Here is a 69,730-nt window from a genome sequence, read left to right as displayed (position 1 = left end):
AAATAAATTAACATGTCACTCTTTTGGGTTTATAAATCAGTGGTATATGCTAAGAGTAGCTGCATCTGTGTGAAACAGATTTGAATTCCCTGCTGTTTCAAAATAAGTGTTGGGTGTGCAGTTTTTAAGTTAGCTTTTAGAATTGATTAAATTTAATTTTAAATTGTACATATTATTTTATAATGTAAATCAAAGGTCAAAATTCATCTCTGGTTCTTATCTGATTCACATGCTTATCAGAATAATCATATGAATTAGTTTTGGGTTAGGGAAATGCTCGGTTGCACAACCTTTTTTAGCACTACATGCACTAATAAAATTGTTGGGCTTCCAAACTGTCAGATGGTCATGCAACTAGCTTCTTATCATTACTAGAAGCTGATGAGGTTACAATATTACAAACCAAAAGAAAAAAAAAAAAACTTTATTAATATAGGACTATCAATATAGGGCCATTTTGTTTTACCTGACATTAAATATGTCTCTGCAGGGTCTTCCTACAATTATGTAGGCAGTCAGTCTACAGTGACCTCAAATGCATCTTAGTTTCCTTACTTCATAGGTGGGGGCGGTCATTATGTTACAGACCTATTCTCAATTTTACTATTTGATTCTCATGTTGTATTTAAAATAAATGATCATATTTCAAGTTATGGTTACTAATGAATTGGTAATTGTCCTTGTAGGTCATGACCAATTTTTGATTGCATTTGAAACAGACAACGTCCTCTTTAGGCACATGTGCTCCTCCTTTTCCTGCGAAAGATACCTTGTCAGTAGGACGTTGATAAGGCTTTCACGGTAGTGCCTTGCCCTTATCAAACCTCCCAGCTTGTTTCTGCCCAGAACGGATTGGTCCTCCACTTTCAGATTGACCCCTCTGTCGGTTCTCCATAGCCTCTACCTCCCGAGCTTTCTCAACCTGCCGTTGGAAAACTATAATTCCCAGAGGCCTCATAGATTTCTCAATCTCATTCCTCAATCCCCTCATGAACCTATTGCACAGATAAGGTTCATCCACTTGCGCTTGGAAGAAGCGAAAGTTCTTGGACAAAGTCTCCAACTTAGCAGCATACTCACCCACTGTCATAGCTCCCTGCCTCAGCCCAAGGAACTTGTTCTCCATCTCTTCCCTAGCAGTCTCAGGGAAGTACTTATTCATGAATGCAGTCTTGAAGGAATCCCAAGTGATAACCACCTGGTTAGCAGTCATCAATTGTCTGGCACTCCTCCACCAGTACTCAGCATCACCCTTCAGCATGAAGGTAGCCAAGTTCACTTTCTCCCCCTCTGGAGTATGCGGAGCTTCAAAAATCTTTTCCATCTCTTGGATCCACAAATCAGCTTTCTCATGTTCCACCTCACCAGCAAACTTAGGCGGACCATGTCGGTTAAAGTCAGTTCTCATTCTGATCAGATCCTGTGCCTGATCCCTTTCAGCCGTCTGAGCTCTCCTAGCATGCTCCTCAACATCTCGCTGAGCCTGTGCAGCAGTCATGTTAGCCTGCTGGGTCACTACCTGAGCCAGCTGGGCCATGACTTGAGCAAGCTGAGCATTGGTTGGGCCCTGTCTCGGAGGCATGATGAAATCCTGCTTAGAAATAGAACCACAACCCAATGTCAGTGCTCCAAATATCAGTAAGTAACATAGTATATAAACAAACAATCTATCTCAAGTATCACGACAATGATACTAGCTACAGACAATCTCAAGCCAAGCAAACATCTGAGCAAACAAGTCTACCTAAATCTCACCGCGAAACCTAGAATACCCAAACAAAACAGAACGAGTTCATAAACTCGCATGCCCAACTCTTCCCTCTCACATTTTCTTTCTTTTTCTCACGGTTCCCTTTTCTTTTTCTCTCTTTTTCTGGTTCTGTTTCAACGTGAGTGTGTATTTGTGCAGAATAAGGTTTTCCAATTCAGCCTTTTATCTCTTGTGATTTGAAAAAAATAATAATAAATAAATATTCAGTTTTTAATAAAAAAAACTGAACATTAAAAGATAATTAAATAATGATAAGCTCTCTTCCTTCTCAAGACTCAATCTTTCCCCAAAATCTTGCAAATCTTATCAAGAACCAATATTTCCTCATTGTTTCCCTCCAATTTTCGGCCACAACCCTTCCTTGGCCTCCAAGAAACACAAAACCTTATAATTTTGGGATCCTTGACCTCACAAATAATAGTTCCCTATCATACAATTATTATTATTTCAATTAAATAATAATTCCATACGCGTTCACAATCAAACAAACTCGTTTCTTCACAAAATCCAATACTTATTATTCATCTCAATAAATAATAATGCTTAATTAAATTAGGGTCTTACACGCTGGCTCGCCAGATGCCGGTTTGCTTGTCCCGGAATCATTGGCGCCCAGCATCGGATGGCTGGGTCCAACCTTTGGGGATTTTTTGTTTTTCTTTTTCGGTGGCGGTGAGGGAGCAACGCGCTGTCATCAGCATCGGAAGCGGCAGTGCGCTTCCTCTTACTTCCATCAATGTTGAAAATGGGGGGAAATCACCTCGGCGGCAAGCGCGTTCTACAGCTCTGCTTGGGTAAACTTCATTCCTTCTGCAGGCAAAAGAGGATTAGCATGACAAATTTTTAAAAGAAAGCGGGTAAATGGGCAGAATACAAACCTAGGAGCAGAGTCAAGGTTTTCTCGCGAGAGGCCACCAGCAGCTACGAGCATTCCAGTACGGGGAGTCTGGCGAGGAAGCTGAGAATGATTTTGTCTGTATCGCTCAGTGTAGTGTCTGAGGGCGGTGGAACGAGGCGGGGAGCCTTAGTCCAATAAAAGGGAAATTGGGTCATCCCATCCCGCGAAGTGAAAGTCTCGGGTATGTAGGATGCACAACCACGCGGAAGTACCGACGGCCGGGTGTCATCTTAACATTGCTCTTGAAGGGGTAGAGGCGCTGCCGTCCTGGGTGAGATCTCAAGGAAATCCATCCGTGGGCTTTCAAGGATTTCGGCTCCACAGCAAAGAAATAGAAGAAGTGGGAAATCTTGGGCTCAAGGCCAATTGCTTCGTAGAGTATTTCAAAGCATCTGGCGAAGGCCCAGGCGTTTTGATGTAGTTGGCTGGGAGCAACGTTGATCTCCCTCATCACTTGACGGAGAAATGGGGAGAAGGGAAGCTTAATGCCTAGTTCGAGAAAGAAGTACCCATAGACGAAGAAGTAGTGGGGTTTCTCAACGCCGTGTTTAATCAAGCGATGTTTCCAAGGGCGGTATCAGTCTATGCATTTTTTGGTGACGAGGAGGTTTTCAAGAGACTCCTCGTAGCAAAGCCCACCGGCCTTGTGGGCAGTTTCAGCGATAGACTCATCGGAAGTTTGCTCCGAGGGCTGGCAGGTGGCCTCATGAGAGGGATGATCGACCGCAGGCGCAGGGAGGGAGGTAAATACTTGGCGCCAAAAGGCAACAATGGCTTCCCCGGCAAGGGGAACTCCTCCGGGTGGGGAGGAGTCAGTTGAAGGCGGAGGCGCGGGGGTAGCATCTTGAGAGAGAGAGCGGAAAGACTTCTTCGGGCGGCATTCGAAAGACATTTTTCGGAAGGGGAATGACGTTGGGATGTTGGATCTAGGAAATTTGAGAAAGCAAGGGAGTGCAAGGGTTTCGAAAGCTGACAAGTAATAGGAGGGAGCTTTGCAAGAGGAAGGGAAATAATGGTTGAGATCGTGTCCACGTGTGGAGCAAGTGGGAAGACGTGTCCTGTGTTGGAAAGGCAAAATGATTGCTTTGGGAAAGGACGCGAATTTCAGGGAGTGGGAGCAGCGCATTATGTAGGAAGTTGCAACGGTTGATTGGTTTAAATTCAAAATTGGCAGGCTTTATGGGGATTTGAGGGCACATTTCGTGGAGAGTGGTTGAGATTCTGTAAGATTTGCTGACCTTTGCGTTGCTTCAGTAATTTACACGCGGCCTACACATGTCAGGCCACCGGGGGTCACGGCGAGCACAGCCGTAACTGGCAGGCGAAGCGAGGCGTCTTCGCCACAAGTTACAAGTTACATGTGGACTTGGAAGGATTTGCTGGGCAAAAAAGAAATTTGATTCTATTTATTACGCCATGTTGGCGACTTACTTTATGCATTAGTCTTGGTACCATCTAGTTCTTTTAAAACCTGGCGCCTTTACTTTAAAGACACGCTTAGCTCTCATGCTTCAAGCTCGGTGTCTTGTGGGCTGGGCGAGACCAAGAAGTCCTCGCCCAGGGCTATCAGTCGCCAAGGGAGGCTCAAGCAGCGAGTTGGGCCTCATCTGCAAGGCCCATTAAGGGCAGTTAGAGATACCAGGCCCAACCCCCAGTCTATAAATAGGGGACGGTTACCAATTGTAAGGGACTCTTGGCCCATTTGAGAAACAACACATTGAAATTCAGTTATCTTTCACTCTCTAAGCGGTTACACACATTTTCTCTCTCTAGATTCCGTTATCACAATCCTCTTACTCTAGGCACTATGCCTTCACTCTATGTTCTTGGCTAGAACACGTATGATACTCATACAATTCAATTTTTTTCTTCTAATTGATGGAACATATCAGTAAGACTAAATTTTACAGAGTGATGCTATATAGCAAAAAATTCAACTACAGATAGTATGAATAAATATAATGGATAGTTTTAACTACAAGGGAGGTTTTTCATCTATATCTGACATACCATTCTTTAGGTATAACTTTGTGAGTTTAGAGAAGTTCATTAAGAAGAATTTCATTCTCAAAGACAAATTACATTACATACCTTAATGGCTACTCCTTGCAGTGGCGTATATCCCTACAAGTGCATGGTAGGGCTTGTACGCTACCTCACATTCACCTGACATGTAAATTACAGAAGTACCCCTTTGTATTACGAAATTTACATTCTGATGTTGTGAGTAGATTACAAAATTACCCATTTGCTTAAATATAATTTAGATCCTAATCAATAATTAACAAGCTAAGTAATAATCTGACTAAAAAAGAAAAATGGAAAATAGAATCCTTAATTCCCTGGAACCTTCATCCCCAAATTAAACTAGCGTTGTTCATCTCCTTCATCTCATCCCCCAAAGTCTTAATTTTTTTTCCAGAAATTCATCTTAATATCTCAACTTCTTCCCCAGCCTCTGCACCATCACCGATCTCTTCTCCTCTCCTGCGTTCATCCTCTTCTCTACGCCGCGCTCACTCATGCGGCTTCTTTTCATCGCCGATACCAACAAGAACCCAACGGTGCAGCTTGAGGCGCTTCTCATCGAGTTGCAGTGCAGTGTTAGTTTACACGTTGCGGTTTCTGGACTTCTTGGCTTCCAATTCTGACTCACTGACACGGAGGAGCTCGAACTCGCCATCGTTCGATAATGAGTTTAGGGCTTTCTCGCCCACACCCATATGTAAGTCTTCTCCTTCCAATTTCAAACCCAATTGTCTCGATTTCATTCCTGCTCTACTGTATCTTCAAGTTCATAACCCTAATTTTAGTAATTTCAGTTACTTTTACCTTTTTGACTTCCAATGACTTTTTCAGTAAGATATCTCTAATTTTTTTAGCTAATCAAGTGTCTGTTTTTGTGCAATTTGATTTTGAATGCCAAGCAGGTTTTGAGTTAAGCCTCTAGTTAGGAATCATGTCGAGGCCCATGCTGCTTGTCTTCTTGCTGATTATACTTATAATTTAAGCATTAAGAGACAGGAATTAATAAGGTATGATCTTTGTTGACCTAATTGATTATACATCACAACTTTTTAGTGCCATACATATGGTCTACAGTTCTGTATATATGATTGCATATCACTAGAATATAAATAGTAACTTCATTTTTTATCCTGATTATAGGTGGTTCTTGAAACTGAGTGAATGGGCTCATTTCTCATCCTATGAAGTTGATATTCGATCTAGATCAAGTGCTTCCCATATTCTGGTATGCAATGTTTTCTATGTCAATTTCCTCTTGTTTCTTTTCTTTAACTAATTACATTTATGTAGGTTTTAAGTTATATCAGGATGTACAGGACCTCTTTGAATTTCCTTCTCTTTGCTAATAAATGAGTTTGCCCAATCACATCCACCATAATCAGAAGAAAGGTTTACAAGCTTATTTGCTACAATATATCAATGGCCGCACTCATAGGTACTCACAGTTAATTATTAGATAGTTGGGGGTGAGAGTTAGTTAGAAAGAGTCTATAAATAAGACTGTTATTGAGAGTATGAGGGATCTTTGTGTTGATTTTGGTATTGGTGTTTAGATAGAGCATTGCGTCTCTTTCTAGGGTTAGGGAGGGTGTTTGGTATCTCTCTCATGTATCTAGGTTACATACATGTGTAAATTAACCAGTCACCACTTTTTTTGGTCGACCTTATGACATAGGATTGCCAAGGTGATGTTTGAAATAGATGCTTTAAAAATATTGCTGGTAAAAACTGCAATGCAGATATATTAGATCTTGCTGACATTTCTTTAAGTTGGCCTGCTGCTTTATTAGTTGATTAGTGATAGTGAAAAATATAATTAGTTTCTTGAAGATGACTTATCATAATGCATACTTCTGTCATTTGGGTCACACTTGCATAAGACTTGGGTTTTAACGTCAATATGAAATTTAAATCGGATTTGAATAAGCTTTGTACTCCTTATGCATTGAGTTACTTGATTCATTATATTTTTATATTCTCAGAATCAAAATGCAGGTACCTTACTCCATGTGAAGCCGCATGGAGAACATTCAAATATGATATTCATTACAGATGGCCTCCAGTGTTGCGATTAGGATTTCATCTTCCAAACCAACAAAGTGTTTTATTCAAGGAAAATGACGATTTAGAAGATGTGATGGAAAAATCAACAAAAAAGGGCACTCAATTCTTGGCTTAGATGAACGCCAACAAGAAGTACCAGGAGGGGAGAAATCTCACATATGCAGAATTTCCTTCTGAGTTTCTTTACAACAAAAAAACAACAAAATGGGTTCCTAAGAAAAAAAGATTTTCTCTTGGTCGGTTGCAATTTATTGCTCCAGGAATGGGAGAAAATTACTATATGCGTGTTTTATTAACCATGCAAAAAGGTTGTGACAGTTTTAAAAGCATAAAAACGGTTAAGGGTGTGGTTTATCCCACTTTCCATGATGCATGCGAAGCAATGGGACTGTTGGAGGATGATCGCGAGTATGTTGATGGAATTTCAATTTCAAGTGAATTTGGATCTGGAACTCAACTAAGGAAACTTTTTTACTAGAATGCTGATGACAAACTTGATTTCCCGGCCACAAGAAGTTTGGAGAAAGTCCTGGTCTCTTTTATGTGATGGCATTTTATATGACAGAAGGAAAACACTCAACATTTCAGATATTCAATCATTTATAAAAATGTTTTGAATGTAATTAATGCAGTTAGACTATTTTGTTATTTTGAATTTAATGTACTTTATCGCGTTATTAATGCAGTAAATTTGATATTTTTTTTAATAAATATGGTTTTTTACGCTACAAAGGTTGAAAAATACCTTTATTTAAATTTAAATTTTTTAAATTCTAAAAATCATAAATTCGTTTGATTATTTATTGAGTAAAATTTAATTCAGAAAAAAAATCATTAAATGCATGATTAATACTATTTTTTGTAAGCGTGACTTAAATTACATAATTAAATCATTGTAATTAAGGAAAATAAAGGTAGTAAGGAAAGATATTTTTTAAAAAAGGTAGTAATCAAGTTTAAGCATTTGTTTAAACATAATAAAACCACTTATTAAACTTTACCTATTTGTCTTGATAATCAAATTGAAATTAACTATTATGTTTTTGCTTTCATTTAGATCTGCATATATAGATGATGAAGAATTAAAGAACCTATATTTAATAGAGATTGAAAAAATTCTTCAAGGAAAGGGAAGGTCATTGAAGGAATTTCCATGTTTGTCATATCCTAAATTTACTGAAGCATATAATTTTGAAAATAGATTCGTTGCAGATGAGTTGAATTACAATAAAGATGAAATGCTTAAGATTCATGAAGAATTGGTTTGTTGACTTACTTCAGAGTAAGAGGGAGTTTATAAAAATGTTTTGAATGTTGTATTATCTGATAATGGGGGATTCTTTTTTCTATATGGTTTTGGAGGAACTGGAAAAACATTTGTTTGGAACACCTTATCTGCTGCTTTGCGTTCAAGGGGCCTTATTGTGTTAAATGTCACATCCAGCGGAATAGCATCGCTATTGTTACCGGAGGTAGAACTGCTCATTCCAGGTTCTCTATTCCTATTTCAATAAATGAGATGTCAACCTGTAATCTTCGTCAAGGTTCCCCACAAGCTGAATTGTTGAAAAAAGCAAGCCTAATTATTTGGGATGAGGCACCTATGTTGAACAAACATTGCTTTGAAGCTTTGGACAGATCTCTAAATGACATTATGAAGACTAGATCTAAATATGGTTATGACATTCCATTCAGAGGGAAAGTTGTTGTACTAGGAGACGACTTTAGACAAATACTCTCAGTTATTTCCAAAGGAAGCCGTTCTGAGATTGTGGGATCTGCTATCAATTCTTCATATATATGGAAGCATTGCAAGGTAATGAAGTTGACTGTTAATATGAGATTGCAAAATGCTAACTCATCTTCTTCATCAGCAGAAATAAAAGAGTTTGCTGATTGGTTGCTTCAAGTGGGAGACAGAACAATTACAACTATTGATGAAGCTGAATCACTCATTGAGATTCCTCCAGATCTCCTTATTGAACCGTGTAAGGATGCCTTACTTGAAATAGTAAATTTTGCATATCCGAAACTTTTGTTTAATTTGGAAAAAAATTCATTCTTCCAAGAAAGAGCAATCCTTGCACCAACACTTGAAAGTGTAGAGGAAATCAACAATTTTATGTTAGGTATGATTCCTGGTGATGAAATGGAGTATTTGAGTTGTGATACTCCATGCAAGTCAGATGAAGATTCAGGTGTCAATGTGGAATGTGTAAGATGATTGGAAAAGCTGATTTTCATTAATCAAAAGTACTGTATAAATAGATACAAAAGAGTTGACCTAGGCTAATAATTACAGAGAAATCTAAGCCTAATTACAGGTAAGTCATAATGACATAAATAAATTACATAATATCTATTTATTCTATCACACCCCCGCAGTCGAAGCGGGAGGCTCACGGATGCTAAGACTGGTCCGGAAATCATCAAAAAAGAACTTTAGGAAGGCCTTTGGTGAAGATGTCTGCAATCTGATGACGAGAAGGAACATGAAGAACGCATGCCTGACCACGAGCGACCTTCTCTCGAACAAAGTGAATGTCCATCTCAATATGTTTCGTACGCTGATGTTGGACGGGATTGCCGGATAGGTAGATAACACTAACATTATCACAATACACCAAAGTCGCCTGAGAAATAGGAAAGAAAAGCTCCAAAAGCAGGTTACGTAGCCAACATGATTCAGAAACCACATTGGCAACGCCTCGGTACTCAGCCTCAGCACTAGATCGGGAAAGTGTGGGTTGTCGCTTGGATGACCAGACAATGAGGTTATCACCGAGAAACACACAATAACCAGAAGTAGACCGACGAGTGTCGGGACAGCCACCCCAATCTGCATCAGTGTAGGAAATGAGCTTCTCGATATGAGAAGGGTAGAGATGCAGGCCAAACTGTAAAGTGCCCTGAACATAACGCAAGATGCGCTTCAGAGCAAACATATGCTCTGTGCGAGGGGCATGCATGTGAAGACACACCTGCTGAACAGCATAAGAGATGTCAGGACGAGTGAATGTGAGATACTGCAAAGCCCCAACAAGACTCCGATATAAAGTAGGATCATCACACGGAGTGCCAGCAGAAGTACTGAGTTTCTGCTTGGTGTCTACTGGAGTGGCAGAAGGATTACACGATGTCATACCAGCGCGAGCAATAATGTCACGTGCATATGTACTCTGACTGAGAAAAAGGCCACCTGCATGTCTGGTGACGGTAATGCCCAGAAAATAGCTCAACGGTCCCAGATCCTTCATGGCAAACTCGGAAGCGAGGAGAGCCATAATAGATTTGCGAAGGTCATGGGAGGAGCTGATGAGGATGATATCATCAACATAAAGCAGGAGGTAAGCCAGGTCAGAGCCTCGTTTGTAAATGAAAAGTGAGTGATCGGAGGTGCTGTGCTGAAACCCAATGGTGGATACATAGTCGGCAAAACGTTGGTACCAGGCCCGAGGCGCTTGCTTCAGCCCATAAAGAGACTTCCGCAAGCGGCACACATAGTCAGGATGATTAGGGTCTCGGAAACCCAAGGGCTGATGCATGTAGACTGTCTCATGCAGATCACCATGGAGGAAGGCATTCTGAACATCTAGCTGGTGAATAGGCCAAGACTTGGAGAGGGCAATGGAGAGAACTGTGCGAATGGTCGCTGGTTTCACCACAGGACTGAAGGTCTCATCACAATCAACACCTGCAATTTGTGACCTACCATCACCTACAAGACGAGCTTTATAGCGCTCAAAACAACCATTAGCTTTCGTCTTATGACGAAAAATCCACATGCAGCGAATGATATTAACATCACTAGGACGAGGTACCAAATCCCAAGTTTTATTTCTAATTAAAGCATCAAATTCAGACTGCATTGCGGATTTCCAATTTGGGTCGGAAAGAGCTAGCTTCGGGTTTTTTGGGAAGAGGTGAGATGGTGGGATCGTCAATGGTTGCAGAAAGGTTGAAGAGCTTTCTAGATTTGTAGATACCACGCATGCTGCGAGTGGCCATGGTACGGATAGGAGGTACAGGCTGTGGCGGAATTGGAGAAGGTGATGAGGAGGCAGACGAGGAGGAAGAGGTCGTGGGGAGCTGTGGGGTGATCACGGCCGGAGAGACGGCATGAGTGGGGATAGCGTCATGTAAGGTGGATGGAGAAGCCCATTGGTGAATAATAGAGGGATGGACAGGATCAGAGAAGCAGTCATAAGAGGAGGGAGGAGGGGTAGTCATGGTGGCAAAGGGAAACTGAGTCTCATCAAAGATGACATGGCGAGAGATAATGATTTTTCTGTGCGACAAATCAAAACACTTATAACCTCTGTGATGAAGTGGGTACCCGAGAAAGACACACGGGGGAAGAGCGCGGTTGTAGTTTGTTAATGGTAGTGGAAGGGACCAAAGGGTAACAAAGACAACCAAAAACGCGAAGATGTGTGTAAGACGGGTCACGACGATACAAAAGTTGAGTGGGAGAGAGATTAGACACAGCTTGCCGAGGAATGATATTAAGTAGATAGGTGGCCATTTGAAGGGCATGATGCCAAAATGACGGAGGTACAGACGCATGAGCGAGAAGAGTACGAATCATGTTGTTAATGGTGCGTATTTTGCGCTCTGCCTTGCCATTTTGAGATGATGTGTGCGAGCAGGAGAAGCGAAAAATAAGACCATTAGCAGCACAATAATCATGAAAAGATTTATTGTCAAATTCTCGCCCATTATCACATTGAAGACATTTTACATATTGAGAAAAATGCTTGCGGATTTGATTTGACAGAGAAGTGAACATTTCAAAAACTTGAGATTTAGTACTTAAAGGAAACGTCCACAGAAAATCTGTAAAATCATCCAAGAATAAAACATAATAACGATGACCAGCGGAAGATAAAACAGGGGAAGTCCATAAATCACTGTGTAAAATGTCAAAAGGCATCACAGTAACAGTATTTGAAGAAACAAATGACAACCTAACATGTTTGCCAAACACACAAGACTCACAAATGGTTCGAGAATTTAAATGCTCATAACTAATGAACTTATTATTGCGAAGAGACTGCAGGGCAGAAGAACTAGGATGACCAAGACGGCAGTGCTAGAGACTCTGAGCTAGACCAACAAATGGAAAGGAAGGAGTGACTGGGTATAGGTCGCCGAGACTATTACATCTCATGGGTGGAATCCCCGTCTGAAAATCATGAATCGAGAAACCATATGGGTCAAAACAAACAGAAACATTATTATCAGTAGTGAGTTGTCGCACAGAAATCAGGTTTTTAACAATTTGTGGTGTGTGCTAGACATGGGAAAGGGTTAAAGGCTTGTGTTTATGGGATGTGGGGAGGGTGGTGTTTCCAGAACCCTGGATTGGAATACCCTGTCTGCTACCAACATACAGTTTCTGATTAAGATGACTTAAATTAGAATAAGACGTGAGATTACCTTGTGATGCTGCAACATGAGAGGATGCTCCAGTGTCCATGTACCAGGTGCTGTCTGGAGGAGCAAGTGTCATGGTGTGCATGGCAGTGGAAATGTCAGTGGGCACCGGTGAGGACGAAGCAACATGTGCCTGAGGACGCTGGCCCAGAATGTCGGGTTGCCGAGGAGGAGCAGAAGGACGAGTCCACTGAGATGTAGGGTATGGACACGGAGGCATGGCCCATGGAGATGGGGCCCATCCCCAAGGCTGGTACGGGTAGTACTGCTGCGGAGGTGGCATCGGAGGAGAGGAGCCCTGAGACGTGCCACTGCGGGATCCGCCACCGTAGCCACGATTCCCACCACGACCCTTAGAGTTGTGAGAGCGAGAACGGTTAGAGGACCGACGGTTAGAGCTTTGAGAGGAGGCATCCGAAGGGCGCGTATGAGCAGCAACATAAGCAGCAGGAGGCTCAGCAGGTTTCAGCTTAGCCATACCAGCTTCCTCCAAGGTAAGCATGGAGCGAGCCTGATGAAAGGAAGGGAGCGGATTGCTCTGGCGAATCAAGGTTGCAACACCCTTGTAAGCCTCAGTGAGGCCGGAGATGAGCTGCAAAACCAGACGGTGATTGTTCACAGGGGCACCGACATCACGGAGCTGGTCAGAAAGCGTCTTCAGACGCTGACAGTAGGCTGCCACGGTTGGAAAAGCTTCCATGCGAACAGTAGAGAACTCCTGCTCTAGGGTGACAGCACGAGCGTTCTGATTATCCCAAAAGATATCAGCCAAACGCGTCCAAGCAGTGAGAGCGGTGGAGTCAGGCTCCATGATGGTAGTCATCAGGTCAATAGAGATGGTGGCATAAATCCACTGAAGGACCGTGGCATCCAAAGTGGTCCACAGCTCGTAAGTGGGGTCAGTGACAGGCGGAGGAGGCTTGTCCGCAGCAGGGACAATGTGATGCAGAACCCGGTGAGAACGGGCATGAATGCGGAAAAGCTCTGCCCAGGTGCCATAGCGATCAGTGTCCACGTCAAGCATAATAGGAATGTGATTCCTAATGTTCGTGACAGCAAGCGCCGGGTGGAAATCAGGTTTAGCCGACGGGGCAGGAGGGGCCACGGGGGTGACTACCGGAGAAGTGGTGGCGGTCACGGAGGTGCTATCTGAGGAGGCTTGAGAAGACATGATAGCGAGGAGTTTGACCCAGAGGAAAGGAAAATATGTTTTTTTTTTACTGGCGGTTGAATCGGGTGGGGTCGAACCGGTTGGTGGTCTGTGTGAACCGGGCTCTGGATCAGTCACGCGGGTCGGGTTGAAAGTGCAGCAACCCCCGCGTGTGAAACTGCAAGGAGGAAGGAGCAGATCTGGAGCGGCGCTGGCGGTGCAAGGGGCGACGCGGCCGGTGGCAGGCTCGTCCAGGAGAGTGGCGGAGAGGGAGGCGGGTTCCGGCGGCGCTAGTGGCGGCTCGGGTCGCGGGTTCTAACGCAAGCACACGAGGAAAGTGCGGCGTGGAAGAGACCCAGCGCGGTTGGGCTCGCAGTGGTTGTGCGAGCGGCCGACGACGTGGAAGGGAGGAGCAGCGGCGGGCGGCGCGACGAAGACAGCGGCTGATGGTGGGGAATGAGAGACAGGGAGGCAGCGGCTGCATTACGGAAAGAAAGGAGATTAAGAAAGCATATCAGAAAATAAAATTAGGTTAGGATCTTTTGTGCTCTGATTACCATGTAAGATGATTGGAAAAACTGATTTTCATTAATCAAAAGTACTGTATAAATAGATACAAAAGAGTTGACCTAGGCTAATAATTACAGAGAAATCTAAGCCTAATTACAGGTAAGTCATAATGACATAAATAAATTACATAATATTTATTTATTCTATCAGAATGGTTTACATCTGAATTCTTAAATGATTACAAATGCTCCGGAATTCCAAACCATCAAATTAAACTAAAAGGTGGCGTCCCTATCATGCTCATTCGAAACATTGACCAAGCTGCAGGGTTGTGTAATGGCACTCGAATGATAGTCAACACTTTGACTAAATATATAATTGTTGCTACTGTTCTAAACGGAAACACGATGGGGGAAACAACCTTTATTCCAATGATGAGCTTAACTCCATCTAATTCTGACATTCCATTCAAATTCCAGCACAGACAATTCCCTGTTACCCTATGTTTTGCAATGACTATAAATAAAAGTCAGGGACAATCTTTATCTCATGTTGGACTGTATTTGTCAAGGCCTGTCTTTACTCATGGGCAATTATATGTTGCACTATCAAGAGTTAAATCTAGAAAAGGTTTGAAGATACTAATCCTAGATGACCAAGGAGTAGTTTCTAACACTACCCGCAACGTTGTCTATCAAGAAGTCTTTGAAAATATTTGATATGTAAGTGCTGTTTTTTACTACAATTTTGTTGGGTTTATATTTTTTTAAATACCAAATCTGATATGTCTTTGTTTTAATTGTTGACAGTATAAATAAATGTCAAGCAACTTATTGGCCATCTAGCTTGAAGGATAATTCCGTTGCTATAAGGTTTGTTTTTAATTTTCAAATGATATATCAACTTTATCTTTGTTTTGATTACTAATTATTACTCTGATATCTACTTTTTCCATTGTAGGTTATGATACTCAAATATTGAATTAGTAGCAAAATTTAACTTCAAGTCTGAAGTGATTATCACTGAACATGGACAACAAGTTCTATTAAGCGATCATGCTGTTGACATTTTTTAGATTTTTTAATTTTTTTGTTTTTTCAATGCATTCCGTAAAAACTTGGATTTATAATATTGTTCATGTATTGACATCGGTATGCCATAAAACGAATTCTATTTAACAATTTTACGTTAGTCTATTCACATACATGTTTGAACCTATTCTCCGTTATTTGATATTCTACAGATATATCTACACAATAAACTTAATCGCCGTGCAACGCACGAGTGAAAATGACTAGTAACTTTCACAAAATTTGAAAACTCCTTACTTAAGTGCTTATACTAAAGAGCAGTATTGTATTTCCAATTCTCTATGGACGATAGAAATTATTTACTATACTACAATTGAATCTTGAGGGATTTGAAAATAGTGTGGTAAATATACTCTTTTCAAGTAGTATCTTAGTGATTCAGGTGTATTTATGCTTCCAATATGAGTAGGATTATAGAACTTGTTATCTTATTATCTTGTGTTGTGAGCTTATTTGGTTTGAGTGGTTCTTTTAATTTTTTTTTCAGGTTGAGATATATAATTGGATAGGGAATTGTTACTTTGGACCATTTGAGAGAGTTATGTTCTCAAGATACTTTAATAATGAATAATTTTTGTTGTTTGGAAAAGAACATCTATCTATCTATATCTATATATATATGTAAAGCTCACTTGAGCTTTATGTATTAAAAGCATTAAATAAAGAAGTTAAATAAATTAAATTTCTATTCAACTTTCAATACAATGTAACTTTTGAAATATGTCAAGCTTTTTGTTTTTTTTTTACTTTACACATGCCAATATAATGTAACCTTTGAATTATAAATTATATGAAATAATTTTTTTATTAAATACATTAAATATAAAGATTGAAAACTGAAAGAAATTAACTAGAGACTATTTAGCTAACCATGCTAAATACAAATAAAATTATAAACTAAATTTTGAATTTTTTTTACATTACTCATTTACTATATATTTATTTCAGGAAAAAAATAATGAATTGTAAAAAAACTACACTAAATCATATGGGAGTACTATATATTAAATAGTAAAAATAAAAAATAGAATAAATAATAAAAAACTCACGTTCGTATCAATTGTATTAAGTATTAATTATAAATTTAAGTTACTTATAAAAAAACAGTTTATTCAGTATTAGTTAAAAAAGTTAGAATATTAATTATCAATCATAAATTGAAGGGGAGAAAGTTAAAATAAAACTAAGTAATATTTGCATATACAAAAAATATTGAGTTAAAATTAATTATAGTAAATTAATATTTATTAAAAAATAATTAAAAAAATGTAGTATTTAAATAAAAAGTGGCGCTCTATAAGTATTTACCATTAACTATAATATGTGTGCATTCGTTGAAAAAATTCTTTAAATATAATTTTTGATCTATTATATATAAGTAGAAATGACTTGAGAATGAATAACAGATTAAAATAATTATGACCAAATTTGAATTAATTTAAATTTAACAAATAATTTTTTACTCTAATAAAAACATTTTTTATTATGATGTTAAAAGTAAAAATTAATTTATTGTGGATATAAAGTGTAAAAAATATGTCATTATAATTTATTTATGATATTAAAAACTTATTACTTGATTTAATATATTTCTAACTCACATAATAATTTTCTATATTTTTAAACGAAAAAGAATTAAGACTACTTAAGCGCTAATGATTTAATATCTATTACTAGAGAGAAATGCATGCAGTGTTTAATAACAAAGCTGTTTCTGTTGAACATATATGAAACTATTACTTGGTTTGTACGTTTTGGTGAGTCAAAGGGAAGTAGAATGATTGTCCATATGATTTGGAACAATTTGCTAGAGGCTTTGAGCGTATTGAATGGCCACAAAAATAAAAGATGTCACAAACAATGTATTAGGAGCGACCGCCAGCCACTGTTTTGAAGTTTAATGTGGATAAGGAGTCGAAAGGAAACTCAGTGGTGAGTGGTATTGGTGGGTTTTTAGGGATCAAGGAGGGGGGTGTTAGGTTAGTTTGCAAAAGGACCTGGAATGTTGTGGGCTTTTGACGAATGTTCAAGTAGTGTTACACGCTTTGTTGTTTATTTAGCAATTTAATTTTTCAAATGTGGTGATTGAAAGTGATTCATCCTTAGTGGTTGGGTGAGTGTCTAGGGGAGATAGAAGGTCATGGAAATTGGAACATGTATTTAATCATATAGATCATCTGATGCCTATAATTCAATGTGTTAGTGTGGTGCATGTATTGCGTGAGAGAAACATTGTAAACAATTTTTTGTCAAATCAAGGGTGTGGTAAGGAACAACAGATATCGGTTTGTTGTGATCCAATGTCATTATCTAAGTGAGAAGGTTGTTCTCATTTTTATTGCGTTTCAATAAAGTTTTTTTTTAAATATCAATTATTAAATTTGAGTAATAGTAATTATTTAGATCTAAAGAACTCTAATTCTATTCAATCAAATGTCTCACATCCATTATTATTTAATTTATTATATTTTATAATTAAATATGTTTTAATATTTGTATATATTTTTTATAATTTGGAGTCCTAGAGGCCCATAATATTTATATTTATTAAAATTATGATAATCATATATAATTTTAAAAATATTATCAATAAACCCGTGCAACGCACGGGTACCATTTCTAGTATATATGTAAAGCACACTTGAACTTTTGCATTGATTACTTTACCTTTGTATTAAATACATTTTATAATTAAATACAAAACTAAAAAAAAACAACATCTACTTTATTATTTATTATATTAATAATTGTTAAACTTTTCAATTTCCCATATTTTAAAAGAATTTTTAATATTAATTAAATTTTAATTATTAATTATAACTTGAGGACGAAATTTTAATAATATTAATAATTTAAATTGACTACCTTTAGATTAATAAAAATTTATAGTAAAAATAACTTTGTCATGTATAACTAATGGTAAAAAAATTCAAATTCTTATATGTTAAAATTATTTTAATTTTAATTATTAATCATAAGTTGATGAATTTTAAAAATTAACCAATAAAACTTATTACTAAAGTTTTTACGTATAAATGACAAATTAAATACTAAAGTTTTTTTTTAATGTAAATACTAAAGTTAGATATAATGTTAATAATAAGTTTTTTTTTAATGTATATATAACATAATATTTGACTTGTGGCAAGATTAATTAATTTCCATTTTCATTTCAATTAATTATCAACCTAAGGTTGAAAAAAAATAAAAGATATAAAAATATCACAAACTAATATCTTTTAAATAAGATAAATATGTTAGATATTGAAATTAGTTAATGGTTGAATGCTTTTTGTAAATATATATTTTGAAATTTACTTTTAAAATATGAAATGATTTTGTATGTTGTTTAAATTAACTATAATGTGGTTACGTGTTAAATTAAAAAAATATGTTTCGTTCAATTTTTTTTTTTAAATTTACTTGTGATTTTTATTAAAATGATAATAATGAATTATTGATGAATATTTTATGTTATGAACTTTATTAACTATTAATTGTCAACTTTTCAGTTTCTTATACAAAAGAATAATTTATTAAGTAGTTTTTAACAATATTTTGAATATTAGTTATCAATCATAAATTGAGGGAAGAATAAAGAAATATATTTATATGTAGAAAATACTAATAATTTAAATTAAATAATAGTCTAGACAAAATGAACACTCGATAAAAATAGTTTAAAAATTAAATAAATGTCTCTATAAGATATTTACTATTAAATATATCGCATGCGTGCATTATTTGAAAAATACTTTCAAATGTGTTTTTTGACCTATTATATTGTAGTAAAAATATTTTCTCAAGTTTTCTTATGTTATTAAAAATATTTTCCTTTTCAAAACAATTTAGGGTTAATTGTCAAATTAGTCCCTGAGTTTGTAAGCGTGTTTGATTTTAGTTCCTCTGGGATAAATAACGTTTAGTGGCAGTAAAAAACTGGCAGTGATTGTAAAAATGACTACCACTAAACGTAATTTTTCTTCAAAGGGATTAAAATCAAACTCGCTTACAAACTCAGTTACTAATTTGATCATTAACCCAAAAATTTATTAAATTTGAGTAATATCATTTATTTACATAAAGAGAACTCTAATACAAGAATTTTAATGCATTAAAAAACTCTAATACTCTCTATTTATATGTCTAAACACGATATTTTTTTCTATTATATTTATATTTAAGAAATATTTTAATATTTGTTATTTATAATTTTATATAATTACTCTATAGTAATTTTCATATAATATTAAAAAATATTGTACGGGTATAATATCTAGTTATAGAAGTATTCTAAACTTGTGGATCGGAAATGGGCTTTGAAGTAGATGTTCTAACTATATTAAACACTTTTTTATTCATTGATCAGAATATCAATCAGATCGATGGACGCGTTTAACATGGACCAGTTTTTTCTGGTCTATGATTGCACCACTCTCCTTTTGACTTGCTATTGCAGGTTTCCCAGTTTTTTTAAAAAAAATAAAAATACATATTTATTAATCAAAATATTAGAGTATGATTAGTGAATTAGTTAGTGGATAAATTATCCCAACCCATAAAGGTTTACAAGTTCTGCAGATTTTTCCGGAGAGGTTGGCCGGAGAAGATGGCGGCCCGTGGTGGCTCTGTCGCCGGAGAAGAAAAGCAGTAGAGGGTCTTGTTCCTCTCTTCGTGTAGAGCACGGTGGTTGTGGTTTCGTGGCCAGCTGAGACCGGAGGAGGGAGATATAGCCAATTGCAGGTCGGAGGCTCGCCGGCGGAACGGAAAATCTCTTGAGGGGTTTTGTTGCGGACGGTGGGGGGAGTGCAGTGGTGGTGTTGGTTTCTCCAAATGGTGAGTGGTTCGCCGGAGATCGGGGATTGAAGATGGCGGCGGCTAGGGTTTCATGGTGGCTCCGTTGTCGGCCTGAGGCCGTAGCGGAGGAGAAGGCGAAGCAGGTGGAGACGTTAAAGGGTCCTCCATTTTGCTTCTTCATCACCAACAACCTCTTCATCTTCCTCTACCTTTTACCTTCAACCTTCATGAATTGGAACCCAATCTTCAAATCACCCGATCTACTTACCTCATGAGCCCAACAACCAGATCTGAGGTTGCGGTGCTTGGGGTTCAGATATGAGAGGATACGCAGTGGTTAAGGTCGAACCCACGACAATCACCACGTCAAAAGTTACGGTTGTCGTTTTCGTGAGGAGAAGATGCAGATGATGGGTTTTTGTTGAAGAGGGAGGCGGTGGTTTGACTGAGGTTCTCGTTGCACAGATGATGGAGAAGTGTTATGTGAATCCCTGATTACTGTAGAAAATTTTGATTTTTAAAATGTTTGTTCTATTAAACTGAGAGTACAGGTTTAGGGTCAATTGATCAAATAAATGATAAAAAGGTGATAAGTATTTCATTCTCTGTGCTATGGTGGAATGGATGTTGGTGGGGGTGCTATGGTTCTCGGTGGTATATCTCCCCCAGCAGACATGGACTTTACACATTCATATCTTATTCGAAGGTGTGTATCAAACCACCACTTGAATGATTTCTGGGTTTGTTTAATTCAAAGAAAAAATTGATGGGGTGCGTTAGTTTTGGATCTTACTCTAGGTGCCAATGGGTCCAGATCTGATTCTGAATTTGGGAGGTAGAAGATGAAGAGGAGAGAGGAGAGATTATGGTTTGGGGTTGTTTCTGATTTTGTGAAATTACCTAATAATTAATTAAAGATTAAGAAAATATATTTTTGATTTTTTTTAAAAAAACTTGCTATTGTGGGTCAAAAGAAGGTGATGCAACTTTGCACCACCCAAAAGTGGTCCATAATAAATTTTTCCCAGATGGGGGACCCAACACACTAGTTGAAAACCAAGACGCTCTGCTCTTTCTTTCCCTTGTAGTCCCTCTCTAACCATGAAACTCTCATTCTCCCTCCCTTCCTCCAAATCCTCCAAGCACACCAACAAGCCCGATCACGGCGGCGACGACGACGGCGCCGGCGCCACCAAACATTTAATCACCGAATTCGACCCTTCCAAACCCCCACCTCTTTCCCAACCCAAAACCCTAATTCCCCCAATCCAAAACCAATGGCGTCCCCTCAAGAAACCCAAGATGAACAACCTCCTCCTCCCCCTCACCGAACCCCAGCACCAACACTCCCTCGCCTTCGAACCTGACACCGCCGCCGCCGCGGAACCCGATTCCGACATCTCCTACGGCCTCAACCTCCGCCGCGACGCCAAGCAGACCGAAGACAACGCCCATGATGATGATGCCGCTGCTCCGCGGCGCCGTTTTCAGCCTGAAGCGATGATGCTGCAGAAGCTTAAGGATGATCTGGAGAAGCTGCCGGATGACCAGGGGTTTGACGAGTTCAAGGATATCCCTGTCGAGGGCTTCGGCGCCGCGCTGCTCGCTGGTTACGGCTGGTCGGAAGGGATGGGGATTGGGAAGAACCCTAAGGAGGATGTTAAGGTGGTGGAGTACAAACGACGGGCTGGAAAGGAAGGATTGGGATTCGTCGGTGATGCACCGGTTTCCCGTCACCAGAAGAAGGAGGGTGGAGCAGCAGAGAATGGCAAGGAAAAGAAAGAGAAGGAGAAGGAGAAGGTTGTGAGAATTGTTGGGGGAAGAGATGCGGGGTTGAAGGGCAGTGTCGTGTCGAGAATTGGGGATGATTTTCTTGTGCTGAAACTCGTAGAGAGCGGGGAGCAAGTGAAGGTCAAGATGGGTGATGTTGCTGAATTGGGTTCTGTGGAAGAAGAGAGGTGCTTGAGAAAATTGAAGGACTTGAAGATTCGGCGTCGCAATGAGGACAAAGGGGCTAAGAGTAAACGTGGAAGGGATGGAGTTGAGGATATGAGAGGGGATCGCGGCAGGGAAGAGCAGGGGAAGAAGCAGGCTTCTTGGCTTACAAGTCATATTCGGGTTAGGGTTGTCAGCCGAGATTTAAAAGGGGGGAGGTTGTATTTAAAGAAAGGAGAGATTTTGGATGTAGTTGGGCCTGCTACTTGTGATCTATCTTTGGATGACAGCAGGGAGATCATTCAAGGAGTGTCTCAAGATCTTCTCGAGACAGTTATCCCGCGACGTGGGGGACCAGTTCTAGTGTTGTCTGGTAAACACAAGGGAGCCTTTGGGAGTCTGGTTGAGAAGGATTTGGACAGAGAAATTGCCATTGTTAGGGATGCTGACACCCATGAGCTGCTCAAAGTCAAACTTGAACAAGTTGCAGAATATATGGGGGACCCAAGCTTATTGGGACATTGATTCTGTTGAAGCAACAGATTTACAAGTATGCATCTTGTGAATCCTTAATGCTTTTTCCTATTCTTTTATCACCCCTAGATAATATAATAATGGCACTGTATGTGTTGCTTGAGAAGTTTGCAGTTTGTTGATGTTTAACATGATATTCTATCCAAATTCCAATTGAAGCTTTAAGTTTTAGGGTGGATTTCAGACATTGATTGAACTGTACTACGTGAATGAATAATAGATACCTTTGTAGCAATAGTCTATTTCATTGTTTAGTTACATAGCAACAACCTATGCAAAAAGGGGGTCATGTCTTCTTTTATATTCTTTATCATGTGATTAACCCTGTTTAATTTGGATTAATTTCATCTCAACCTATTTAGGCTGCAGCAGAGCTATGATTTGTGTTATTGCGCTTATTGTATATTTTAATTGAACAGTGAGAACCTAAGCTGGAAAGTTCTGTTCTGTATGATTCTTGTGGATGAAATACCCTTCAGAATTCAGAACCTTCAACTCAGATAAATAAGACATGATTGATAACTTGCATGCACGTGTTATAATTGTCTAGACTAGAGAGACTGAATCATTTAAAAATTTGTGTAGTTCAGTAGGCCTTATCTGTTAAGTAGGTATTTGTAAGCATTTTAATTCCCTCTTTTTTTTTTTTTGTAAATCTGGCATGCAATTATTTTTTATTCATCTTTAAGCTGTGTGTACTTGACTACTTGTTCAGTTCAGGCTTTACTTAGTATATGGCCAACTTGCACCTTCTGGCCTTTTAATGTTTTGGTTACAAATAATGAATGAAACCATCACGGAGTAGAGAAGGAAAATGGTTTGGGATGGACTTACGGTGATGCTTTTCAGTCGCTTCACACTTTAAACTCTAATTTACCTTTCTAAATCTTGTGGTATTTCTTTTTGTGCTGGTGAATCCCTGGGGGAGGTTGGTTTTTGGAAAATGGAAAGTGAGGTTTTGTCTTACCTCTTTTTTGGCTGGGGTAATATTTTTTAAATCATTTCCTGTTGATAATGTAGTGACAATGAAAATTCAGCCGCCCAGACCAGAATATCTCTTCCTTCAATAGATCCAATTCCCTTTGCTGAATTTTAGTTATTTGTGGCTGTGCCATCATATTTAGATAAAGCTTTCTTTCAAAACTAACATTTAGATGAATAGTATAGTATTTGTGTATGTCTATGTGCCTATGGTTGTACTTTGATTAATTGGTCTTGTTTTGCTTTTACTCTTTGTGCTTTGAGTTTGAATTTTCTTCAATATTCTTTTCCAGTGTTAGATTACATTTTACTGTTAATAGTGTCAATATGGTCCAATTCCATGACATTATGATTTGCTTTCTGCAATATCTGATATAGCAATCAGTGACTCAACCAGTCATATAATAGAAGTGTAAATAATTACTGAAGCATGTAGTAGTAATTATGAATCCTCAACTGGAATGGACCCTGCTGTAAGTTATCTTTGCCCGATTATAGGAAATATTCTGTGTAATCTCTTACAATCTTGCACTCAAGATCTGTACTTGAATTGCCATGATTCATGTTTATCTAGATTTTGGGCTTTTCACTAGGCTTTTCTTTGTCCAATTTGCCATTTTTTTATGTCAAAAGCATAATATGTTGGATCATTCTCTCCAATTCTGATGCATTTAACTTCCAATTTTCTTACTTCTTAGTCATTATTTCTAGTTACTTAATATGCTCGAGTACAATATCTTGTACTATACCATCTTGGGTGATTGTTTAAGGGCCTTTTCAAGTTGCCAAAAGGAAAGTAGCTTGTGAGATTACGGTTGGAAGTCCTACATTGGCTAGAGATACAACATAGATAGTCTTTATAAGGGTAGTGCAAACCTCAACTCTTGAGCTAGCTTTTGTGGTGGAGTATAGGTCTCCCAATTTCTAATAATTACAATGTCCTGTAGTGTACTCATTGCTTGAAATTATTTTGTACAATCCTTTTTTCTTGGGGATCATTTAGTTTTAACTCAAAATATCACATCACTCTCTTCTATTAAATAATAATAGCATATCTTCTGTAACACCATCCTTTACCTTTGAATCAAAAGGCTTGTGGTTTATGAGCTTTATTGTGCTGTTAGGTGCTAATATTAACTGTTTTTGTAATGGTGAAATTATAAGTTCAGTCCTTTCGTAGTAGGAAGTTGGAACAAGTTTTAGCATTATGGGAGAGCAGAGCACTCAGCAACTCCCTCTTTACAAAATAACTTCTATTAAAAAATACATAAATTGCGATTGAATCCCTTTTTGATGTTCATGGCTTTCAGGCCACCTTTCTCTGTGACCTAAAGTTCCAATTTAATACCTCATTTTCCCTGAGCTCACTACGATTCACACCTAATTATTGACCTTGTTTATCCCAAACAATAGGAACCCTAAATCACTAAATCAGGGCGTGGTTACTCAACAAGGGTTGGGCACTGGAAAGCAATTGGTGATTATGTTTCTCAAGGGTTTAAGACGTTCAGTAAGCTTATTAAGCAGCATCAAGGCTGACAAGCAGTCCAACAACCACGATATTCTGAAGTTGTTGCTCTGATGATTCCTTTATCCTATTATAATGTATTGTTGAGAAACTTTATTTTCTGCTTTCTTGATCTTGAATTTGATATATGTGGTTAAACTGGGAGAATGCATGGCAAATACATTACATCATCTGAAGCTGGAATTGAAGTTTTAAATTTTGATATTTAATAGGCTTAAATACTCTATAGGTCCCTGAAATTGTCTCCCGTACGAAAATAAGTCCCTGAAAAAAAAAATTCCGATTCCCAATCCCTACATTTTTTTTTTTAATCAGAATAGGTTCCTACTCGTGTTTCCAGCCTATGTGGCTTAATTTTTGTTGAGTCAATTATTCCACGTGGCTTTTATATTTTTTTTAAATACACATGGATTAAAAAAAATAAAATTAAACATTTAAAAAAAATAAAATTAAACATTTAAGTTTAATTAGATTTAGGGATTTAGGGTTAATTACATTAAAATTTTTTTTTTAAATGTTTAATGTTATTTTTTTTAATCCATGTGTATTTTTAAAAAAAATATAAAAGCCACGTGGAATAATTGACTTAGCAAAAATTAAGCCACATAGGCTGGAAACACGAGTAGGGACCTATTCTGATTAAAAAAATAATTTCAGGGATTCGGAATCGGAAAAAAAAATTTCAAGGACTTATTTTCATACGGGAGACAATTTCAAGGACTTCCAAAGTATTTAAGCCTATTTTTATTATAGATTTTGTTACATTTGTGGAGGGATTGTCATTTTCTGAATTGCTTGTAGTGAAGGTGATGGCTCTCCCGGCTGAAGATGGCAACATTGGGCGGTGAAGCAGATTATACAAGTCAAATTCTGAATTCCGGCAAGTCTGAGGTTGGTGCCCTCTATACAGAATTTTTTGATGGCAATGTAAAGAAAGGGGAAGATCAATATGTCAGTGACCTTGATGCTCTTTCTTATATTAGAATTTGGAAGTTCTGATTTATATGTAGAGCAGCCCTGATATGTCTCTCCAACATGTATAAAAAAGGAAAACAATGCCAGAATGCCGAAAATTGAGGCTTCACTAAGGCTATGAGGATATGCATTTTTCTGCTAAGAACAAAGATCAAATGGACTTCTATTTTTCAGATTATCATTTTGTGGACAGTGAGATTGCCCATTTCTCGGTCTCTCAATAGCTAAGATGACATTTCTGATCTGGAATCACATTTCATGGGAGTTGAAATGACTAGGCCTTGGTACACTTCAAGAAACTATGAGTTGGTTTCCATGGTTGCTCATTAATCACTGGAGCATGTTCAGCACTGTGATCTGTCACCCCACACTAGGCATTCTGGGAGAGAGCTGTCTTTCATAATTAGATCGTCCAGTTTCTGTTTTGAATCTCTTTTCGGAGGGGTTATGTCTTTGCATACTTTGTGATATGTACTATTAGCATGAAATGAGCAGCTGGAACAACTGGGATTGGATGACTAGTTTTGTCCAAACCAATACTGGAGATAAACAGAAGAAGTATTGGGGAAAAAGGAGAGAAGAGTCCTTGGGATTGTGACTTATATCACGGATAACATACTTCTCATGTTGATTGATTAGTTGGTCATCTATATGCCCTTTTATCATACAAAGGCTCAACCCTTTCCATGCCTAACGTGTAGAGGATGCCCCCATCACCCCTTTCAGCTTCAGTAATCAGTAATAAGAAAAACAGATTACATGCTGAAAAAAGCACCAGCCTCAGCAACATCAGTAGAGCCGTTAAGTTAAAGAATGTGATTTGGTCTGGAGGTTGGTGCCAACAAGATCAAATCTTCTAGGCTGCACAACAAAAGAAAATGCTTAAGCATGACAAATATAGTAGAACTTTGTGATGTTACTCATTATGAAATTTAAGGCATTAGCCTGTTGTAGTTGGCATAAAACCATTTTTTTTAAAAACTAAATTCCATTAATCAAGAAAAAACAAGCTCATAGGTCAATACATCAGAATCAAACGAAACGAAACGAGATTAGCCAGGGAATCTGCTGCAGCACTATCGCCCATCGCCCCTCTATGAACAAAAGTAAACTCAATAAAATGAAAATGAAAGAAATGGTTGTTGGGAATCTTTCACAATTGTTCCCAAAGTTGTAAATCACAGACCGCAAAAAATAGTTGAGAGCCAATAGTGGTGATCTTTTAGAGCACTACGCTAGCGCGCTATAGCTTTGTTATATTAGTTATTTGAAAATAATTATCCTACCAAGGTAAGAACTACAACCAAGATCCAACAAACACTGCTTACAAAGATCCACTTGTGAGCACTACGCTAGCGCGCTATAGCTTTGTAAGAATCTTGAACCAAAGTTTTAGAATTCAGAATCTTGAACATTATAGTTTAGTTTGTTTGCTATGTCACTAGTAGCCACAAAACTGGGTCCGTACATATCAATCATTGTCATTTCTTCATATTACTTCATCTGGTAGTGAAACACATCCTAATTTCTCATGTCTTGTTCGGCAATGTATTCCCCCTTAATCAGAAACACTTGTTTCATTTCTTCCATAACTTTTATGAAGAAAACAATTTTACTTTTGGTCATTAAAAATTTAAAATGTAGTGTGCAGCTGAAAATGACTATAGGATTTGGGATAGACAACCTGAGAAATGGACCTTTCTACCAAGCATCATGGATATCTGCTCCATGCATGATATTTGATGTGAAAGTAAGAAATTTGTAGTCCTGCTGCAATCAATACTTAAATTTACAACCACTTCATTCAAGGCAAATAACTGCAGAAAGTATTAACTTTGATAAAACATATATCATATATGCTAAAAGCATTGGTTAAAGGAGACAAGATATAATAATTGTTACAATCCATGTACAGTACATTATATTTCTGAATAATGGGATGAACGTTTAAACATACTGTTTATTCCCCTAACAAGTTATAATAATAAAACTCCATGAAAAGAAAGTAAAAGCTAAAGTTAATCTACAGTATACAACTCCAAAATATATAGCTTACATTTAAAATGAATGAGGAGCAGAAATCTGCCTCAATCTGAATATTGGCTATTCTGTATCTTTTAATTTCTTAGATGCCACCAAAAGATACTGCAGGAACTCATATGATCAACTTTGGTTCCCTTTTTCTCAAGTTATAAATTATTCTTGGTCTTTTGGTCCTCATCATTGATGCAGATGCATTGTTCCTGTAATGCTTCATTATTGTCACTTTATTCTTTAACATTGTTCTTGACGCTTTTGTCCGGTACCTTTCTTTTCAGTTTAGATGCTGCCCCTTGAGAATTAGCACTTCCTCTGGTAATCTTTTCTTCATCCAAAGGACTATTTTGCTTGTAATTTCAATTTCAAGGGTAAAACTATGTCAGGTAAAATAATCAACTTGAAGATAAACTAATGCGATAAGGGTTGTGATGCAAGCAAAGAAATACTATTATTCTAATGAAGTATTTGATGGATTGCTCTCATGGTCTCACCAAACCATCAAAATTACTATCACTAGGATTCTAAAGTGTCATTGCCCTCACCAAACTATCAAAATGACACCACCAATTTCACTTTTATGTTATCTCATACCTTGAGGTCTTTGATGGATTCATTTCTTTTACAGGAGAATATGCTTGATAGAGATAATGTGTCCGTGCATTCTTTCTCATGTTTAAAACTTCTGACAGCATCTTCCAATGCCAACATTTCATTCATCTTAAAAATTGTATATTTTCTCCCACATAAGCAAGTCTGTGATGCAGTATCTGAATAGTAACAAAATGAAACTTATATGACTCAGAAAATTATGAAACCTGAAATCTACTTTGTGACTTAAAAGCAAGTTTACCTATCAATAACTGAAGAAATTGAAAAAGTGATTCTCAAATTGAATTCTATAGGAGAATCTGGGTATAAGAGAAACTATATTTCTACTGATATTAAGAAATATATTTGATATTTAATTAGGATACTATATTGGATATATGCCCCATTTGGAAGAGCTTATTTGAGCTTCTCTTATAGCGCACACGCTTATGCAAGTGTTTGACATAGCTTATGTAAATATCTTATGACCTACCTATAAGCTGTTTTGAGCTTATTTTCATAAGCTATTCAGATTAGGTTATGTAAAAGGAGATTATGCTTACATATAAAAAGATTTCAGCTCCAAAATTAACTCTTGAATAAGGGCTTATGCAATAAATGCTTATTCTCCCAAGTGCTTAATTAAGTTGTTTACCCAAACACACCCATATTTCCTAATCTTAGTGGAGATATAGTTTCTGTTATACCCAAATTCTCCTATAAATTCAATAACCATGTCTCTTACCATGGTAAAGGCAAATTGGATGAGAATAGCAATACTTGCACTCCAAGTAAGCTACATAACAATCCTTATGACAAAGACTGCATATCAGAGTACCAGATGTATATGAAGAGCTTGACAACTTTCTTGAACTTCTCAGTCTTAAAAGGGATGACTTATAAAATTGCATAAGCTGCAAGAAGGAGTGTACAATAGCACCATAAGATGCTATGTCTTCAGGTTTGTTCTTTGAACCTCTAGCTCTTGAGTACTTGTAAACCACCATTGCCTCTTTACAGAGAAGTTCCTCATATGGAATTATAGGTAGCATTCTTAGATGTGCATAACGTTTGCTAGCTGCAGCCCCAAGTGGAAACCAATCAGCAATAGCAAAGTTAACAGCTTCTCCACAGTTGAAACCTATAATCAACAAAAAAGAAAGAAAATAAATAATCAATGTCCATCTCTAAAATTTATGCTTCTGTATATGAAGAAACAAATTCACATGTAAAATAATATCTTAACACCCCAATTCCACCCTACATCCAGTAGAGAGATATAAAGGAGTGATGTGATAGAAAAAGAAAATGAGAAATAGGAATAAAAATGAGTGGAAATGGGATGAAAGAGAAATGAGTCTGATTTTTTTTTTTTTTATAGGAAAATGTTAGTTGTTAGTAAATTATTACAAATTATCCTTCCTCAGGGTTCGAACTCTGGCCCTTCACCTGCAATTACCCTTAGCTCAACCATGTGAGCTACCCACCCCACCCCAAATTAGTCTGAATGTATCAAACTGAATTCACATTGACACATTTACAGAGAGAGATAATTAATTACCATGACTAAATCCAGCATGATATGCTCTAGGAAAGGTGATGACAAACTCTCCTGGCTTCTGCACAGCCTTGTAAACTGTCACATCATGTTGTAACAATACATTTGGAGGGAACATGGTTGTTTTATGTGCAAGAAAGTGGAAAACTCCATCCTCTCCATGTTTTGTTAAGATCTTTTTGCAATACACATGGTTTAAGACAATCTTTTCAAATTGAGAGGCTGCATAGCCAGGCACACCATACCAAGTTTTATTTGCTCCTGAGTGATTATAATTTATGCTACAAAAAAGACAGCAACATACATTACGATCTGAGTTTAATAGCGTGTTTAGAAATCCTTCTACAACTGATTCTGAAGTCAAAATAAATTCTAGGAAGAAGCTTCTGAGTGCTAGAATTTATTATGAGAAAAAATAAACTGATCTAGACATGCTAGGTGATTTTAAAGAATGGTCTAAGAAAGAGAGAGGCAGAGTTTTCAGAGAGATATACCTGTACAGATAGTGGTCTTCTACATGCCATGCAAACATACTGAACAACATCCCAATATAAAGCATAGGATCAGTGATTCCCTAAAATTTCATCAGTGAATTAGAAAAAAAGAAATTATAACTTTTTTATTCAGATTAGGTTTCAAAAATTGCTTTCTTACTGGAATTTCCCTGTCAACTAAACGCAAAGGGCACTCTTGTAGCCGTGAGAAATTCTGCAATCAATGAAATAAAATGAAACATATGAATTAAACAACAAACACACAAAGAAGAATGGTAATACAAGTAAATATTTATAGATTAAATTCAAGTAGAAAACACAAGAACTAAAGATTTTGGAGCATGCATTGAGTGTGAAAACAAGACCTTCAAATTCCATTTGCTTGTTCCAAGCCTGTCATTGGGATCACTTGAAAAGGCACTGCCCTCAACGTTGACTCCATATTCAACTGTTCCTCTGTCTCCATGAACCATGTCATGCCAGAACTCATTTTCCACATATGAAGAAGAACAACATTCCGAACTGCGAAATCTGCGTAAAAAGACCTTGTTTGCCAGAGCCTCAAATTCATGATATGTATATTTTCTGGTGCAATTAAAAACATGTAACAATTAATTTATCTTCCATCATGATTCATGTGGTATAAGACCTTGAAAACATAACATTACATTACCTTCCTCTCATAGGAAACGTTATTATATCCTTAGCATTCCATTTAGAAAGCCTAAGAGGCTGTACATTTGTTTCAAACTTGAAGTCCTTTTCTTCTTTGGTTAAGACAAAAGCAGCTGGGTTAGAGGCAGCAATTGGTGAAACAATTTTGCATATACCTGAAATATGAGGATGAAACAATAAGCATAAAAGAAAACACAGAAGCTTTGTGCTATTGTGCTTTAGTTTCTGCTATTAGAATACATTATTCTGGTTTAAATCATTTTAATTTGTGAGTTTAGCACTTCGAGAGAGGGATTCAAAGGAAAGGATAAAGTAGCATCCTCAGCATGCTAAGGAGCACAAACAAATTGGGTTTTTTGGGAGTGAGGTTTATTTCTTCAATTCTTCCCTTACCTTCCTTCTTGTTTGATGTATTTGTAACTCAATTTGATCTCGAGGGTGAACAGAAATTGAACCTTGTAATCAAATTGAACTCTGAGCCATGTTGTTAAATAAGAGTAGTAGTTGATGAAACCTATGATTCCTAAATAATTAAGTAGGTATAAAATGTGGATCATATGGCAGAAAATGCCAACATATTTGTCAAAACTACTAAATATTACATCAATCTGATACATGGGGGAAATTCTTGGTTGAAACTTTTGAATGACAGATGAAGCTCCTAAAGACACCTTATAAACAGTGATGTTTACATGAAAGACACCTTATAAACAGTGATATCACATACCATATTTTGAAGCCTCAGGAGCAATCTTCTGTAGATAAACTAAAGGATGCTCAAACTCCTGTTCTGATGGGTGATATACTGGACACTCTGGAATCTTACTGATCCATGTTGTATCAGCCAAATCAAATGTCGAACTCTTATCAACCATTGGTCTTGTTCTTCTTCCACATCTGCCAACTTTTGAAGCACTCATTTTGTTTGATCTTTTTTATATGACAACCTACAACCCATTCAATAGTTACAAGTAAAAATAGACAGAAATAAATGTACAAAGTTACCATGTGGCAGTCTTGTTTCACTTCTTCTTTTATATCATTCAGATGGCCTGCAAAAAATATCATATAGATTTGCATTTTGTGCATAGGAGGAGTTCTAGAAATTAGTTACATATAGTGAAACAAGACTGCCACCTTGACAATTTAGGCAGAACTTCACAATCACCTTAATATTTTGAAACTAATCACTTCCATTCCGAATCCCTGATATATTTCCAAATAATTTCTTTACATTTCCCATTTTTCAAAATAGCCATGAATGATTGCAGCAAGTAAAAGCTCATTTAGTTTACTAATTCTCCTCTTTCTCTGCTACCACCCTTTCTCCTTAAAAGGAAAGTAAGAGATTTGTGTTACATCAGACATTACAAATAGAAAACCAATAAAACATAATAGGACAGCTTTAAAATCTAATAAAAGTGGGCATTGAAAACAAGCTTTACAATTTGATCCTTGCCTCATTTGCCAATTTGATTCTTACTAGTGTTTACTTCTGGAACAAACTGAATAAGAATCAACGTCCATACAGACAAACTATTTTTTTGTATTCCTTTAAGTTGTATATATTGTCATAATATCTGTATAAAGCACCAGTCTTGACAATGAACATTAGTGCTTTGGATTTGAATGTTAAAAACATCTTAAATATGCTCGCAAGGGAAACTTGCGATAACCAAAAAAAAAAAGAGTAGTTCTAGACTTTCTAAAGTAATTAGCCATGAATTCACAATGATCTCAGAAACGCCCAGTAAACTATGCATATGTATTTTCATGAACCTGTCTCCTAAAATTAAAGGCAACATAAGTACCATCTGGTAAGTATATAATGCATAACAACTGATTCAATAAGTGATAGATAGATGGTTTGGTATGCTATTCTAGTCACCATCTTCCCAATAATCAATGAAGGCCAATTAACATGGAACATTGCATAACCAATTACTCTTGTGAAACATACAAATATAAAATTGGTGATTACAATGTAAACTTAGCACTTTCATCCTTTTCTATTTTACGTGGTTGTTGTTTTACCTTTTACTTGCATGCTACAAAATTGAAAACCATGAATGATTCCAAGAATGCGTTTGGTGTATATTTTTTATGGTGGCCACTGGCAGAAACGTTAAATGGTTGGGAAAGAATGAGAAAGAAGTGTTAACCGTTAAAAAAACTGAAACAATACGTAGTTCCAAAGCGGGAGAGTAACTGCTACATCACATGACTGTTAATGTGTTCGTTATTTTATCCTTTCCGGAAGTCCTTTCCTTTAATTTGATGCCTTCAGCCAATAGCCAAATTTTATTTAGACTTTTGGGTTAACTATATATATATATATATATAGAGGTGAGTTTTGATTTTAGCCCGTAGCTAGAGTAAAGTTGTAAAAACGTCCTTAATATTTACGAAATAGCTCAATTTTGGAGAGCATACTCCGACAACTTTGCCAAGTGTCATGGTCGATCTTATGTGTCATTTTAAAGCTTGTGTGACATTTTGAATATTAATTGAACTTTAATTTTCATGTAATTAGTAATTAAATAACAGTTATTATAAAAAAATTAGAAAAAATTCCTTAATTATAATTTCTTAAAACCCTAATTCTCAAGATTCAGAAAAGCCTTAATTTTCCCTGCCAACCTTTCATCTTCCCCAACCTAACCTAGAAAAGTTAAACACAACAAAAGAGCACCTACCCCTTTTATGTTCCAAGGTTCAAATTCTCAATCTCTTTCATATGTTTTGATGATAACAAAGAAAAATGTATTAGGTGAAATAGGCGAAACTAGTCACTACTATTCATTTTGTGGCATTCTTATGCACTTGGGGCAGTTTAAACCGCCGCAAAATAGACTGTAGATTAATTTCACATCAAGACAAAAGTTACGAATTTTGTGTGTAGGAGAAAAATCAGCCAGCATAGCATAGTCAAGTGGTTTATTTCTTTTATTTTGCAGTACTAGGTGGGAAGATATTTTGGAAAAGTATACTTGGCTGCTTCATTTCATACATCGTTTTCAAGAAAAGCAAAATATCTTTGCACCCATGGTTCGTTGTGGGTCATATATTACACGAGATCATCAAACTCTACCGTATGTATGTGATGATGTCTTATCTTCTTGCTTCTCCTTGCTCTCAAACTCACTCCATGATAATGGCGAGTGCATGTTTTTCTCCTTTCTACACTCCCTTAACTTCTAACATGTTTACCAATTACAAGCCTTATTCTTCTAAATCTATGTCCTCCTCCAGTACTCTCACTTGCAAGGCATCATCATCAGCATCTTCATTGTTAGATTTTGATTTATATGATCTTTTGGGCATTGAGAGCTCGAGTGATCAGTCACAGATCAAGATGGCATACCGCTCTCTTCAGAAGCGCTGCCACCCTGACATTGCTGGCCCCGTTGGCCACGACATGGCCATCATACTCAACGATGCTTATGCCATTCTCTCCGACCCAAATGCACGCCTTGCCTACGATAAGGTAGTGTAAACGTTTATTCATAAGCTAATCTAAAAAGTTTATCAGAATAAGCTCAGACTGACTTATGAGTAGATATCATAAGCTATTTTGATAAGTTAATCTAAAGGGCTTGTTCTTTCTAATTCCAGTTTTTAGTACAAATTGGCATTTGGGGCATGAGATTGCTATTACACACTATTTGTTTAATATAACCAAAAGGAAATGATGAGATTCTGCATTTGAACTGGGAATATGTCACTATGTCAATATCCATCAGGGGAATGGATTTCTCATTTCATATGATATTTTCATATCAAAATTTGTTTTTATCTCAAAAATATTTACAGGGAGATCAACACAGAATTTTAAGATGACAATGTCAAGTGAAAAACTAGGATGCTGTCTAATCAAATAGTGGGGAATCTAGTAATTTGTGTTTTTGGAATATAATTTCAAGTGAAATTAATTGCCAATTGATTTTGGCTGGTTGCTTATAGGAGCAAGCAAAGACTTCAGATTTTAAAGGCTTCACTGGCAGACCCATATACTCTGTTTGGCAAGGGTCAGAGAGTGAGGAGCGGGCAGTGTTTGTTGATGAAATCAAATGTATTGGTTGCCTGAAATGTGCTTTGTTGGCTGAAAAGACTTTTGCTATTGAATCAGTTTATGGGAGAGCAAGGGTTGTTGCTCAGTGGGCTGATTCTGAACAGAAAATTGAAGAGGCAATAGAATCTTGTCCTGTCAACTGCATTTCGTAAGTGTCTTTACCATTCTGCATTTGGTTTCATATTTTGAGAATCACTAAAATTAATGCATCATCTCTATTGCTTTATTGTTGCATAATGCCTTATTTGTTATGATTTGATGATATTGTACAATATTTTATTGTTTCATAATGATATTCCATTGTTGTCTTTTCTTTTTGCTCACTTTGATTTAAGATACACAAGATTAACAACAAATGCAGCTGATACAACTGCAATTGTGGTTGCAATACAGTTGCAGGACATAAAAAACCTTGATACTGCGAGTCTGCGACTACAATTGAGGTTGTGAACTGCAATGTAAAACCATGATTAGAAACATCCACCATGTTGCAATCACTCTATTTTAAGAGTGAAGTTGCTTGTTTAAGCTCAAAAGGTCACAATGTGTTATCTTTAGTTGTAGTGATCTTATAGATATTTTCTATCCCCTTTTTCCCATTGGTAGCTCCATAGGATCACTGATGCTAAGAAAGGAAAGGGTTAAGCAACTAGTCAGGTTTATTCATAAGATAGTTTGATATTAAAATGGAGAATATAACTCTTGTGCTTAGATTGCAAAACATAGCTAAACAAGATTGACAATATCATTGGTTGTGCTCAGAAACACATATTATCAGAATTCTTTAATTTATATAGGAATCAATGAATAGCTATTAATTTTGAAAGATTTAAGAACTAAGATGAAAACTTTTTTTACCATGAGTTTTTAAATGAATCACACTTCTCCCTTTTCTTTTTACATATCATGAATCACCACCATTTTTCTGCTCTTCAATAAATTAGGATGGTTGAGAGGTCCAACCTTGCAGCTCTGGAGTTCTTGATGTCCAAGCAGCCACGCGGCAATGTAAGAATAGGTGCAGGTAATACAGCTGGTGCTCGTGTCTCTAACATATTCGTAGATGTGGAGAAGTTTCTAACTAAATTCCAAGAAGCAAGGGAAAAAGCTTCTAAGCAGTCTAAGGTTAGTTTGATATGTAATGTAGTGGCCACAAAAGTTGACTTCATTATGCTAAATCTTCAAAACTTGTATTTCTCAGAGTAAACCACCATTTTGACTCCCTAAAGATACTCAGTTGATCAATTTAATCACTGAAAGAAAGAAATCACTTTTTTATCTCTCAATAAAAAAAAAGGCGCACTAAATTGATGTAGAAAATTGATTAAATTTATCAGCTTTTCATCTTTAGGAACAAAAAATTTCTTTCTTTCAGTGACTAAAGTGAAACGACCTGATACCTTTCAAGAATTAAAATGATGGTTAACCATAGAACACATCTTTCAGGAAATAGACCTCCAAAGAGAATCAAGAATGTCAGCATTTCAGGCAATAAGATCAATTTCTAATTGGTTATACTGGCAATCACCTGGTTCATCAAGTCATGAGAAAAGCATGACTAGAGTTGTGTATCAATTACCTGAACCTAACATTGGTAAGCTCAGAGATGCAGCTGCAAAGAGGAAACTAAGAGAAACCAAAAGGACTAGCCATCAAACCCCATTAAATTCCATTCATCCTGAAGAGTATTGGGCTCCATCAACTTTTGCTCTTCCTTCTTCCACTGAAAGTAGTGCTACTCCAGCACCAGATGAGAAACCTTCAGTTACTAAAGCACAGAAAAAAACTAGAGAAAGAGATCATGGAACACGTGAGAATCATAATAGCCCTTTTACATGGGGATTTCCGGTGGTTACCGCAATGATTGCGGTGGCTACGGTTCGGTTACATGAAGTTGAGTTAACAACTGAGTTGAAACAACATGTGGGTGGCTCTTTAGCCGTGGAAATTGTTAACAGCTCTTGGTTGCAGTGTGTACTGGCAGCAGCTACATGGTATATGATTGGATTGGCAGTTGTAGAACTTGTGGCACTCATTGGAAATAGAACTAGATAGAAGTATACGAAGTAGAAGCTTAAAGGGTAATTGCTTAGCAAAGATAGGATAGTTATATGCAATAAGCTGTAATGTATATGAAAAGACTCATGAATCACACACACACACTGGAGATGTTCTATTGTAAGTTCACCATTCAGAATATCATTATTGTTCTCTAATATACTCCACTAAGAATATCCTCCTTCTACAAATTAATTATAGAAATTAATTTTTATGCACTCACAGTGTAAATAAGTTTTACATCATTGAATCACATCCCTTCATTTTGCAAGCTCATAATTAATTATGAATTTAATAATAATTAGAATAGGAAATGGAAGGTTGTGATTGAATGATTGTGTATAACTTTTTACACCTTCAATACATAGAAATTAATCTCTTAATTATAAAGTACAAAACACATAATGAACTATTTATCCTTGAATAATGTTTGGTTTACACTAGAAACACATCTACACTAAGTGAGATACAAGAGAGTGAACTAAGATATACGATAAATGATATGATTAAAATAGAGAGGAGGATTGCTAAATACACTCAGTTTGACAGCTTTTCTAATGCTAGTTAAAATCTATATAAACCCCACCAAATTGAGAGTGAAACCCATATAATTTAGTGAACTTAAGTGAATTTTAATAGTGATAGAAAAAAGAGTTAATGGTCAAATTAGTTATTTTGTAAGCGAATTTGATTTAGTCTTTTGGCGGAAAACGAATAGAGGTGGTAAAAAAAAAACCAGTAATTATAAAAATGACTATCACTAAATGTCATTTTTCCGCATTGAGAGACTAAATTCAACTCAAACATAAAATCAGAGACTAATTTAACCATTAATCCTAAAAAAAATGTGTCAAAAATGAGTATTACTAGCATTTCTCCACAAATAGCAAGTGAGAGTGAAATATGAATGAAGCAACTCACATTATCTGTGAGACTATCCTCCATGCAGCTCCTCCCCCAAGAACTGACCCAATCTTTCTTCAGTTGTGGCAGAGAGAACTGGTTAATGTCGAACCTGGACAACCACAATTATTTCCATTACGAGGTTCCTTGGAGCAGCGTGTTTGGTGTTGCCTTGGAAGTCATATGGAGATCCAGAAACGAGCTAATTTTTTAGAACTTGGGAAACTCCCCTTATGCTACTTGTAGCAGAATTCGAAGCCTCATAATGGATATCAAAATTGCCTCCTTTGATGAATCTTCAAGCCTCTAAGTCACTCGGGTACGTGATCTAACTTCTAAGAACCATGAGATGGTCCCCCCTCCCTTCTCTTAGGTCAAAATTAACTCTGATGGATCTCTTATTATTAGAAATTGGGAGGCCTATACTCAACCACAAAAGCTAGCTCAAGGGTTGAGGTTTGCACTACCCTTAAAAAGACTATCTATGCTCTATCTCTAGCCAATGTGAGACTTCTAACACACCCCCTCACGTCCAGGACTGAACAACCAGGAACGTGGGATCAACAACAACGGGTGGCCCAATTATGAGAGGTCTCCACAACAAACAATGAATGGATCTAAGATATGCTCTGATACCATCAAAGATTTCAGAGAAGAAGAGTGAAGAAGGTGAAACGAAACTTCAATTGAATATCAATTTTCACTTCATGAATCTGATTACAAGAGAGGAACACTATTTATAGTGTTAACCATTGATTAACTACTCTAATCAATTCAGTTACTCTAACTAACTATCTTAGCTGGTGACAGCTCATTCCTAACTGTCACTGACTAATTATTACAATCTGAACCTTGTACTTTCCTATTTAGCATTTCCAGTCCTTATACTTTTACACTTATTATGGACCAATATCGTGTTGCGTGTGGTGGTATTCTTAGAGACCACAATGGCCAATTCTTGGTGGGCTGTTCAGTCAACCTTTGTAACTGCTCTATTGTTCAAGCTGAATTATGGGGAATCTTGCACGGGGTAGAAATTGCTATGGCAAGAGGGTTCTCGAAAATTTATATAGAATCCAATTCTATGATAGCTGTGAATCTCCTTGACAAAGGCTGCCTAGACTCTCATACTAGTGCCCTCTAGTTGGACAGATCAAGAACCTCCTTTCTCGTTGCTCAAACTACCACTGGAAACATGTTTTTCGCGAAGCTAACTCGGTCGCGGATGCCTTTGCCAAGAATGGGTTTTCCTTGCTCATGCCTATGAAGAACTATGATAGTTTACCTTCTTTTAGTTATGTTTTCTTTAGATTCGATTCCTGTAATACCCTATATGAGAGAGGTTAGTTGGGCGCTTTAAATCCCGAAATTAATAAAATAAAATAAAAAGCAACTCACATTATCTTGTCTTCTAGGTGATACCCATTAGAGGCCCCAAAGAACAACACCTAGCAAAAAGGACACAAAGAAGTCTCGAGAATGACATGGACTAGATTATATGAATCAAATTACAACCTCAAACCAAACCTAAAGCCCTTTCTGTTCTCAATTCTCATCTTCTTCAATGTCTAGTTCTTGTGCTGTAAAATCATCATCGTACGAGAAATACGAAATCAGAAAGAGAAACCCAAATCCAAAATCATGTGCTCTCCTAGTCATCGACATGCAGAACTACTTCTCCACCATCGCCACCCCAATCCTCCCAAACCTCAACACCACCATCGACCTCTGTCGTCGCGCCTCCATCCCCGTCATCTTCACGCGCCACCGCCACACCTCCGCCACCGACCACCCCATGCTAACTGAGTGGTGGTTCGGGGACTTCATCCTTGACGGCACCGAAGAGGCCGAGCTCATGGGGTCGCTCCACCGTGAGACCGAGAAGGATGCGGTGGTGGGGAAGAGAACCTACAGCGCGTTCGCCGGAACCAGGCTGGAAGAGATGCTGGTGGGTATGGGAGTGGAGGAGGTTATAGTGACGGGTGTGATGACCAACCTCTGCTGCGAGACGACGGCGCGTGACGCATTTGGCAGGGGGTTCAGGGTGTTCTTCTCAACCGATGCCACCGCTACTGATGATGAGGATCTTCATGAGGCCACTTTGAAGAACATGGCTCACGGTTTTGCTTACTTGATTGATTGTCACAGGCTGAAGCAAGCACTTAATTTCTCCTAAATAAAAATGAAATTAAGTAAATCCGTGTGTATATATATATATATCTCTTTATCATAGAGAATATTCACATTGTTATAAAACTAATGTTAGAGATCTCATAACTAGTGGATTAATGTGATATGTGTTTGATTACTCACTTGAAGATCTACTTCGACTTGTACAATGTGGATGATATATGTGATTGATAAAATAAATACATAAGTAGTTTGTATATAGATTTTGCTTTATTGAAGAAAAGAAGATTAAGATTTGGCTCTACATTTGTGTTATTCTAAATTGTGTTTTCTGAAAAACAAAAGGAGAACCTGGTGAGGTTTTGACAAGGCTTGTGAGATAGAGTGGAAGATGATGGAGAAGGGGAAGAGGGGTTTGGGGTGTGGTGAAGATTAAAGAATTGGAGGACAGACTAAAGGAGGTGATGAGGGCGATGGAAAATGAAGGTGTATTTGAGGAGCTGAGAAGAGAGCATCTGAGAGTGCTGGATGAGCTAGGGAAAGAGTATAGGGCTGAGGAGCCGATCTGGTTGACAAAATCAAGGATGCAATGGCAGAAGGAGGGCGACAGAAATACAAGGTTTTATCACCGTGTGTGCAAGGCCAAGGTAGCACGAAGAAACATAAGCCACCAGCTAGCCTGTGAGGGGAGGGTATTGGAGAATCCAAGTGAAATTAAAGAATATCACAAGCCTTGCCACAACTACTCTTATTTTTATGGCGACATTGCACTAATCTCAGACTTAACTTCTTTCTATTATTTTATATAATGTATAAAAGAGGGCAGATTGAATGTTTAATTTGTTGAATCTTTCGCACTGCATTTTGTGGATGTCTAATAATCCTTTTCCAAACAAATTTAGATGATTGTTTTTTTAAGATGTACGTACCTTAGACTCTCAAGTCAACCACAAATGTTTCTACCTTAGACATGGCTGGGTGGTGCACAATTCAACTAGGCGATCTAATATGATATTTGAAATATTAATCTTAGTTGCCCTATATTTTAGATGTTCATTACAGAAAATTCATAACTTCACGATCCACAATATTTTCAAAATCAGCTAACCAGATTTTTTTTTTTGGCTTTGCATGAAATATAAGATCCAATGTGAAATCAGCAACTTTTGTCCTTTTCAATAGGGAAGTTTCTGGGAAGAATCTCAAGTTAACGGTGGATGATAGCATCCAGAACTTATGTCATGCATTTAAGAAACAAAAACAAATTGCACAGTTGTCAGTAACCCAGATTCAACATTGCATAATCTTTTATAATCCAACATCACATTATTTTAAGTGCCTTATACACAATTTGTTTCAAGCTTCTCTGTTTGAACAGCATTTTCTCAGCTCTTAAGTAACTATCACAGGTTGGCATGCACGAATGCACCTCTTCTCATGCATGTATTGTTAACTTGACTAAAATCTTCTCTCTCACGTGAAAATTTTCTCATGTTTTCTCGTATTGCAATTTTGTGTTAATCACACTTTTCATATATATTAAGTTAGTGAATTTTTTTAAGCATTTATGAAAATTAGAGAGATAAACGTACCGACGCAATTTTTCAGTTGACATTATCAAATGACATGAAATTATACTAATACATTGTTAATCATATTGCTCTTATATTCAACAACAATATCCTAAAACGACCAACATATCCACACAAAGGAAGGTTCCATAGGACAAAGAGGTACCTTAGCTGTTATCATAACCCCAATTCCGTACCACATGAAGGATACTTCATTCTTGCTTCCTTATCTGAATCTGAGATCTAATTAGTATAAACTAATTTTAAGCTCCATTGCTATATAAACCCATTGAATTGAAGCACCTATAGGCTATAGCAGAATACCAACTTATTTCTAGCCTCTAGCTAACTCAAAGCCTGATTTAATTTCTCACAAAGTGCGCACTATTCTTCAACTAGTTCAAGATGACACCCCTTGATTTTGATGCTCTTAAAGACATGCAAAACTCTGCAAATGACCTCCTTCATTCTCCATTGGTTCAACAAGCCCTTGTCCACTGGCACGAAGAAAAATGGGTCAGTGATGTCTCTGAGTCCTCTCTGAGGATATTGGAGGTGTGTGGCATCTCCAAAGATGTTCTTTTGCTTGTGAAAGAACACCTTCAAGAACTCCAATTCACTTTACGAAGAGCAAGCATTGGTGAGCCAGGAATTGAGGGAAAAATCACAGCTTTCAATTGCTATAGGAAGAAGTTAAAGAAAGAGACTTTAAAGTGCTTGAAATGGTTGAAGGGTATGAAGACTGAAAAAATAATCACTTCAATGAAGGACCAAAAACTAACTCTGGTTGTTGATGTTCTGAGGGAAGTGAGGATGACAAGCATTTCCACTGTGGAATCACTGTTGTCACTAATTTCATCACCATGGTTGGATTATTCAAGAACAGGGAAAAGGTCTTTCATGTCAAAGCTTGTTCATGTGAATTTGCAGAATAATTCATCAGATCATGATATGTATTATGATGCCATGGTGCTTCAAAGTGCAAATAAAAGGCTAGCAGGGGTTCAAATGGCAATAGAAGATCTAGAAGTTGAGTTGGAGTGCATGTTCAGACGTTTGATCCACACAAGGGTTTTGCTTCTTAACATATATACTTACCAACTTGGAACACCAAATCAACTAGCTAGCTCAAAATCCTTTAGATATATATAACATCTGTTATTCTCTTGAGCATGTTACTTAGACTTTTAACCATTCTTTCTATTCTTTAATTCTTTCAAATAACTACCTTAATTGTAAGTCTGCAATCAACATCCAATATAACAGAACATTGTCTGTTCCATCTTAGATTGTAGTTTGGAGGAAAAATAAAAGTGATCAAATATTCAAATTGCTTGTATGCATCATGCAAAATATATGCTAGAAGAGAAGTAAACTTCATGATTTCATGTTCATACATTCGCATTTACTTTTTCTTACGTTACATAACGACTTATTTTTTTCTTCCTCACTTCTGCCTCTTATATTTGTACCTTTCTGTGTGTGGTGAAATTGGTGTTGGGAGTCAGAGGAGCTTAAAGCACCAATGAGCCAAGACTGAAAACTCCAAAAGAACCTTATGTTAAGAAAAATCACGCTAATGAGTTGTAGAGTTTGGAGATTTCTCTAAGACTTAAATAAGATAAAAAGTGTGCTTATAAAAAAAAAAAGTGTCTATTTGTTTCAAGCTTGAGTCCAGCCTTTTCTACCCGTGGGGTCTCAAGAGCTGTAATGAGTACCTAGTACCTACTAGTGTGGGTGGGAGTAAGAAGTGCCTACCTGTTTCTCAAAAAGAGTGTTTTCTCAAAAAGTGTCACATTACACGAAAGTCCACACCGCCAAACCCACAATTCTCAATCTGAATTCTCGTTTCTCAGAACAAAGCCAAGCCACCGCTTGCTCGCTCCGCCACCACCACCGCCGCCGCGCATCATCGCCAGTTACTGACTCGTTAGCCCTCTATTTCATCCTTCTCTTAACATCTCTGCTACCATTCAAGGATGAAGAAGCTACCTCCATTATCATTCATTTTGATGCACGCTCCCAAGCTCAAGACACACCCAACCTTTATCATAAATGGCTACCCATTCCTTAGGACCATGTCAACATCCACGTCCAGTCTCCATTCTGCAATGAAGGACTGCAATACATCCATCTCAAGGCTTTGCCAGGAAGGGAGAATCGATGATGCACGCAAGCTGTTTGATCGAATGCCTGAACGGGACTTGCATTTGTGGGGTACAATGATAAATGGGTATATCATGTGTGGCGTGATTAAGGAAGCCAGGAAGCTGTTTGATGGACCGGATGCCATGAAAGATGTGGTTACTTGGACTGCGTTGGTTAACGGCTACGTCAAGCTCAATCAGATTGAGGAAGCTGAGAGGTTGTTTTATGAGATGCCAGAGAGAAATGTTCGTTCTTGGAACACAATGATTGATGGGTATGCACGAAATGGCCAAACCGAGAAGGCTTTGGATTTGTTTAGGAGAATGCCGGAGAGGAATGTAGTTTCTTGGAATACAATCATAAAGGCCCTGTCAGAGTGTGGGAGGATTGAGGATGCACAATGGCATTTTAATCAGATGCGGGAAAGGGATGTGAAATCTTGGACTACCATGGTTGATGGTTTGGCAATAAATGGGAGAGTTGATGATGCTCGAGAGCTTTTTGATAGGATGCCGGTTAGAAATGTGGTTTCTTGGAATGTGATGATTAAGGGTTATGCTAAAAATAGGAGGTTGGATGAGGCTTTGGAGTTGTTTGAGAGGATGCCTGAGAGAGACATGCCTTCATGGAATACATTGGTCACAGGGTTCATTCAAAATGGAGACTTAAACAGGGCAGAGAAGTTATTTCATGAAATGCCACAAAAGAATGTGATCACTTGGACTGCGATGATGACAGGCTATGTCCAACATGGTCTAAGTGAAGAAGCATTGAAAATATTTAACAAATTGCAAGCTGATCATGCATTAAAACCCAACACTGGCACTTTTGTGACCGTATTAGGTGCTTGTAGTGACTTAGCTGGTCTAACCGAGGGCCAACAAATTCATCAATTAATAAGTAAAACAGTTTTTCAGGAGAGCACATATGTGGTGTCGGCGCTGATAAATATGTACTCAAAATGTGGGGAGCTACATATTGCTAGGAGGATTTTTGATGAAGGGTTATTAAGGCAAAGGGATTTGATATCTTGGAATGGTATGATTGCCGCCTATGCGCACCATGGATATGGCAAAGAGGCAATTAATCTATTTAATAAAATGCAAGAATTGGGTTTCCAAGCTAATGATGTCACCTATGTTGAACTTCTCACAGCTTGCAGTCATGCTGGATTAGTTGAGGAGGGGCTTCAGTACTTTGATAGGCTTCTGAAAAACAGATCTATACAAGTCAGAGAAGATCACTATGCATGTCTGGTTGATCTTTGTGGTCGTGCAGGAAGACTAAAAGAAGCTTTCAATATAATTGAGGGGCTTGGGGTAGACTTATCATTGTCTGTTTGGGGACCACTCCTTGCTGGCTGTAATGTGCATGGAAATGCTGATATTGGCAAGCTTGTAGCTAAGAAAATTTTGAAAATTGAACCCGAAAATGCAGGCACTTATTCATTACTCTCAAATATGTATGCCTCAGTAGGGAAGTGGAAAGAAGCTGCCAATGTAAGGATGAAAATGAAGGACAAGGGGTTAAAAAAACAGCCAGGCTGTAGCTGGGTTGAAGTTGGTAATACAGTGCAAGTATTTGTAGTTGGTGATAAGTCCCATTCTCAATCGGAGTTGCTAGGATATTTACTACTTGATCTACATACAAAAATGAAGAAGTCTAGGGACAGTCTAGATGATGATTTATCACTTGATGTCGAACTTTAATGGCATAATTCTGTGTTGGCCTGAGCGTGCATTGTCCGTGGGAGTTGAAATGTGTGAAAGTTTACTGCTGCTGGTACCTCAAACTTTTAACTTTCTATGGCTGCATTATCTAATTGTTAGGTGTAATTTAGTCTCTCCTCTTCACAAAAAACTCAGTAACGTGCAAACTGTCAATTAAATTATGTAAGAGGGATTTATTAGCTCAGTCTCACTATGTTTTTGTTCAGGTCATCATTAACTTGTAGAAAACTGAAAGAGCAGTTGGCTAGTAAGTCTATGATCACTAGTAATTCTTAAATTTCATTGATGATTTATTAGGCTATATATCAGCACTGTCTGATGAGCAAGAACAGCCTGATTTACTAAATGCTGTTTCTTCAGGTTGGCCAGCTTCACTGCAGTTGATTGGATATTCTACGCATCCATGCTGTTTATTGGCTTGCTATGCTAATGTCTGCTGGACTGTGCCTTCCCAAAATGGTATTTGAACATGGATTCTTGACAAAGCAATGCTTATTATTTTGATAATGTTAAGATGGCCTGAAGATGGGAAAGTCACTTGGGAATACGCTTGAACCAAATGATTCGGTAAATAAAGTCGGGACCGATGCAGTTATGTACTTCTTCCTTAGAGAGGTGGAATTTGTCAATGATGGGGACTATTCAGAGGGACACTTCATCAATATTGTAAATGCACACCTTGCCAACACAATCCGAAATCTTCTTAATTGTACACTAGGGCATTTGAAAAAGAACTGCCCATCAACTTTGGTGGTGGATTCTACTACAGCTGCAGAAGGAAATGCTTTCTAAGGACAATGTAGAGAGGCTGGTTGATAAAGCTCGTATTCACTATGAAAATCTATCCCTTTAATCAGCTTGTGAGGTTGTAATGGAAATTGGTAATATTGGCAATTCCTATATGGATGAGCGTGCACCATGGTCTCCCTTTAAGCAAGGGGGTGCTGCCTCTGAAGCAGCTGCCAAGGACATTGTGATTATATTAGAGACAGTGAGGATTATCGCAGTTGCACTATTTCCTGTTTCCCCGAGCTTGAGTTGGAGAATATATGCACAGCTTGGCTATTCTAGGGACCAATTTGATGCAGCAACCTGGAGTGACACCAGATGGGGTGGTCTTAAGGGTGGCCAGGTCATGGCCCAACCTAAACCAGTGTTTGCTAGGATTGAAAACCAAACTGAAGTGGAAGACAAAAGGGTTGCAGTGGGGAAAACTGTATAAAGTAAAGGAAAGTTGAAACAAGCTCAAGAAGTCGCTGGAGCTTAGACATTTTTCCCCAGATCAGGATCATTTCATGTCACATGACATTGTATTATGTATCTTTGTGTCTCTCTTTCTCTTCATAAATATTCAGAGGATTCTATTATTTATTAATAGATATGTAGAGAGAGGTAAACATAAAATTTCAATATGTCATTTGAAGTCTATGATCACTATATTCCTTTGTTTTATTAACTATGTGCTAGTGCTAATCAAATTCAAGCTGTCAGTCATTTAATTATATTTACTTATAGATGGATCTGGTGAACTTCCAATTGGTGTATCAAATTGGAATCAAGAGAGTAAAAACTATTATATTACTGATGAATATTTGAGTAAAGAAACTGACGCTTTCATTCCTTCCGGGGTATGGTTTATAGGTATTATTTTCAGGTTGCGATTACAAGTTAAGAATTCTTGGAAAATATGTTTTTACTTTAGGATAATGGCACTAGTTTATCTGTTTTTACTGGGAATTTTTGTAGGTTTTATGGTGTTTAGAAATGTTGCAAATTGTAGTCTATTGATTAAAAACCTCAAATGTGTTTTGAAAATTAATGCTTTGTTATTTATTTTATGCATGTAATACTACTGTTACAGTTGGAGGCACATGATGAATTAGTCTGGACTGGACTCAATATTTTGTTCAGCGTTGTAGTTCAATAAAGCTTGCCTTATAGTTAAACACCTGTTATTTACTTGTTCCTTTTATGGAGGGAAAGGCTTCATTAACATGCAATTTGAAATCAATGGTTTAGGATAGTAATACCAATTTTATACCATTGCTAATCTTTTGTTTTCACGTGATACCCTTTGAAAGGTAAAATGTTTTTGACCTATTAAGATGACTTGATGATATGGCTAATGTAGTCCTTATATAAGGCTTTAGCAATCCTCACTTTTAGCCCATCTGAATCCGTTTCGGGTCCGAAAAATAGAATTTAAGTATTTTAGTAGTTTTATTTAGTTTTTGGTTAGAATCTTATTTATTTTCGGTTAGGATCTTATTTCTTTTTCTATTTAAGCAATTGTAAGACATAGACATAAGATAATTTTTATTATAATAAAATTTATGAGTTTTATCTCGTTCTGGTGGATTCCAGAGTTTGTCCATAGGGTTAGCGCTTACTAATCCCTATTGTGCTTCCAAGTTCCAACTGCATCATGTGTTATGTTAGAACCGTTCTATAAAAGAGTCACCATTTTATTGTTTTTTTTTTACTTAATTGTTATAATGGATAATGTTTCATCCACACATTTCTTTTGAGGTGGAGAGGTGGAATGGTGAGAGAGATAGGAAGAAAATAAAAAATAAGAGAGAGAAAATATGAGATTTGATAGATGATAAGATGAGAGAGATAGAAATAAAAAGAGGTAGAAATAAAGTGTTTAAAAAATGAGCTGTGTATATATCATTACTCTTGTTATAATTGCTTGAGTCTATTTAAAACATCACCCTCTATAAAACAAATGATGTTGTCCATATTTTTTATATTTATTTTAAAGAAATTGTTCGTCTTCATGGAATTCTCAAAATCATCACTTCTGATTCAGATACAAAAATATTTCGTCACTTTTGGTGAACCTTGTGGAAGAAAATGGGTACTAAGCTAGGATTGAGTAGTGCCAATCATCATCATACTGATGGTCAAAGCGATGCAATCAATAGGCTTCTGTGAAGTTTTGTTGGGAAGAATAGCCCCCAATGAGAATGTATTTTGGCTCCACGGTGCAGTTTGCTTACCACAATTCTACCAATTAAGCTACAAGAAAATATCCTTTTGATGTAGTGTATGACACTCGACCTCTTAATCCTAGCTTCTTTCTCCACTAATAATCAGTTTAACATAGATGCTAGCCAAAGAGCAAAATAGATCAAGAATTAAGTTGAATGAAGAAGCTTGAACCGGATTGAGAAGAACCAAGGTACAAGAATGTGGGAGATAAGCACCGAAAGCAAGTCACTTTTAAAGAAGGAGATTTCGTATGGATTTACTTGAAAGAAGAAAGATTTCCTAAACAACAAAATGTCAAACTTTCTCCAAGAGCCTATAGACTATTTCGAGTGGTTTAAAAGATCAATGACAACACTATGATAGAATTGCTAGGATCTTTCTAATGTCACTGATCTTTCACATTATCATGACCAAGATAGTGACTAGCCTCATAGACGAGTTTTTTCGAGCCCTAAAAGGATGATGCAGAACACTAAGCCGACATCATTCGACTAGGGTGCAGATGGTTAGATGTGATTGGTTATGTACCCAGTTACATCTACCCAGCTTCATCTACCCATATATCTTTGTATTTCTTTTAACTAATTTATTCTCCTCCTTATTAAGGCTATAAAAAGAAAACTCTTGAAGCATATTTCAATTTTGGAATTGAGAGTTTTCTCCGTTTGTCTTTAGGCTTCTAAGCCAGGTAGAAATAGTTTGGACAATGGTAATTGAATGAAAAATATTTTAGAGTAGCTCTATACCATCACTTATAAATACAAATTGGTTTAACTAAAATGTAGGTTAAATTTCTATAATATTTTGAAAATTTCCAGGCTCTTTTAATTCAAATATTAATCCGATCCGTATCATTTTTCTAAAAACAATAAAATTGTTATCCAGCACCAGATTTTGTATTAGCTAGGGAAGCGCCAAAAACTGTTTCATGAAACAACAGCAAATCAACCAGTAGGACGAATCAATGCATTTAGTGAAATATCACCAGAAGAAAACATACATGCACAAAACCCGTGCAATTGAGAACAGAGTAAAAGAATGAGTGTAGAGACAAAAACCGGACTAATTCAGCTTTCAAAAGAACTTAAGCTTATTTTCATGTGATTAGGTCTTGAATTATGTGCATTCTTTCAGCTTGTCAGTGATTAACCCGTTGGACTCAGAACACAAACTGTAGGATAAGATTTTCAAGAATCATTGTCAATGTATCCGGCTAGATAAAATTCTTCACAGCTAATGGAAACTATACCCAAATCACATATCACTTATATCAGCATGGAAAATATTGATGTTCCTACCAACAGGAAGAAATAAATAGAGAGGTATATTTAATATCAACTCGTCATATCAACCACTCAAAACCAATATAAAACAAGCATATTCATTCATGTCAGAGTATGCAAGCTAATATGCGGGTGTATATATATATATTCAATCAAAAGCAGTATGAATAAGCTTATTCATTCATGTCAGAGTATGCAACCTAATATGTGGGTTCATGTGCATAAGCATAGAGGTTTAAAGGAGAGGCTTTAGAGCATTTAGGAGTGTGCTCTCCTTTATATCAGATAGGCAAAGATGAAACAAATCACTAACTATAAATTAGAAAAAATAATTATACCTATACTTTTTTCCCTTAGTTTCCTTAAACGAATATGTTAACTATATAACAAAAAAAACATTTCACTTTCTTTCTTGGTTGGTTTCTATAAAGACCTGATTATTATAAATTGCCCAAAATTGAAAATCCTCCCTTAATTTACATTGGTATAGTAGTTGTTAAATGCTTTAGAATTTAGGTTTGACCAAATATTAGAGAGTTTTTCTACTTTTTATAAACACATATTTGATCAAAGATGTAAAACTTTTCAACACGCTCTCTTACATGGATGACATAATGTAAATAGAGTATAAACTAATACTATTGTGTTAGATCTACTCTAACAAATAAGCTAGATGAGAGTTATTCTACCGTTTATAAGTCGTCCCGGTCAAATCTTTATTTGGACTTGTCAACAAAATGAAGTGAGTACTAGATAGATTTTTTTTTTTGATAAGCAATATGAATTATATTGAAAAGAAGTACAAGGGGTACTTCAATCCCAATACAAGTAAGGAAGAAAGAAGGGAAAAAGACTGAAACGAGAACAATACAAGGCAACCTACTACAACCAAAACTAACCCACCCCATACCCCAATGGAAAAAGGCTTTATAAAAATGGCCTCATTAAAACCTTACTAGGAGAAAACCCCCTTGGGAAAACCTAGTAAGGAAAAAGAGTACCTATTTATAAAGCCGAGAAGAATTTTCCAAGGGAGTTTACAAAGAATCAAAATAACCCCAGCCCAATTACCAATCCCACACCAGCCAAGCAGTAGGAACAAATCCATATATATACCACCAACTACACCAAGCGCTCAAGTACTCTCCACCTGCTGCATAATTCTGGGTAATATATATTCTCCTCCATGTGTGGCAGCAATCCTCTAACACAGAATAATAACAGATATCCCACAATGTTAATTACCAATACAGCACAAAGGCTCATGTGTCCACTCAAAAAGTGAATATTGGAAATTTCTCCTTCTAGCCTTTAGCCAACACCAGGACTTGAATTTTATCTTTTCCAATATCACAGATATCACCGCTTCTTCTTCTCTAAAAATAGCAGCATTCCTACTATTCCATAACACACTCACAGTGGCTAAAGGCTAGATAGATAAAATGAAGTCAACAATAACAAAAAAAAAAAAAAAAAAGACAGCAATTAAAGAAGCAAAATACATAAAGTGACCATTCCACATTTCTACTACCTCGTTTCTCACTCAGTTTCCTTTGCTTCCTTAATTTCTGTCTCTTCTACTTCTCTTTTCGCCATTCCCATTTCCTTCAAAACCCTACTAACCTTTCTCTCCTTAATCCTGTTCTATGAATCTTCTCTTTCTCTTCCTCTCAAGTTTCAAGAATGTTTAGCTGACTCACTCTGTTGCTTCTTTCTTGAATGAACAAGAATTCACCAAAACTTTCATCTCTCATTCCCTTCTCCACATACTCTGCGTATAAATTATCCACTTTTAGGGTACCCACATGAAAATTTTGTGCTCGTTTTTTTTTTTTTTTTTTCTGATATCGTTTTTTTGTTCTCTAGGGTATTGAAACTTGGTCATTTTATGCAGCTTTTTGGGATCGACTTGCAAAGTTGCAATCTCTGGTAAATCATGTCTCAACAAGAAACGGGTTCTGTAGCAGATGTTAAACCCTTCTCCATAAGGTACTGAAAAAATTAACATCAAAGTATATCTGCATTTCAAACTATATAATAAGGTCCTTTTTTCCCTTAAATATTATGCCATTATTTCATGTTGTATATATAGATTGGTCTCTTGGATTGCACTGTCTTGTACTTTTAAGGTTTGAAATGCCTATTTGTTGTAGATTATGTACAATATTTCAAGCACAATTTAAGCTTGTGTTTTTTCTCTGTTCAGCTCTTTGTTTCTCATTTGCTATTGTTTTTAATTCCCTTTTGTGAGTCCTATTAAACTTATCTTTAGGTTTTGGAAAGGATTATTTGTATCAAATATCAATGGTTGATAGACAATGGAAAAAGTTGAGAATAATTTTTTTTTTGAAGATTAATCTTAATTATTGGCATGTAGTGCATGTTTCGATAGACGGTAGATTTTCACGTTGTAAGGAGAATTGATTCTGCGAGAAGCTACTCGTTGTAGCTTTTATGGTAGCAGAATTGATTCTGGAATATTTGAACATGAATCTAAACATGTTAATATTAAGTTTTGTTGCAGACAGTATGTTCTTGCTTCGCGTCGCAGTTGCATCCTTCATAACTGGCCATTTTCTGAGAAGTATTTGCAAATGTGTCTCAACCATGGTGTCAGAGATGTGTTGCCACCATTTGAATCACTCAAAGGGTGTAATTCCAACTTGATGCCTTCTCCAAATGATATTGACAGTATAGGTGAGTTTGGCAAAACTGAAGTGCAACATCATCTTATTCAGCCTCAGCAAAATGTTAAGCATGACTCTGACTTGTTCTCTCACGGAGAAGGAAACAAGGTTACCAACGACTGTAGCCGGCGAGACTACCTTTCATCACATGAAGAGGGTAATCAACCTGAAAAGTTCAATTTATCTCAATCAGCGGCAGCTAGATGTTCAATTCATGTTCATAAAAGTCGTCCATCATTTTCATCTTCTAAGGCAGTAAAAGGTAAATGCAGAAGAAGGGGTAGAGGGAGATGTAAGAAACGCTCCATGGTGGATATTTTAGCCGAATCGCGGCACTGTACTCTAGAGGAGATCTATAGGGGGAACAAGTTATGTTATACTGAAAAAGTGGTGGAAGGATATCAGCAAATGGTGCGTTTTGAAAATATTTCAAGATCTGAGCTAACAGGTGGAAATGAAGATCATGAAGTAGCTAATAATATTGATCATATGACAGGAAGGGGACCACTGCTTCTCAAGTTTAAGCTCAATCGATGCAATGTAAATCAGAATAACATAAATTGATTTCTTTTCAATTACCTGTAATATATTTTATATTCTCTGTAAAATTTTCTTCTGTAATTTAAATGAGGATCTCTTCCTCTCTGTATTTTTTTGCATGCTTTTTTTTAGTCCTCACATCAATATTCAGTAGTAGAAAAATTCTTTACTTGCTACTCAACATCAAATTCTATCTTGATTATATATGAATTAGGTTTTACCAGAGGTCAATTAGAACGATTATGTTACATGATTTAAGAAATAAAAACCTAATTCATATATAATCAGGAGTAAGAAAAAAGGCAAGAAAAATAAAGCTCAGGAAGATATTGCAGTAAAACCAATTATCTATCACCTGTTTGATTCCCTTTTTAATTTTTTTTAATTTAAAACCATTTTTAAAAGCAATTTTGAAAAACCTGTTTTTCATATATGAATATAAGAAAAATAACGGCCTGAGGGATATGTTTTCCAAAGCTAAAAAACCTATGACTTAAAAGCTCAGAAATATAAAACGGTTAGATGTTAAACTGAAAATAACGATGGTTTTTAAGAACAGCTTTTAAAAAACCGTTCACATCAAACTTTTTTTTTCAGTTTAAAAGCCAAAAAATTGATTTACAAAACAGCAATCAAAACTGGAGTTTTGTTGACTACTTTCATTTAACAAATATTAATGGGGTAAATAAGTCATTTTCCATGTTTTGGTCTATAATATATACACTCATGTCTTACACTATTAGTCTTACACCATTCAATAACTTTTTGTAAGTAGACATCGAAGGAGCAACTAGAAGAATCTCAGTGAACTATTTGAAACTCTTCAGTCAAAGGTATAGGTTTCAAGAAGTTGAAGGAAAGCTAGTGTATTAAAAGAAGGCTTACCGTTGGTATTAAACAAGGCTTTACTTTGGGTTTTTTTTTTTTGGTTACAGTAGGAAAATACTTTGGGTTTATTAGCTAGTGTATTTTAATATCCAGCAAAAATACAATATCTTATAGCATAAACGCTTAAACAAGTGTTGAGAGAGATTATGTAAATAGCCTATGACCTACCTATAGGCTGTTATGAGCTTATTTTCATAAATTGCCCAGATTAGCTTACAAATAAGCACTTATCAAATTAGCTTATGAATAAGAGCTTAAGCGATTAATTGTCATAAGTGCTTAATTAAGTTGTTTACCTAGAGACACACTTTGTCGCCTAAAAAGGGACCAAAAACTTATTTATCAGAAAAATAATATCCAATCCAAATCATTACAAATGCAGCTTTCTAAGAGACAAAACAAGAATTAGATTCAGAATTCAATGATGGATTGCCTAGCTCCATCTTCTCCTGTCCTCTTCTTCATCCACGGGAGCATACCATTCCGGTCTCCGCTTAGTGTTGCTTAGCCTGTAGTTCAGGAGAAGTTCCTCATCTTGGATAGCCCTAGTAGCTATTAAAACAAGAGATTTCAGTGTTGGAACATGTGATCCACTATTTCTTGACCCTCCTGATTTGAACCAAAAACTGCCAAATCTCCTCATATTCACTTCTGCATCTCCAAACAATACATTTGGAATGTGAACCCTCATGTTGTCTTCAGTCAATGGGTAATCATAAGGGCAAATCATGACATTTGGTTGCACCCCTTTTGGAGGGTGATTGGCAAAATGAGCCAATGCTAATGGGTTTCTACGCTCAATGAGTTCACTTCTATCTCCTTTGTTTCCTTCCAAAGGCTTACTCAGCATTTTCCAGAACCTTTCTGAGCCTTTCTCAGCTCCTTTCAGATCAGCCTTGATTTCTTGTGTGCTCCTACCATTCCACATTTCGCGCTTGTCACCTCCGGTACCCCACGGTTGGGCATTGATGACGTTCCCATCATATCTTGTAATCAAATAGGGGTTCCGCGCAGCGACATTTGGGTACCCTGGAATATAGCGATAGTAAGCCGGAGAGTAGACCACTCCAGGGTAAAAAGCCACCACAGCACCAACATTCAAGGCACCATCTAAAAAAAGACCCCGGCCGGCATCCTTGTGAGATATTTGAGACGGTTTAACATTAAGCGTGTAGCCGAGTTGATCTTTCAATTTCTGAGAAACTTCAGCTTGGCTCAATGGTCTTGTCTGAGGGGCAGCTGCTCCAAAAGCACATCAATGACAAGTGGCTACAGTGAACAGGCAAAAAGAAGAAAATTTCCCAATAACATGAAATTATAAAGAGATAAATGAATAAAGGAAAATTGTTAATAAAATAGGATATTTTCTATACCCTTGTGGATCTAAAGGAAGAGAAGCAAGACCTAAGCAGCTATTATTAAAAAATATAGTGTTGAAGTAACCTGAGATGACGAATTCATGAATATTTTATAAATATGTGCATTCAATTCATCATCTGGAAAGCACAAAACTGTAATAATTGTATATACTCATATACAAAAGGAAAAAAAAACATTAAAACTATAAATGTCAGCATCACATCCATGGTCTTTTGATTATAGAATCTAGAAGACAATGCCTAACCAGATAAAGAGAGTAAACAAGTAGGTACTACGACCATGGGTTATGTATGGTGCTTACAAGTTAAAACATGAATCAAACCAAGGATGAGGATATTTTGATTAGGAAATATGTCAGTTTTAGTACTTTTCTGGCTGCTAATTCTTATGGCTCTCTCAGTAAATAAACCCCAAATAGAAGTATATATTTATAACAGGAAAAGTTAAATAAAAGATGAAAGGATTGAGAAAGTGAGGAAAAAACTAACCAGAATCATGAGGAGGTGCATCAGTCCTACCCACAGCAAAGCTAAGTCCACTTCGGCGAGGGAAAACGGTTGCTTGCTGAGATAATCCAAGGGGGTCATTCAACGGCTTTTCATTTGGAAGAAGAATCTCATCCATGAATGAGCAGAATGTTCTAATTTGTGAATGAACATTTTCTTGTACTTGCTTCTGCTGATCATCAAAAGAGGCTTTACTGGCCATTTCAATAACTTGTTCGGCAGCTGCCTCATCAGCACTCTTCCCCAATCGGTTGAAGCTGGATAAGTCTTCTCATGAGTAAAACATTTCGTAATGTAAATAAGGAAAAGCATCACACACACACACACATCAAATTCGAAACCAGCGGCATCAAAATAACATAAACTGACAAAAGCATTAAATAAACAACAATTAATCTATAACCATGATTGGATTCACTTTCAAACCTTCCAAATCACTTCTATTCTTTCTATCCCACGAAAGCTACAACAAGTAATTTCTCCTAGAATCACTTCTCCCTTAAATGTGGAAACCTACTTACGGTTTCCCAAAACCACATTATGTAATTCACGGATTTAAAATTGCGGTTGGAAGCCTCAACAATGACCACATAACAGTATTTATCTGCAATTTTTTTTGCAACATCAAGTATCATGACCTAGCCGCTACCATTATGTAAAAGTTTGATGTGATCTTTATTTTTTAGAATTTGGGAGGCCTAACTCAAACTATAAGCTAGCTCTTGAAGGTTGTTCTACCCTCTATAAAGGTTATCTATGTCATATCTCTAGCCAACGTGGGACTTGTAACAATCTTAACATTGTCATCTTAAAGCTCAAAGAACAAAATGACTGACTGACCTTGAATAAAGGAACAAGCGGTTAATGTCAACTTCAAATTGGAGTTGCCTTGGATCCTTAGTAAACTTGGGTCGTTTTGCAAAGGCCTGAAAACAAATTCAGAACATCAATTGTGATCCAACACAACACAACATAAATACGCAACTATTCAATAACGTATATCGCAAAAATGACTGCTTTTCGCGATAAGGATATTATTATATGATACCATACCTGTTGGATTTTCTGGAACAAAGAGGCCATTGATGGGAGAGAGACACAGAGAGAGAGAGAGCGAGAGAGAGCTCACAACTCAGGCAGTCAACTACAGAGTGAATGAACCCACTAACACTCGCTCACGGCTTGTGGGTTTGGGGGCCTGGGCTTGCTCATTTGCAACCGGAGCCCTCTAAGATCCATCATTCACTTACTGCAAGTCTACTACACCCTAAGAGCATCTCCATTGACCAAAAAAAAAAAAAACATCTCCAATTCTAGGTTTTTAGTTCTTAATTTTTAGCACTAATTATATGGTCTCGTACCGCTACATGTACTTAAGCAACTATTTGCAAATTTTGCTATAACCATGAGTTCTTAGTTCTTAATTCTTAACAATATTCATCTTGTCTCACAATACCATTATATTAGTCATATTTTTTATTTTCATCTAATTTTGATTGAAATTTAAATGCTAATTCAATACTTAAATTAAATTAGTTGATGAATGATAGAGAAAAAATTAATTTTTTATGCTAAGAACTCAAAAAGTAAAACTCATTATATAAAACATAGTTCTTATTTTTAAGAACTAAACTCCACGTCAATCTCGTCTAATGGTTAAAAACTCAATTCTTAGTTCTGAGCTCATAAATAAGAACATTGTATTGGAGATGCTTTAACCTAGTAGCTATCTGGTTTCAAAAAATAAAAACATAGTAGCTACCTATATTATATTATTTTATTCATTTTCCTTTTAGATTTTTTTTTAAGCAATTTGTCTTTTAGATTAGCTTCTTCACTAAGATTTATCATTTCAATTTTGCAACCACATGTGGCTTCCACTCATTCTCATTGTTTGTCTGCGTCATTTTCATTCTTCTATAATTGGGTATGTGAAAAAAAAACTCATTGAAATTTTCATCGTTTCTTCCATTCTTGTGTGATGAACAATATTTTATCCACTATTCATAACATTAACTTGCCATTATTTGATGATTTTTTGTGCTTAATTGACTTTGTTTGGCATGATTTTTATTATTTAGTCTAATTAAGTTTATTATTATTTTCAGGCCATATTTGGCATCAAGGGCATTTTGGGAATTGCAAATGAAGATTTTATTTATACTGAAGTGAAAATTGTATTTTAGATTTAATTTTAGGTTTTAATTTCGAGATGTTATATCTTCAGGATTCTATCTTATTATGGTTTGTTATTTTCAGATTTTAATTTTAGGTTTTATCTTTAGGATTTGATTTGATTTTTAGGATACGATTTCAGCCATATTTAAGGATTTGTGCTGAAACAACTTGACATACCTTTTACCTTTTGCTTTTCAATATAATTTGAATTTCAGTCTATTATTAGAATTATGCTAAGGTTTGCTCTTATATTCCATATTTTCTCTATTACTTTCACTACTTTTGTTATTCCGTCCATGGAAGGCTTACTTCCTAGAGTGAATCCCTTTGGAAGTTGTTGGTCAACCTGCAAGTGTGCAGAATCTATCCGGTTTTAATTTATCGAACCATAGAGAATTGGTATGCGAATTCAGTTTAGCCTCGAGTTAACGGTAGGAAAGCGAGTACAATTCAGTTTTAAGGTTGATTGTTTAAGTGCTTGGTTAACAAGCAAATGAAATATACGTGTGTGAAGAATCAATGGCGAGAATGCCTTGGGTTCTTGCTTAACTAATTCAGTTTTAGTCAACCTATTATATCCACAAAACTCTGAGTCTCTCCTTGATGCTCTAGCTTAATAAATTATCTATCGATGTCTCGCATAGACAATCCTCTCAAGCCAAAAGATAGGCACAATTCCTTGACAACTTAAACATTTTCTAAAGGCACTAAGCATGCAATTCAGGCCAACAAACCTCAACTCTTCCTCTATTCCTAGTAGCAAGCATAGAAGGGGTAATCCCACAATAAGTCCCTAATCTATAACAAACTTTCGTTCTATTATAAAAAAACATAAAGCTAGCATGCATGCTTAAATGATAAAGCATAGGAGTGGGATTCAAGGGTTTACTCAAAACAACATGAATAGAAAAGGAATTACAACTAAAACATCCAAGGTCTTACAAAGAACACAAAGCAAAATGGGGTTTAGCCAAACATGGCCATGAAATCCATACAAGAAAAGGAAGGTAAAACCTGGAACATAGGACTTGGAGAAAGCTCCTCAAGCTCTAGAACCAAAACATTTTCTTCTAACTTAATAGAATATGAGAAATTGACAAGAGATCCCAAGAGAAATGACAAAAAATCAATTTATAGGTAAATTAGGCGTGGCAGGGCGCTCAAGCGTGCTCAAAGCACCAATTAAAAAACAACAAACAGATACTTTTTGCACCAATTGGCGCTCAGGCGCTCTACAGGAGCGCTCAGGTGCCAATTCCGCAGATGGAAAACATAAACTTTGGCTCAATTGGCGCTCAGGCGCTCTACAGGGTGCCTGATGTAACGCCCCAATTTCTCAACCGGGGTCCACATTAGTAACCCAACAAATATGGGGACTAACTCAGGTTTTTTTTTTCTTTCCAAAGAGGTGATAATTTCGAAAATCAAAAGGTCCATCATTGAAACGCCCCAATTTCTCAATCGAGGAGTCGCATTAGTAACATATCAAGTCTAAGGACTAATTTGAAGTCCTAAAGAAACATGATATTTTTTTTTTAAAAACAACTAAACAAAGTTGAAAACATAATATAACCTTAAATAAACAACCCGTTCCTGACATATAATAATAATGACTTATAATAACATAAGCAGAGTTCCAAAATAAGTATGCACACTTAAACAGTGGCGAAAACAGAGTTTTAGTAATAGAGTTTTCAGATGATGAAGAAGACTCAAAGCATAAACTACTAAGAGAAAACTAAACAACTTCTTCCATCTCTGGTCCGCCGCTTACTATCCCTCCTCCATCTCAGCATGGCTAAGCATCGCCGGAAGGCTCTTCATCGCCTAATAGCGTTAAGCGCCCAAACAAAAAGGGTTAACTCCATGCAATTACCACATATAAAAGAGAAAACATGTTATTCGAACTTAATCATATAACGTGATAATTAAACTAACAACATATATCAAGTTAAATGACAATCATTGAACAACATAGCATCAAATTAAATATCAATATAATCGAACGTTAGTTTCCTATAATGCGACTACATGCTACTACCAATATGGATCGATCAGTATCGTCTCTCAAGACGGAACAATCATGCGGGACCACACCCACCTCATCACCACTTAGCGTCACTTTGGATAGTACAATCGCGCGGGACCATACCCACCTCATCGCCGCTTAGCGGCACTGTGGACTGGACAATCGCGCGGGACTATCCCCACCTCATTGCCACTTTCCCTATATGCCGAGTCAGTCAACAACAATTTACAAACCAATAATCAATTCAGAGTAACCACATGTTATTCATATTTCGCACGAGCATAGATTAATTCAATTATGCATATTAACTCATCAAATCAACAATTAAGAAACGAACAATGGCCTAAGCATCAACAAACATTCAACATAAGCAAGCATACAACATTGCAAGCATACCAATATCTAAATCAAATGCCAATCAAATTAAACACCTTCATTTCAAACGCAAGCAGTGCGAATAAAGCATACAAGACTCAAGGACGCTCTAAAACTGAGTTACCCTTACCTTCGTGAGTAGAAGTAGTGCATGGAAGTTGCGAACCTAAGACAAGGAAACACAATTGTCAACACAAGCTCCACAAGAAGCAATACGATCTAACAACACTAATCGAAACATAAAAGAAAGCTTTTAAAGCTTCAGAGTTCATATTTAGGCACGAATGGACATTAAGACCTTTGTTCGCTAAAATGCGCATAACTCGAGCTACAGAACTCGGAATGACATGAAACCAAAGCCAAAATTTAGACAATTGAAAGAGTTACGCTATAGCTCAGGCCATACAGACCAAAACATTATTTTTGGACACGGTACAACACCAAACAAATTTTAGCCACTAATAAAATAGGATTTTCTGAACTTTTTCTTCGATCTAGTTTAATTCCTAGGTATTCTTAGGTGATATGTAAGGCAGGGAAACACTCGGAACGATTACGGGAGCTAAAACTAGAATATGGGCTTTTTGGTCTAATAAAATTGCCCGAAAACTCAAATTCGATATTTTTCGAAACAGATTTTGAATAACAATAAACAAAGCCTTTAGTAACAACTAATCTCAAAGGCACTAAGCAAGATCAAGACTTTTTGAATCAAAAAGTAAACTCACAGAGAAGATGAGTTTTTCGACAGTTTTTCAGATCTACGACGACTCGGTGAAAATCCGAACATACCGACAGCAATTATAGCATGTTGGGTTAGTATGGAAGGTAGTTGAAAAGCAAAATCAATGCTATCAGACGTTTTGACATTTAGCTCCAAACTTTGAGCACAGAAAGACATGGAAATACCCAACCAAAAGAAGAAACAGAAGTAAGATCAGGCATCCTTACCTCTGCACCTACGCGTAGCTTCCGAAATCAGGACGATCAGACAAGGAATGAAAAAGCTCTGCTCCACTCTCTCTCTCTCTCTAAGTTTCGGCCACTTTGGCGAAGAATGAGAGAATTTTTCATTTTTCCCCTTTTTATAGGTGAGAATAAATTGCGAAAAATCAAGATTTCGTGGTTCCGGTCGTTTTGGTACTTTCATCTGCTGATAAAAATTGAGTATTCAGCGATAGAATGTCGAAAATCAAATCAAGGTTCATTTAATTTAGGAAAACGCCTCAAAGACAGTGTGGGTCGATTTACGTCGAAAAACTACTTTTTGCAGTCGACGTTGGATGAAGAAACTTCCTTCCACTTTAATATCACAAACGTCGAAAGGAATGAGGCAGCGCGGATGAAAACTTCGTTAGAAGCTCAAAATAGAAAAACTCTTCATTCAGGGTCTTAATTAAAGTCCCCGAGAAGTTAAAGTATAGCTTCGACGGACTTTCGGGAAGCAAAACCTAACAAGCGTACAGTCCAGGGTTTCGTATCGGAATACTGGTCATGGTAAAATTACTTAGAGGTTCTTATTCTCCCTTCAATTCTAAAATTCTCTTAAACATTGCTCTAGGAGCAGGTATAGCCTTTTTTGGACACTCTCGACCTTAGTCGGGTGCGAACATGACTCGTGCTATTAATCAAAATGACTATAGTGTCATCCTTAAACATACTGTGAACTTTCGTCTTCATAACACTAGTCAAAACGTCAAACACAAGTCAAGTTCGTCTCACGCTTACACAGAATCCTATGCGTGAGTTGGAAATTAATTATTTATTTAATTCTAAAATCCTAGGTCTAACAATCATCACCCAAGCAATGACCCGAGAAGTTCCCAGGTAAGCTGGTCGGGCAATATGCCTCATTAAAAGCCCTTCTTGCCTTAGACAGAACAACTCGAGTTCTCACTTGAACTCAAATGAGGTTTTTGATAATATTTTCAAATCATTTCCAAAACAATTCAACTATCCATTAAGTTCAAAAGTTAATTTGAGGAACAATATAAAGAACATCTAGAACATAATAAGGTTTTCAGGGCGACTACTCCTGAAGATCTCAAAGATTATAAACAAGATGACTTAAACCTCTTACATTTCCTTCATCACCTATGAAGCCTAACATCCAATTTATGAACCTTCCCAATCGATAAGGTATATGACCATAGGTATGCCGAACAAAAGACTAATGTATTCCTTCTTATATTCCATGTCGACATCGTAGATCATCTTGAGGAAAATCACTACCTGTATGATAACCATGTGGTTACATGTAACACCCCGATTTCGGTGGCGTCACTTTAGTAACCAAAAAGAAAGTTTAAGCGGAAAAACGTGAATATTTTTTTTTCGTCGATAATATAAACAATACTGAAATAAATAAGATGCAAGTGCGAAAGACAACAGAACTAATATACAATATATATTACAGCCCCCGCTGTAAGTAGCTAGCCTCGTCACGAGTAAACCTCCAGTGACGGGTAATGAGAAAAGTAGCGCCCGTAGGCAAAAGGTACAGACCAAAGTAGAGGTGAAGTGTCCGCAACACAAACCTCAAAAAAACGAGAATAAGTTAGCCCACTCGGCCTGAAACAAGACCTCCTAAGTCCAACCAACTCTCTGTGATTCCCGTAAAGAAACCACACAAAAAGCTATAGGTGGGAAACTACCCTGTCCCCAAAGAAACAAATGATGTTCAGAGCTAAGACTCTACTCCTACACTAATCCCATCTCTAGGAGCTCACACCGGCACTAAGACCTACATGCTAGCATGATCGTCGTCCGAATTCGAAATCCAGAACGACCTAGTCTATGTACATCCTCCGTCCTCCTCTCGCTACCGCGATGCGCTCCTGTTCCAGCTTCTCCCCTAGTTCCTCCCGAAGGGTGAACCATCATGAACTAGCCCGCCAAAGACATCTGACAATGGGCGTTTGTCCGCCAAAGCACACACAGAAGACGCGAGGGTCAACTCCAAAGAATTACGTAAATAATAGCACCGATAGATACAGATAATAGAATAGCCACTTAGGCTTATAGCTAGGGATAACATCCTAGGGTTGCATATTCCATAAAGAACATAAATGGCAGTAATAACAATTATCATGTTACAAATCAGATTAACAAGTAACAATCACACCCAGCAACTAAGTCAGTATGCATGTTGCATGATATGATATGGCGGTTAACCCAGTTAACCAATGCATTCCGGAAACGGATGGACATCAAACGGATCAATCCTAGCACCAGCAACGGTGGGACCATTTCTGCCCGCGTGCCTCTTACACCAAACAAAGGTAGCCATATCAGCAGTAAACCCTAAGGTCTGCCATTTCGGTCTGCTACAAGAGACGTCTACAAACGCTCTTACACGGCATTCCGGGTCTTATGACCATTTTGGAAACCGACGAAGGTCCGGTAATCACGCCGTGTATTAACCTCCTATGTGTGCATGAATGCAATGTGATTAGCCAAACAACGTCTCCGACCTCACTCGACATGTCGCCACGTGTTCTAGTTAAATTAATGTCTCTAAAAGCTTACCCTAAGGTAAAAGTCGATTCTGCGACAAAATACAATAATCATAAACTGAGTGCAACCACTCACGATAACTCTTCGAGTCATCAATGCTTTCACGAAGTCTCACGCTTCAGTGGAGTCTCACACATTCACAAAGTCTCACGCTTCAGTGAAGTTTTATGCTTTCACGGGGTCTCACGCCCCAGTGAATTTACACACTTGCACGAAGTCTCACGCTTCAGTGAAGTTTCCATGCTTTTCACGAGGTCTCACGCCTCAGTGAAGATCCACGCTTTCCACAAGGTCTCACGCCTTAGTGGAGTATCACGCATTCACAAGATCTCACGCCTTAGTGAAGCTTCATGCTGTTCACGAGGTCTCACGCCTCAGTGAAGATCCATGCTTTCCACAAGGTCTCACGCCTCAGTGGAGTATCAACATTCTCGGAAACTATCAATTTCCCGGCTTATCCCTCGGATAGTCCAACAACATAACTGCTCCAACAGCACAAGAGTATCAACATACTCAAAACTTACCATCTCCTCAACACTTGGATCCGACGACACTTCTCGTTTTCCAAAACTAAGATTTTGCATCCAAAGCTTCCTTTCGAGTTTATTATCCTTATTTGAAGATTTAGAGGTTGTTTAATATCTTATGAGTTTTCTTTACAAAATAATATCCTTTTAGTCTTATCGCAAAAACTTATAAGTTCTCGGGATCTCCTAATCCCCAAATGACTCCAGAGAATGTCTCGATCCATAAAACACCATAACAAGGCCCGAATCTCATTCGTCCTATCAAACTTTCTCAAAACTCTCAAAATAAAATCGGCATGACCTGCCCGCTATTCTCACTAATCAGAAACTCAGATTTCATTGCAGAAGCATAATTAATTCATCACAGTCAACAAACATGTCATATATCAATACATCTCAGAATAAACACGTAGCACTTAGCATGTAAAGCATGCACCACACATCCTAGATTACCCACATAGCACATAGCATGTAAGTCAATCTCAAAAACATTCAGTAGATGAATCATCTACATTGTCAGCCGAAGCCTCAGAAAACATTTTTCCAATCAAACACAAACAAGAGCATAAACAGTAAACAATGTCGAAAGCATCGACCCTAAGCATTAACTAGAGATTCAGTGAGTAGCCCTCACCTGAAGATTCTCCAGGATGATCTTCTAACGCTTCTTCACAATCAAAGCCTTGCTCCGCTGGGAATTCCTCAAAATCACCTTTAGAGCAAAACCACAGAAATACTATCAGAATCTATCGGAAACTAAGCTATCAATACATCACTAAGGTTACACGAAGTAGTACATACTCCGAGGTACGATAATCTAGCGCGAAAGGACAAGTTTTCGAAAAAGGAATTTTCCTCCCTCCCCCCTAGAGTGCTCGGCCACTTTGGTTAATTGTAGGGTTCGATTTTTCTTCGATCAAACTTGGTTCCTATGCTATCATTAGCCGTAACTAAGGGTATTCTAAACTCGGAAAAATTATCGGATCGAAAAATGTCGCAGGGGTATTTTGGTCATGATTTTTAACTTAGAATTTCAAAACTGAAATCCCAAAAAGCAAATTTGACAGGGACGTCACCAACGACGTTTATGACAACTAATCCTACTAGCACTAAGCTAAGGCGATAGTTTTCAGCCTAAAGGTTGAAGCTTTACTCCAAAAATGGGTATTTGAGGCTAAAATTGATTCCGGCGGAATTTCGGCGACATAACGGAAAAACTAATCCGGCAGAAGTGATCTTGGGCACGTAAGGAAGATGTTTAGAATCAAAAATGAAATATTCAGGATAGTTTTGCAAAAACCTCAAAACTATCAGCTCAGAAAAGTCTACAGAAAAGCTATGGAAAAAGCGATCAGAGGTAAGGATTAGCGACTATACCTCGAAACCTTGAAGTAGCAACTGACTAAACAACGATCAAGCAAGTAATGAAGAAAATCTCTTCTCCTCCTCTCCTTAGCAAACTCGCGGCCTCCTTGGAAGAAATGGGTAATATTTTTGTGTTTTTCTTCCTTTCTTGGCTATATATAGAGGTTGGCAAAACGCGGTAAAATGAAAGTTTCGCGAATCTGATTTTTCCGGCTTCATTCTCCATGAATTCTAAGATATGTTTTGGCGAAAGAATTCCAAAACTAAAATAAGGTCTCCTTATATTTTTGGCAACTAATGCAAAGTCGGTGTAAAACTATTTTACCCGATAAGTTGCTTTTTGCATCGAATGTCGGAATGGAAAACTTCCTTCTGAAGAAAGATCGAAATCATCAAGAGAAATTGGTGTACGCGTGTAGAATCTTCATTTGAAGCTCTGAATAGAAAAAGTCTTCATTGTCGGGTGATTCTAGGGTTTTGAAATACCAGGGTTTCGGTTTCGGCAAACTTCCGATGATTGGAATCGGACGTTCGTAGATCCTAGAGTTTCGCCTCGAAACGATTGTGATATATGGTAAAAGAGAAGTTCTAACATTTCTCTGAAAATTTTTTGGAATTAACTTCCATCGTGCCTAAAAGTGAAAACTAGCTATATACTAGGGTTTCTGACCTAGGTTTAAGCGTTTAACGATCGGTCTATAACTTAAATCGACTTCGATACAATCCTTTGACTTTTCCTGAACTTTCTCCTTCATAAATTTATTTCATTTGGTAAACTCTAGTTCAGGTTTCCCTTCACGATACATCAACCCTAATCGTGAATAGGATTCTATTTAGTTGGCATAAGTTTAAAAACTTGGGCCCTTACATTACACATGCAATTCATCCGCATAGGATGATGTATATTCTCTCTTCGCTCTTCTCCTCTTTGAACTTCTTCCATCTCCTGGTGGAGTTCAACAATCCTCTCTATAGGTGAACTCTGTCAAATTTGTATAAACCAAGGTATTGATCCATGCCTCAAACACAAAAGCAAATTTCACCGTGCAACGCATGGGTAAAAATACTAAAAAGATTTGGTCTGGGAATGCACACAATTTGCTACTGCTTATCCTTCTAAAGGGTCCTTTAGGCAATTGTTTTTTCCCTTATGGGAATACTTTTTTTTATCGTGTACCTACTCCAGAGATCTCAACGGCAATAAAAAGATTTGGTTTGGGGATACACACCATTTTGTGTGGACGATGGTGTTAAGGAGAATGATATAATGATACTAGACAAACTTCACTTAGACTAATCAATATATATCTCTTACACATTTTATTATTACATGCAACTAAAGTAGTAGCAACAAAATACTAATAAAAAAGTCTGATATATTTCAAAAAATATGTAGGTACTCTGCAATATTGGCTCAAACTTGGATGACTAGGTATAAACACAATGATGTCATACTTTATGATTTATCTTACAAATTTTGATTTATGCTACTATCACATTCTTTTTTTCTAAGATTAATATGTGTGTGAATGCTTTATTGTTGATTCCTTATATCTATGATTCGTGATATTGTCTTCATGTTCATAAAGAATGTGAAACGAGTTCTTGTTGATCTGGATCAAGCTTAATTTAGTTTACTGTGTGAAAACGAACTCGCATAATCACGTTATCTTTTTTTTTTCACCGTAGACTAAATTAGCTATTGTTTACTGAATAATGTTATCTTCACACCTCAAAAAAGAGGTGTGGAGAGGCGGAGGAAGAGAGAGATAGGAAGAAAGGAGAGAGAAAGTAAAAATGTGATAGATGATTTGATTGATAGAGAAAAGAGAAATAGATTGAAATGAAGGTGGAAAAGAAGTGGAGATGTGTGTATATATCATAACTCATTGTTTACTAGCTATCATTAAACCATCCCCTGATATGTTTTGCAGAATTTGATATTTGGTTAAACAATCTTTTTATTAGTTATTCAATTGTACGAGTTTCAATCTATGTAACAAGGGTTTCAATTTAAGTCTTTTTGTCCACTTTGTTTATCATTTCAGACTTTTCTATTTCATTTGTTGTTTAATATATTTTTAATAATCAAAATATTGATTGATGTGTCAAATATAATAGACATATTCCTAATGCGTTCAAAGGTAAAAAAAACACTAGTTAAATTACAAATATTATTAGTACTCATATAGTTGAGTACGAAATCATTCCACGTTACATGCAGTATGATTTCTTAACGACATCTCGTTATTAGTTAGTGATATTAGGTAGTCTACAACAGGCTCCACTCTCCCTATCAAATCAATTTTGCTTTACATTCGACATTGGAGAACTAATTCTCAACCACCCCTTCAAATTCAGGTCAAACAATTTTTAGACAAATTTCTGGTTCTGTTTTCAAATAAATTAATTTGTTGAGTTTTTTTTTTTTTTTTTTTTTTTTTTTTTTTTTTTTTTTTTACATTGGAAAGATAAATTGCTTTATTTAAAGATTGATCCATGAACCTTCCCACCCTAACTCATATATAAGTTCCTTAGCTTTTACAACTTGAGTTTAATTTTTTTTTGATAAAATTTATTTAAATACACACATAATATTAATTTATGAGACCAAGTTAAGAAAACAGGTGCAAATTCTTAAACTTAACTTCTCTGATTTATCAAGCAGTCTCTAACTTAAGTCACACACATACAACTTACAAGTAACACCAAGTCCAGTTAAGAAACCTCCTCGAACATACCCACAACACAACCAAATTTAGATTACCTTTGTGAATGAATGCCAAGTAGTCAGTTTAAGATAGAGAAAAAAGGTTCATTTTTTAAAAAAAAATAAAATTGGAAAGATAAATTGCACACGCAAAGAATCGATCCATGAACCTCTCCCTATCCAACTCATATGCCCCACAGCTCCTACTATTTGAGCTATCCTACAGGGACAAAAACAGTTCATTCACATGATCATTTGAATTTTTAGAGATAAATAACAAATAATGGTTGGGGTTGTCTAAATGACCCATGGTGAAATTTGGGTTAAATAACCCATAGTTTAGGTGGACCAATCACATTAAAGATAAATTGGTTGAATTTTTTATATTTTATTTATTAATTTATTTAGGTTAAATATGTTTTTGTCCCTAACTTATACAAATAAATCTAAAATTGTACCTGAAAAAAATAACAAAAAATTTAGTCCTTGAAATTTTTTATTTAATCTACAATGATCCTTATGTCATAAAGCGTATGTAACAATTTTGGTCCTCCAAAATTTCTTCCATCAAATTTTGTCTTTCTCCCTTCATAACCATTTTCAAACCTAAAAATTCAGATGAAACTCATAAAATTATCCCAATAAAGGAAAAGAAAATATAAGAAACACAACAACTGTGATTTTATATCCTACCCAGGTCGTCCTTGTGATTTCATATGGATTACACCAAGCAATACGTCCTTGTGACTTGCTCTTGAGACTAGAGATATGTTTTCGGTGCCTAGGACCTCGTCTGTGTTGTTCCCATTAATAATTTGCAAGTAAATGAATCAACAAAACATTAAAACCATTTCCCAAATTCATTATTCTATATTTCAATTTTTATAATACAACAACATATATAAAACCAAAACCAAGTGAGCTGAGAATCCCATGGCTAAGTTCTTTGAGTTTTGGGATGAGATATAAATTTTTAGGTTTTGATATAATTATGAAGGGGAAGGACTAAATTTAATGGAAGAAATTTTGGAGGGACCGAAATAGATCTGAAAAATAATTTAAAAGACTAAAACCTTTGCGTTTT

At 36.8% G+C, this 69,730-nt stretch overlaps 9 protein-coding genes, 1 long non-coding RNA gene and 1 pseudogene across 20 annotated transcripts; 8 read left to right on the top strand and 3 right to left on the bottom strand.

Moving 5' to 3' along the window:
- Positions 1 to 796: 796 nt before the first annotated feature.
- Positions 797 to 1,582, bottom strand: LOC130736001 (uncharacterized). The gene has a single exon (XM_057587864.1). The coding sequence runs from the start codon at positions 1,580 to 1,582 to the stop codon at positions 797 to 799; it is 786 nt and encodes a 261-aa protein (XP_057443847.1).
- Positions 1,583 to 4,966: 3,384 nt separating this feature from the next.
- LOC130737503 (uncharacterized) lies at positions 4,967 to 7,472 on the top strand. Of its 4 annotated transcripts, none has more exons than XR_009018769.1 (5): positions 4,967 to 5,394; positions 5,600 to 5,704; positions 5,838 to 5,922; positions 6,005 to 6,132; positions 6,680 to 7,472. It is a non-coding gene; the product is annotated as an uncharacterized LOC130737503 (long non-coding RNA). The 4 variants fall into 4 exon arrangements; XR_009018768.1 differs by having other exon boundaries at positions 5,988 to 6,132; positions 6,693 to 7,472; XR_009018767.1 differs by having other exon boundaries at positions 5,988 to 6,132.
- A 13,316-nt stretch (positions 7,473 to 20,788) lies between these two features.
- Positions 20,789 to 26,663, top strand: LOC130737502 (protein MOS2). Of its 4 annotated transcripts, XR_009018765.1 has the most exons (3): positions 20,789 to 22,230; positions 24,609 to 24,800; positions 25,525 to 26,663. XR_009018765.1 is itself a non-coding variant. In XM_057589292.1 (2 exons), exon 1 carries the CDS (start codon positions 20,847 to 20,849, stop codon positions 22,203 to 22,205), a length of 1,359 nt encoding a protein of 452 aa, XP_057445275.1. In that variant the 5' UTR covers positions 20,789 to 20,846; the 3' UTR covers positions 22,206 to 22,230; positions 25,530 to 26,663. The 4 variants fall into 4 exon arrangements, 3 of the variants coding, with proteins under 3 accessions (XP_057445275.1, XP_057445273.1, XP_057445274.1); XM_057589292.1 differs by lacking the exon at positions 24,609 to 24,800 and having other exon boundaries at positions 25,530 to 26,663; XM_057589290.1 differs by lacking the exon at positions 24,609 to 24,800.
- A 710-nt stretch (positions 26,664 to 27,373) lies between these two features.
- Positions 27,374 to 32,465, bottom strand: LOC130737501 (lysine-specific demethylase JMJ13-like). Its single transcript, XM_057589289.1, has 9 exons — positions 31,781 to 32,465; positions 31,052 to 31,208; positions 30,744 to 30,963; positions 30,539 to 30,592; positions 30,379 to 30,458; positions 29,888 to 30,165; positions 29,072 to 29,467; positions 28,330 to 28,505; positions 27,374 to 28,085 (listed from the first exon to the last, which is right to left on the bottom strand). Exons 1-9 carry the CDS (start codon positions 31,971 to 31,973, stop codon positions 27,966 to 27,968), a joined length of 1,674 nt encoding a protein of 557 aa, XP_057445272.1. The 5' UTR covers positions 31,974 to 32,465; the 3' UTR covers positions 27,374 to 27,965.
- A 1,648-nt stretch (positions 32,466 to 34,113) lies between these two features.
- On the top strand, positions 34,114 to 37,341 carry LOC130737499 (chaperone protein dnaJ C76, chloroplastic). Its single transcript, XM_057589287.1, has 4 exons — positions 34,114 to 34,540; positions 35,017 to 35,273; positions 36,070 to 36,250; positions 36,572 to 37,341. Exons 1-4 carry the CDS (start codon positions 34,148 to 34,150, stop codon positions 37,178 to 37,180), a joined length of 1,440 nt encoding a protein of 479 aa, XP_057445270.1. The 5' UTR covers positions 34,114 to 34,147; the 3' UTR covers positions 37,181 to 37,341.
- A 2,173-nt stretch (positions 37,342 to 39,514) lies between these two features.
- On the top strand, positions 39,515 to 40,473 carry LOC130737500 (nicotinamidase 2-like). The gene has a single exon (XM_057589288.1). It carries the CDS (start codon positions 39,651 to 39,653, stop codon positions 40,260 to 40,262), a length of 612 nt encoding a protein of 203 aa, XP_057445271.1. The 5' UTR covers positions 39,515 to 39,650; the 3' UTR covers positions 40,263 to 40,473.
- A 1,464-nt stretch (positions 40,474 to 41,937) lies between these two features.
- On the top strand, positions 41,938 to 43,067 carry LOC130737497 (uncharacterized). The gene has a single exon (XM_057589286.1). The coding sequence runs from the start codon at positions 42,193 to 42,195 to the stop codon at positions 42,937 to 42,939; it is 747 nt and encodes a 248-aa protein (XP_057445269.1). The 5' UTR covers positions 41,938 to 42,192; the 3' UTR covers positions 42,940 to 43,067.
- Positions 43,068 to 43,263: 196 nt separating this feature from the next.
- On the top strand, positions 43,264 to 47,117 carry LOC130737496 (pentatricopeptide repeat-containing protein At2g35030, mitochondrial-like). Of its 3 annotated transcripts, XM_057589283.1 has the most exons (3): positions 43,264 to 45,717; positions 45,872 to 45,912; positions 46,026 to 47,117. In XM_057589283.1, exon 1 carries the CDS (start codon positions 43,767 to 43,769, stop codon positions 45,642 to 45,644), a length of 1,878 nt encoding a protein of 625 aa, XP_057445266.1. In that variant the 5' UTR covers positions 43,264 to 43,766; the 3' UTR covers positions 45,645 to 45,717; positions 45,872 to 45,912; positions 46,026 to 47,117. The 3 variants fall into 3 exon arrangements, with proteins under 3 accessions (XP_057445266.1, XP_057445268.1, XP_057445265.1); XM_057589285.1 differs by lacking the exon at positions 45,872 to 45,912; XM_057589282.1 differs by having other exon boundaries at positions 43,264 to 45,912.
- Positions 45,935 to 47,117, top strand: LOC130737498 (methionine--tRNA ligase, chloroplastic/mitochondrial-like; annotated as a pseudogene).
- A 3,612-nt stretch (positions 47,118 to 50,729) lies between these two features.
- Positions 50,730 to 53,323, top strand: LOC130737495 (uncharacterized). Of its 2 annotated transcripts, none has more exons than XM_057589280.1 (3): positions 50,730 to 51,742; positions 51,840 to 51,934; positions 52,470 to 53,323. In XM_057589280.1, the coding sequence occupies exons 2-3, from the start codon at positions 51,882 to 51,884 to the stop codon at positions 53,194 to 53,196; spliced, it is 780 nt and encodes a 259-aa protein (XP_057445263.1). In that variant the 5' UTR covers positions 50,730 to 51,742; positions 51,840 to 51,881; the 3' UTR covers positions 53,197 to 53,323. The 2 variants fall into 2 exon arrangements, with proteins under 2 accessions (XP_057445263.1, XP_057445264.1); XM_057589281.1 differs by having other exon boundaries at positions 51,812 to 51,934.
- Positions 53,324 to 54,368: 1,045 nt separating this feature from the next.
- Positions 54,369 to 57,179, bottom strand: LOC130737493 (uncharacterized). 2 transcript variants are annotated; one of them, XM_057589278.1, is made up of 4 exons: positions 57,000 to 57,179; positions 56,787 to 56,872; positions 55,929 to 56,203; positions 54,369 to 55,299 (listed from the first exon to the last, which is right to left on the bottom strand). In XM_057589278.1, the coding sequence occupies exons 1-4, from the start codon at positions 57,027 to 57,029 to the stop codon at positions 54,494 to 54,496; spliced, it is 1,197 nt and encodes a 398-aa protein (XP_057445261.1). In that variant the 5' UTR covers positions 57,030 to 57,179; the 3' UTR covers positions 54,369 to 54,493. The 2 variants fall into 2 exon arrangements, with proteins under 2 accessions (XP_057445261.1, XP_057445262.1); XM_057589279.1 differs by lacking the exon at positions 57,000 to 57,179 and having other exon boundaries at positions 55,929 to 56,213.
- Between the last annotated feature and the right edge of the window lie 12,551 nt (positions 57,180 to 69,730).

Source organism: Lotus japonicus, chromosome 2 (assembly GCF_012489685.1).
Source record: "Lotus japonicus ecotype B-129 chromosome 2, LjGifu_v1.2".
Lineage (NCBI taxonomy): Eukaryota > Viridiplantae > Streptophyta > Magnoliopsida > Fabales > Fabaceae > Lotus > Lotus japonicus.
This window is presented reverse-complemented; position numbering and strand designations above follow the sequence as displayed.

Coding starts and splice junctions, on each gene's coding strand:
- LOC130736001 (XM_057587864.1), bottom strand. CDS start 1,582: ATGCCTCCGAGACAGGGCCCAACCAATGCTCAGCTTGCTCAAGTCATG.
- LOC130737502 (XM_057589292.1), top strand. CDS start 20,847: ATGAAACTCTCATTCTCCCTCCCTTCCTCCAAATCCTCCAAGCACACC.
- LOC130737501 (XM_057589289.1), bottom strand. CDS start 31,973: ATGAGTGCTTCAAAAGTTGGCAGATGTGGAAGAAGAACAAGACCAATG. Junction 30,459..30,538: donor TAGTTGACAGGGAAATTCCA/GTAAGAAAGCAA, acceptor ATGAAATTTTAG/GGAATCACTGATCCTATGCT. Junction 30,166..30,378: donor GAAGACCACTATCTGTACAG/GTATATCTCTCT, acceptor TCTTTTTTGTAG/CATAAATTATAATCACTCAG.
- LOC130737499 (XM_057589287.1), top strand. CDS start 34,148: ATGTATGTGATGATGTCTTATCTTCTTGCTTCTCCTTGCTCTCAAACT. Junction 34,541..35,016: donor CACGCCTTGCCTACGATAAG/GTAGTGTAAACG, acceptor GGTTGCTTATAG/GAGCAAGCAAAGACTTCAGA. Junction 36,251..36,571: donor AAGCTTCTAAGCAGTCTAAG/GTTAGTTTGATA, acceptor CACATCTTTCAG/GAAATAGACCTCCAAAGAGA.
- LOC130737500 (XM_057589288.1), top strand. CDS start 39,651: ATGTCTAGTTCTTGTGCTGTAAAATCATCATCGTACGAGAAATACGAA.
- LOC130737497 (XM_057589286.1), top strand. CDS start 42,193: ATGACACCCCTTGATTTTGATGCTCTTAAAGACATGCAAAACTCTGCA.
- LOC130737496 (XM_057589285.1), top strand. CDS start 43,767: ATGAAGAAGCTACCTCCATTATCATTCATTTTGATGCACGCTCCCAAG.
- LOC130737495 (XM_057589280.1), top strand. CDS start 51,882: ATGTCTCAACAAGAAACGGGTTCTGTAGCAGATGTTAAACCCTTCTCC. Junction 51,935..52,469: donor GTTAAACCCTTCTCCATAAG/GTACTGAAAAAA, acceptor GTTTTGTTGCAG/ACAGTATGTTCTTGCTTCGC.
- LOC130737493 (XM_057589278.1), bottom strand. CDS start 57,029: ATGGCCTCTTTGTTCCAGAAAATCCAACAG. Junction 56,873..56,999: donor TGTTCCAGAAAATCCAACAG/GTATGGTATCAT, acceptor ATTTGTTTTCAG/GCCTTTGCAAAACGACCCAA. Junction 55,300..55,928: donor TGCACCTCCTCATGATTCTG/GTTAGTTTTTTC, acceptor CTTTTGGAGCAG/CTGCCCCTCAGACAAGACCA.